Raw genomic sequence first — 72,089 nt, 5'->3', positions numbered from 1 at the left:
TTGAAGGATCGCTGGAACTTGCATACTTGCATACTTGTTAGTATCCTTAGGATCGACAAAACCTTCTGGTTGTATCACATACAACCTTTCCTCAAGGAAACCGTCGAGGAAACAATGTCTTGACATCCTATGTGCAATATTTCGTAAATAATGCATCAACTACTAACATAATTCAAACAGACTTTTAGCATCGCTACGAGTGAGAAAGTCTCATCATAGTCAACTCTTTGATCTTGTCGGAAACATATTCGCGACAAGTCAAGCTTTTCTTAATAGTGACTTTTCACCATCATCGCCTGTCTTTATTTTAAAGATCCATCTTTACTTAACAGTCCTACGACCATCAAGTAGTTCTTCCAAAGTCTACACTTTGTCTTCATACATGGATCCTCTCTCGGATTTCATGGCCGCCAGCCATTTGTCGGAATCCGGGCCCACCATCGCTTCTCCATAGCTCATAGGTTCATTGTTGTTCAACAACATGACCTCCAAGACAAGGTTACCGTACCACTCTGTAGTAGTACGCGACCTTGTCGACCTACGAGGTTTGTAGTAACTTGATCCGAAGCTCAATCACCATCATCAGTTTCCACTTCAATTGGTGTAGGCGCCACGGGAACAACTTCCTGCGCCCTGCTACACACTGGTTGAAGTGACGGTTCACTAACGTCATCAAGTTCCACCACCCTCCCACTCAATTCTTTCGAGAGAAACCTTTCCTCGAGAAAGGACCCGCTTCTAGAAACAAACACTTTGCTTCCAGATCTGAGATAGGAGATGTACCCAACTATTTTGGATATCCTATGAAGATGCATTAATCCGCTTTAGGTTCGAGCTTATCAGACTGAAACTTTTTCACATAAGCATCACAGCCCCAAACTTTTAAGAAACGACAACTTAGGTTTCTCCAAACCATAGTCTATACCGTGTCATCTCAACGGAAATACGTGGTGCCCTATTTAAAGTGAATGCGGTGGTCTCTAATGCATAACCCATAAACGGTAGTGGCAATTTGATAAGAGACATCATAGTATGGACCATATCAAATAGGGTGCGGCTATGACGTTTAGACACACCATCACACTATGGTGTTCTAGGTGGCATGAACTGCGAAACTATTTCCACATTGTCTTAACTGTGTACCAAAACTCGCAACTCAGATATTCATCTCTATGATCATATCGTAGACAGTTTATCCTCTTGTCACGATGATCTTCACTCTGAAATAGCTTTGAACTTTTCAATATTTCAGACTTGTGATTCATCAAGTAAATATTCCTGTATCTACTCAAATCGTCAGTGAAGTAAGAACATAACGATATCCACTGCGTGCCTTAGCACTCATTGGACTGCACACATAAAAAATGTATCACTCCCAACAAGTTACTCTCTAGTTCCATGTGGTATGTTTTGCATGTCTCAAGTGATTCAAAATCAAGCGAGTCCAAACGATCCATCTGCATGGAGTTTTTCATGCGTTAATACCAACAGGTATTGTTTGCATGTCTCAAACATTTCAAAAATGAGTGAGTACAAAGATCCATTAGCATGGAGCTTCTTCATGCATTTCATACCGTCATGACTCAAGCGGCAGTGCCACAAGTAAGTGGTACTATCATTATTACTTTGTATCTTTGGCACTAATACTATGAACATGGGTAACACTACGATCGAGATTCAATAAACCATTGAAGGTAATTATTCAAGCAAATAGAATAACCATTATTCTCTTTAAATGAATAATCGCATTGCAATAAACATGATCCAATCATGTTCATGCTCAACGCAAACACCAAATAACAATTATTTATGTTTAACACCAATCTCGATGGTAGAGGGAGCGTGCGATGTTTGATCACATCAACCTTGGAAACACTTCCAACACTTATCGTCACCTCGCCTTTAGCTAGTCTCCATTTATTCCGTAGCTTTTATTTCGAGTTACTAATCACTTAGCAATCGAACCGGTATCTAATACCCTCATGCTACTAGGAGTACTAGTAAAGTACACATCAATATCATGTATATCAAACATACTTCTGTTGACTTAGCCAACCTTCTCATCTACGAAGTATCTAGGGTAGCTCCGCCTCAGTGACCGTTCCCCTCATAACAGAAGCACTTAGTCTCGGGTTTTGGGTTCAATCTTGGGTTTCTTCACTAGAGCAACAACTGGTTTTCCGTTTCATGAAGTATCCCTTCTAGCCCTTGCCCTTCTTGAAACTAGTGGTTTTACTAACCATCAACAATTGATGCTCCTTCTTGATTTCTACTTTCGTAGTGTCAAACATTGCGAATTTCTCAAGGATCATCATATCTATCCTTGATATGTTATAGTTCATCTCGAAGCTCTAGCAGCTTAGTGGCAGTGACTTTGGAGAACCATCACTATCTCATCTTGAAGATTAACTCCCACTTGATTCAAGTGATTGTTGTACTCAGACAATCTGAGCACATGCTCAATGATTTGAGATGTTCTCCTTTACTTTGTAGACAAAGAATCTTGTCGGAGGTCTCATACCTCTCAACAAGGGCACGGGCATGAAATCTCAAATTTTATCTCTTAGAACATCTCTTATGTTCTGTGACGTTTCAAAACGTCTTCGGCACCTTGCTTCTAAGCCATTAAGTATTACATACTGAACTATCACGTAGTCATCAAAAACGTGTATGTCAGATGTTCGCAACATCCACAGACGACGCTCGAGGTGCAGCACATCGAGTGGTGCATTAAGGACATAAGCCTTTTGTGCGCAAAGTTTCTACTATCATCTTTCAACTAAATTTTCTCTAGGAACATATAAAAAACAGTAGAGCTATAGCGCAAGCTACATCATAATTTGCAAAGACCTATTGACTATGTTCATGATAATTCGAGTTTAACTTATCAGATTACTAATAAACTCCCACTCAAAAAGTTCATCTCTCTAGTAATTTGAGTGGTACATGATCCAAATTCACTAACTCAAGTCCGATCATCACGTGATCTGAGAATAGTTTCAGTGGTAAGCATCTCTATGCTAATCATATCAACTATACGATTCATGCTCGACCTTTCGGTCTCATGTGTTCTGAGGCCATGTCTGCACATGCTAGGGTCATCAAACATAACCCGATTGTTCCGCATGTGCAACTGTTTTGCACCCATTGTATGTGAACAATGAGTCTATCACCCAATCATCACGTGGTGTCTCGAAACAACGAACTGTAGCAACGGTGCACAGTCGGGGAGAACACAATTTCGTCTTGAAATTTTAGTGAGAGATCACCTCATAATGCTACCGTCGTTCTAAGAAAAATAAGGTGCATAAAAGGATTAATATCACATGCAATTCATAAGTGACATGATATGGCCATCATCATGTGCTTCTTGATCTCCATCACCAAAGCACCGACACGATCTTCTTGTCACCAACGCCACACCATGATCTCCATCAACGTGTCGCCATCGGGGTTGTCGTGCTACTTATGCTATTACTACTAAAGCTACATCCTAGCAATATAGTAAACGCATCTGCAAACACAAACGTTAGTTTAAAGACAACCCTATGGCTCCTGCCGATTGCCGTACCATCGACGTGCAAGTCGATATTAACTATTACAACATGATCATCTCATACATCCAATATATCACATCACGTCATTGGCCATATCATATCACAAGCATACCCTACAAAAACAAGTTAGACATCCTCTAATTTGTTGTTGCATGTTTTACGTGGCTGCTATGGGTATCTAGTATGATCGCATCTTACTTACGCAAAAACCACAATGGAGATGTGCAAATTGCTATTTAACCTCTCCAAGGACCGCCTCGGTCAAAACCAATTCAACTAAAGTTGAAGAAATCGACACCCGCCAGTCATCTTTATGCAACGAGGTTGCATGTCAATCGATGAAACCAGTCTTTCGTAAGCTTACGAATAATGTTGGTTCGGGTCGCTTCAATCCAACAATACCGCCTAATCGAGAAAAGACTAAGGAGGGCAGCAAATCGAACATCACCGTCCACAAAACCCTTTGTGTTCTACTCGAGATAACATCTACGCATGAACCTAGCTCATGATGCCACTGTTGGGGAACGTAGCATGGGAAATAAAAAATTTCCTACGCACACGAAGACCTATCATGGTGATGTCCATCTACGAGAGGAGATTCGGATCTACGTACCCTTGTAAATCGCACAGCGGGAAGCATTAAGAAACGCGGTTGATGTAGTGGAACGTCCTCACATCCCTCGATCTGCCCGGTGAACCGTCCCACGAACCGTCCCGCGATCCGTCCCACGAGCCGTTCCGATCTAGTGCCGAACGGACGACACCTCCGCGTTCAGCACACGTACAGCTCGACGATGATCTCAGCCTTCTTGATCCAGAAAGCAAGAGGGAGAAGTAGATGAGTTCTCCGGCAGCGTGACGACGCTCTGGTGGTGGTGATGATCTACTCGTGCAGGGTTCCGCCCGAGCTACACAGAAATACGATCTAGAGGAAGAACTATGGTGTCTAGATCTGAGTTGCACGTGGAAAAAGTTGTCTCAAATCGGCCCTAAATCACCACTATATATAGAAGGTAGGGGGAGGAGGCTTTCCTTGAGGGCCAAGCCCTCAAGGGTGCGCCGGCCAAGGGAGAGGAGGAGTCCTACTCCAATCCTACTCCAATTAGGATTGGAAAGCAAAGTCCTTCTCTTCCTTCCCACCTCCCCCTTTTTTTCTTTTTCTTTGGTTTTCTTTCCTTGGCGCCAAGGCCCTCTTGGTATGTCCCACCAGCCCACTAAGGGCTGGTGCGCCACCCCTAGGGCCATAGGTCTTCCCACGGGTGGGTTGCCCCCTTCCCGGTGAACTTCCGGAACCCATTCGTCACTCCCGGTACATTCCCGGTAATGCCCGAAAACCTTCCGGTAACCAAATGAAACCATCCTATATATCAATCTTCGTTTCTGGACCATTCCGGAAACCCTCGTGATGTCCGTGATCCCATCCGGGACTCCGAACAACATTCGGTAACCACACATATAACTCAACTATACTAAAACATCATCGAACCTCAAGTATGCAGACCCTGCGGGTTCGAGAACTATGTAGACATGCCCCGAGGCACTCGTCGGTCAATATCCAAAAGCGGGACCTGGATAACCATATTGGATCCTACATATTCTGCGAAGATCTTATCGGTTGAACCTCAGTAATCCAATATGTCATTCCCTTTGTCCTTCGGTATGTTACTTGCCCGAGATTTGATCGCCGGTATCCGCATACCTATTTCAATCTCGTTACCGGCAAGTCTCTTTACTCGTTCTGTAATACAAGATCCCGTGACTTACACTTAGTTACATTGCTTGCAAGGCTTGTGTGTGATGTTGTATTACCGAGTGGACCCCGAGATACCTCTCCGTCACACGGAGTGACAAATCCCAGTCTTGATCCATACTAACTCCACGGTCACCTTCGGAGATACGTGTAGAGAACATTTATAGTCACCTAGTTACGTTGTGACGTTTTATGCACACAAGGTATTCCTCCGGTGCCAGTGAGTTATATGATCTCATGGTCATAGGAATAAATACTTGACACGCAGAAAACAATAACAATAAAACGACACAATCAATATGCTACATTCATAGTTTGGGCCTTGTCCATCACATGATTCTTCCAATGATGTGATCCCGTTATGAAGTGACAACACTTGTCTATGGTTAGGAAACCTTGACCATCTTTGATCAACGAGCTAGTCAACTAGAGGCTTACTAGGGACAGTGTTTTGTCTATTTATCCACACATGTATTTGAGTTTCCAATCAATACAATTATAGCATGGATAATAAACGATTATCACGAACGAAGAAATATAATAATAACTAATTTATTATTGCCTCTAGGGCATATTTCCAACACAACTAACACGATCATATGCTACGTTTATAGTTTGGGTCTTGTCCATCACATCATTCTTCTAATGATGTGATCCCGTTATCAAATGACAACTCATGTTTATGGCCAGGAAACCTTGACCATCTTTGATCAACGAGCTAGTCCATTAGAGGCTCGCTTGGGAGAGTGTGTTGTCTATGTATCCACACATGTATTTGAGTTTCCAATCAATACAATTCTAGCATGGATAATAAATGATTATCATGAACAAGGAAATATAATAATAACCACTTTATTATTGCCTCTATGGCATATTTCCAACAAGACCCCTCCTTATTCTTCTTCCACTACAGGAATCTGGGAATTTGCCATCAGCCAGTTCTTTGCCATGTGCTGGCTGAAGGCAAAGAGCCTCTTTGCCGCCAGCTGCCATAAAACAAATGGCAAAGGCTTGGCTGATTGCATAGACCCTGTTTTCCATCAGCCAAGCCTTTTTTCCATGAGCAGAAGGCACAGAAGGAAAATACATACGACAAAGAGCCCAGGCCCCACCTGCACCCCACTTTACCGTCTGCAAGCCGACGACACAGAAGGAGCAGACACACGATAAAGGGAGACACAGAAGGAGCAGACACACAGTTTTTTTCCTGTTTTTTACATCTATACTAATATTTTTTGAACTTTTGATGGGATTTTTACATCTATACTGATACTTTGACACCCATCTAGTAATTAATTAAGCACATACACTTTTGATGGGGGGAGAACACATTGAAACACACAAGAGACATAACACAAAAATATTTCAAGTCTTGAATATTATAGAAATATCAAACATGTAACAATATAAGCTTTATGAAAAGGAAACTACATTTCTACCAGTTTGAATGAAGATCTACCCCCCCCCCCCCCGAATAAGCTTCCGATTCTTTATTGTTCCACATATTTCTGAATATTTTGCTCGGGGTGGCATATCAACTGAATTGAGAATGGGGACATTATGACCGGTGGGTTGTTGTGTGACATCTACCTCCAGGGTTGCATTTGCATTTTCAACTGTAGAGTTAGAGTTTGTAGGTACTGTTTGACCCCCGCTCACCCCCCACTACATCCGCCTCTGGAATGAATAAAGAGAGATTGGTGGAATTGTTGGTATTACTTGAGGCTCATGGACGTATATATAGGATTATTTGATCTTTTTGGAGTATAAAACATGCAAGAGGACATGAGAGTGCAGTTAACACGTATGTCATTGAGCTGCCAAAGAAACTTCAGTCGGGGACACCCGTTCTTGCCCTTCCCACCTAGTTTGATTGGGAAGATCGAGGAGGTGGAGAGGAAAGAGACCACCCATCTCTGACAGTGGCAAGCATGGCTGACGGAAGGTCGGGTTGACGCGAGGGTATTGTTCCAGCATACCACCTGCTCGTAGAGATCATGAGACTCTCGGCCGGCGCCACGACTCAGATCTCTGCCGGTGACGGCCATAGAAGGATTGGTCGATGGCGGCGCAATATAAAAAGTGTCATAAATAAAAGAGGGGAGGAGAAGAATCGGGAAGATATTTGAGAGATTTATTCTAGGAGAGGTTCGGTCGCGGTAGTGGAAGAGATACCGACGACGATGAGATTTACAAACATGAAGATGACCGTGAGGGACCTAGTGCGGCCGTTGACATCCATGGGATATACATCTTGATAGACTCAACGCAGTGAGAGTTAAGACGCACAACCGATTGCATTCAAAGTTGATCCGACGCCTAATAATAATTCAAGTGACGTGGCTGCGTGAGAAGCTAGGAAAATCAGCTAGTGGGGTGCTCCTATTTAGATATAGAAGATTCATTAGGGAAAGTAAATATATTATGTTCCCTTTCGTTGTGATGTCATAGGGGAAGAGGGAAAGCAATGCGTGTGAGGTGTACCCTTATGGCCTTGAATCAATGTTGATGTGCATATGTTCGTTACCTCCTGTCATTGTCGTTGCATAGGCATGTCCACTGTCAATATCCATGTTGATTGCATGAAAGAATTGACGATGGCAAAAAAACACTCATAATAGATGCTAATTTCTTCAAGACATGTTTTTGAAATAGTAATATGATGTTTTTCGTAGTTTGAACTGTCAATGTTGTGATGTGACATCCTAATTTTTTTCACTTGGTAAAATTTATAGGCTTTGTGCTATTTCATCTCCATGGAGTCATCGTCATCGAGGTTTTTGGTCCGTGATCCCGTCGTTGTTCGACTATTTACTCTACAACCGAGGGTGAGCTACGAATCCACCTTCCCCTCCTATGCTCTTTTAATCATGTCAGTAGATTTCGTTTTCATGCTAAGTCGCGTAACCTAGGCGTCTCTCGTCCGAAAGGGTTGCATCGATAAATATGCATTCAGTTGCATATTTATCACCGTAAATCATTCGGATTGTCTAGCGATTTCCACGGACGGCCCGAGGATGTGTAGATTGGGTACGTTCTCAATGCTCTACCCCATTCCAAGACAAAATTTCGGCAGCGCCTCCCCGTTGTTCTCTCGATGCACATTCTCTCAGGTTTTTGCCGAGACTTGTATTTGGAGAAAAGCGGGGAGGTGCTGTCGAAATTTTGTCTCAGAATGGGGTAGATCATGGAGAACGTACTCACTCTACACATACTCGGGTGGGATTAGGACCTATCTTTACCTATTAGCGTGTAGGTTGCATGGACATAATAAAATTGACAAACTAGATTAACTAATGAATATACATGCTGAATTATATATATATATATGTATATATATATATATACACACACACACACACACACACACACACCGATCACACTAGTCAGAAAGAGATGACCAAAGAATAGTTTATAAAAAAACAAGGAGTTTGTGAAAGCCGCATTTGCAAATGGCCAGGAAACAAACTAGTGCTCGTGTCCTGGGAATGACAACTATAAAAAAGGACAGAGGATGTATTGATTAAACACCTGCAAAGAAGGGGGTTTAAGCCTAATTATACGGTGTGGACATTCCATGGTGATTCTAGACAACGCACGAGAGCTGAGGTGGTTCGTCATCGCACCGATGAGCATGGTACCGGGATCGAATACATGGTGCAAGACTTTGATGATGCTCGGGATTCGGACGGTGAGATGGAGGAATCTGCAAAGGCTTATATGAAATATTGGAGTCTTTAAAATGTCCTCTCCACGAGCACACTGAGCTTTGCCATCTGGATACCATTGCACAAGTAATAGCTCCGAAGGCTCAGTTCAACTTGGGAAGAGAATGCTACGACGTGATGATGACACTATTTGGACGCTTTCTACACAAAAGTCCATGTCATGCCTACAAACATGTACCAGTCGGACAAAATACTTCGTGTACTTAAGATGCCCTATGAGAAGATACACGCCTATGAGAAAGGGTGTGCCTTATTTAGGTTTGAGTATGTAGACTTGAACTATTGTCCCATTTGCAAGTCTTCCAGGTATGTTGTGGTAGACAACGGTATGGGTGAGAAGAGCCAGACCCAAATCCCAGTTAAGTTTTTTGGTATATCCCAATCATACCAATGCTTCAACGTCTTTTCGTGGTCGAAGAGACGGCCACACAGATGACATGGCACAAATTGGGCCAAAGAACCGAACTAGATGCAGATGGGAATAAGATGGCGGTACACACATCAGATGGGGAACCGTGGAAGGACTTCGATGCATTACATCCGGGTAAAGCGGCAGATCCAAGGCATCCGCGAGTCTGCATTGCCACGGATGGGTTCAGTCCCTTCGATATGATGGCAACCCAATGAAGTTGTTGGCCTGCATTTGTCATTCCACTCAATCTCCCCCCCGGACAGGTTATGCAAAGAAAGAACATATTCTTGACGTTGATAATTCCAGGGCCCAACTATCCGGGGAAGAATATGAATGTGTACATGCAGACGCTTAAGGATGAATTGCAAGAAGCTTGGGATAATGGGGTCAAGACATAGGATGCCGCTAGAAAAGAAAACTTTAAAATGCATGTCTCGTACATGTACTCGATACATGACTTGCCGGCATATGCACTATTCTCTAGATGGTGTGTGCATGGAAGGTTCATGTGCCCCACATGCAAGGCAACTCTTTAGTTTCAATAGTTGCAGGCATGTAGGAAGTATTCTTGCTTTGACTTGCATAGACAGTTCCTAGATCCTCACCATCAGTTCAGAAAAGACAAGAATAACTTTACCAAAGGTAAAGTTGTCAAAAACTCGACACCACCTGCGTTGACAGGCTAACAGATCATGGATCAGTTAAATGCCCTTGAGCCTGATCCAGAGCGTCCAGGGTATTTCAAGGGGTATAATTCAAAACATGCCTCGACTCACAAGACATGCTTGTGGGATCCGCCTTACTTCAAAGAGCTCCTTCTTCCACACAACATCGACATGATGCACACTGAAAATAATATCGGAGAGGCCATTTTTGGTACACTGTTTGGCATATAGGGGAAGTCAAAGGATAATACTAAGGCTAGAATGGATCAAGAGACACTATGTCATAGACCGTTACAAGACATGCGACAATCGAAAGGAAAGCAGAATTGCTCGAAGCCAAATGCCTGGTTCAATCTTGGAAGGACAGCTATGAGGGAAATTATCTTGTGGGTCAAAATGCACTTGATGTTTCCCGATGGGTATATGCAGCGAATCTAAAGAGGGGAGAGAGTATTGAAAAATTGAAAATATTTGGTCTCAAGAGTCATGATTGGCACATATGTCTTGAGCGGGTAATGCCGGTGATGTTACGTGGCTTTATTCCTGAGGATGAATGGCTAGTACTGGCAGAGCTGAGCTATTTCTTCCGTGTTCTTTGTGTGAAAGAACTGTCTCCTAGCGTGGTAGATGACATGGAGGAGTTGGCGTCGGAGTTGCTCTGCAAGTTAGAGAAGATCTTTCCACCGGGATTCTTTAATCCAATGCAGCATTTGACTTTACATCTCCCGGCCGAGGCAAGATTGGGTGGGCCCATGCAAAATTGTTGGTGCTTTGCAACTTAGAGCATGCAGAAGACGCTTCGAGCTAAATGTAAAAAATAAACGTAGAATTGAAGCATCCATGGCCGAGGTATTCATTACTAAGGAGGTGGCAAACTTTGTGACAACACACTACGAATCCAAAAATCATCATTTGCATAATCCGAAGCCTCGCTACAATGATTCCGACCCTAAAAAAGGTGGATCCAACCTCAACCTATTCAAAGGGAAGCTCGCACCAGCCGGTGCTTCGAAACCATTAACGTTGGATGTCGAAGAATGGTGGAACATTTCATTGTATATCTTCAACAACCTAACAGAAGTGCGGCCGTGCATCGAGTAAGTTCTCGGTACATTTTTTGCAACTTCTAATTCCTATGAACTACTCTTATTCTCGGATATTTGATATAGTCGATACGTCGCCAAATTCTCGGATGGAGCGGTGATCCAAAATGATCCCATCAAAGAGTATGAGCTTCTAGCAAAGCATGGAGGTGACTATCCCGGTTTCATCTCTTGGTTCAAACAAACGGTAATTATGAATAATGGACAATTTCATTTCTTGGTCTAATTTGCGGCTAATGCAACAATCATTTCATATTAAACTTGTAGGCTAATTCAGAGTCTATGGATGCTGAATTAAGACAAGCCGCTAATGGTTTTGACTATAAGGTCCGTTCATTTGATAAATACAACATCAACGGGTATCACTTTCGTACCTTTGGCAAAGAGCTATCTATGCTCTACCGCAAATCTACAAATTGTTGTGTGTAGCATCGAAAGTATGTCTAGAGGGGGGGTGATTAGACTACTTGACAAGATAAAAAAAATTCATTTTCCCAATTTCACTTGAGAGGCAGCTACGATAGTTATAACAAGTCAAGTACATCCTACATATGTAGTTCTAATAGTATAGCAGCGAAAAGTAAACATGCAAGTGTAAATAGAGGAGTAAGGTATGGAGGTCAAACACATGAGATTGACACGGTGATTTTTGGCATGATTCCGATAGGTGCCGCTGCCGTACGCCCATGTTAGTGGAGACTTCAACCCATAGAGGGTAACGGCAGCAAGAGGCCATGGAGGGTCCACAAAGAAGCAACCTTGTCTATCCCACCACGGCTTCCATCCACGGAGGACGAGCCTTACTCACGATAGATCTTCATGAAGTAGGCGATCTCCTTGCCCTTACAAACATCTTGGTTCAACTCCACAACATGAAGTAGGAGGCTCCCAAGTGACACCTAACCAATCTAGGAGGCACCACCCTCCAAAAGGTAATAGATGGGGTAGATCAATGAACTCCTTGCTCTTGTGCTTCTAAAGATAGTATCCTCAACACAAGTCACTCTCTCACATAATATGCATGGGTAGGAGAGGTTGATTTGGTGGAAAGCAGTTTGGGGAGGCTAGAGATCAAGTTTCAAATGATTGGATTGGAATATCTTGGTCTCAACACATGAGTAGGTGGCTCTCTCTCAGAAAATGGATCTGTAAATAAAGTGTGTGTTCTGAGTGCTTCTCCCACGAATGAGAGGTGGGTGAAGGGGCATATATAGGGAGCAGCCAAAATCCAATCGTTACACACAAAAGAGCAAACTCGGTGACACCGAAGTTGGAAACTCGATGGTACCGACTAGCACTAAAGGTGTGAACTTTTGAATCTCGGTGAGATCGATATACACAACTCGGTGGCACCAAAATGGTGACAAACGGTCAGATGGACAAACTCGATGGCACCGATACTCAAACTCAGAAATTCTGATTTTGTGTATCTTGGCAACAGAATGTTGGTCACACTAAACTCGGTAGCACCGATGCAGTTTCGGTTGCACGAATTTGGTGGGAATGGCTAGGGTTCTGTCTGAGGTTCAAACTCGGTGGCTACGGTGCGGAAATGTTGGTGGCACCAAATTTGTGAATGTGGAACTTGAAAGAGTGGATATGTGGGAAAAATGATGGAGTGTTTTGGTGCCTAACTTTGAGCATTTGAGCAATCAGTTCATTTACTACCTCACCCCCTTTTAATAGTATTGGCTTTCCTATGGACTCAAAAGTGATTTCTCACAAATATAAAATGAAGAGTCTTCTAGCTTGAAGCTTGAGCCAATATTGTTCCTTTCTTGTATCAAGAGCATCTCCACATAAACCTTAAGCCATAACATCTTTTGAACTTTTCTGAAATATACTTGGAAAACACATTAGTCCAATGATGCATATCTTGTGATCAATTATCAAAACCACCCTAGGGAGCAATTGTGCTTTCATTGTATCTCTGCTATCGGCTAAGGAGGTATCGAGTATTATGGAAGAGTTGAAGCAATTTATGAACTTCAATTCTATGGTGAAAACCCACCGAACGTCGTAGTCTTCAAATGTTATTGGTTCCAGCCGGACTTCAATTCCTAACTTCGAGCCGCAATCCATCAAACAAGAACCGATCTGGTTGCTGACATGTGCAGGTATGTGAGACACAAGGCTAGCATTACCTACATACATCATGTGAGTCTTTAAACTGCCATTCTCAGTCTGTGATGACCTGACTAGAATGGTTAGGAATTTTTATTGGGGTGCAAGTGCAACACATGGCAAAAGGAAAGTTCATTGGAGAAGTTTTGATAAGTTGATGCAGCCAAAAAATAAAGGTGTTGCACGATTCCGGGACTTCCACTTGTTTAACCAGGCCTTACTAGCTCGGCAAGCTTGGAGTCTAATTTCCAACCCAGATAGTTTGTGTGCTCAACTGTTTAAAGCAAGATATCTATCTATACCTATATTAATTAGAGACTTTCAATAAATTCCCACGTTAATCAAAAATAAGGAGCCGTTAATCTGATGGGACGTAGAGTTACTACGGTGAGGATCGACGTGCAGCCATATGAGTCATGGCTAAAGTTTTGCTCAATTGTGAAAAAAATAGCTTCAAGGCCCACAATTCTCTTATAAAGTTTTACTCCTTCCGATTGATCTATGGCATTGGAGTTAACGTGCTTGCCAATCCCAACAAAAGTATCATTTAAAAATATATCTAATAACCTCCTCCTCCACGATCTGCCATGGAGTTTTAAAGAAAAGGATGACGTCCTATCAAGGAGAATATTCTATCCGGCAGCCGTGCAAGCTCAGAATTCTGTCCCTAATAGATTTGTGCATGTACGTGGCCTCTACACCCCTCGATTTGCTCCTCAACTGCAGCGGCCGGCGGCCAATGTCTTCCCAATCAGGTTTGTGTTTTGCTTAAACAGTATTTATAAATTACTAGCAAAAGAGCCCGTGCGTTGCAAGGAAGAGAAAATAACACACGCTCTGAACGTAATATATTTTCACATGACATCACATTTGTGTTGCCGACGATGACCATAGTGCTCATACAACGAAAATGCGTTTGATTGTACAATCAATCGAAATAAGATGAGAAATATGTTGTTTCTCCCCATGAGGTTTTCCAAAGGTGTGCATGTGTGGTTAACGATGGTTTTCTTTCCTTTCAATTTGGTTTTAATTTAATGGATTTTTATTGCAATTCGTATCATCGCTGGAAATAGAGAAAAAAAAAGGATTGTGCACTACAAATTAAGTTTGCATCAAAAATAATATTTAAGAAGTATTCAACAGCTAAAAATAACATCCAATTTAGATTCTACATATTTTTTTAATCAAATTTCATATATAACATGTTAAAATCGGAGTTACGGTTTAAAAGATATGAATACTTTTGTTTTAGATAAATGTGGATTGATTAACTCAAAAGTTGGGGCTTTTTTTTGTTAAAACAAAAAAACGTTTTGACTGACTTAAATATGGAGGGCGAGTTAATTACCTGAAACATCAGGGGGTTTTCTGAGAAAAGCAAAAAACGATTCGTTTTCTGACTTAAATCCGGACCGCGGGTTGATTACCTGAAATATGAGGGGGTTTTCTGAAACATTCAAAAAAACGATTCGTTTTTCTGACTTGAAACAGGACTGCGGGTTGATTTCAGCAAACATCAGGGGCCTTTCTGCAAAATAGCCACTACGGACGACAGAAGCCTTAGACGCTTTATTATTACTAGCAAAAGGACCCGAGCGTTGCAACGGGAGAAAAACTATTATAATCTCCAATGATGCTGATCATATTATGTCTTTAAAATTTTAGGACATTTCGCACGAACATTTTTAAAATTAGCAAACATTTTTTTCAATTGCACTCAAAAAATAACACACAAACTTTTTTTCAAAATCATGGACTTTTATTGTTTTCACCAACATTGTTCTCAAAATTATGAACATTTTTTTAAATATGCGAATATTTTTACAAAAATCCTGAGCACTTTTTGAATTCACAAACATTTTATATTTTCTTCAAACTTTTATTTCAAAATTCCCAGTTTTATACATTGCAAAAGTTTTTCAATGTTCTAAATTATTTAAACTAAAAAATGGAACAGAAAAATGAAAATAAAAAATGAGACTAAAAACAGAGACACGAACTATTTTTAAGATTTTTACACGGACTTTTGTTTAAAATCATTGACTTTTTTATTCTATGGACATTTTCTCAAAGTTTAAACATTTTTTATATGCAAACATTTTTCAAAACTCCTGAGTAGTTTTTGAATTCTAAAAAAAAAGTTTTTTTAATATTTTATTTCGAAATTCTCAGTTTCTTAAAATTGAGAAAAGTTGTTTGAAGTTCTAAATTATTTAAAATAGAAAAACAAAATGGAACTGAAAATAAAAATAAAAACTAAACTAAAAACAGGCGCCCATGCATGGGTCGGCCCAAACAGGTGTGTTGTATCTTTTTCCAACGCCCAAAGCGTAATATAGGAGGTGCCTACATGGGCCGGCCCAGTCCGAAGATTTTCCTGTTTGAAATGTTTTTTATGACTTATAGGTGGCATTGGTGGGTATTTTAGTCAACTTTAAGGGTAATTTGATGACGTACGGAAGAAGCATTATTTACTTTATTAGTAGGTAAAGATTAGGTAGAGATGTTGCGTAGCTGTCTGCCTCCTCCCACGGTACATAATCCCTGGTCCTCTACAAATTGATTTTTGCAAGCAACTACTAACGAGCTCATTGTTTTATTCGATCACATACATACATATTGAGCAGATTATCTTCTAGCACTAAAAATAAACTAATGATCGATGTAGTTCCAAAGGAACATGACACATATATATCTATACATCCGTTTCTAAATATAAGTCTATTTAGAGATTTCAGTACGGACTACATACAAAGCAAAATAAATGAATCTACACTTTAAAGTATATTTATATATATCCGTAAATAGTTTATTATAAAATCCCTAAAATGTCTTATATTTAGGAACGGATTGGGTAGATTTAATTTCGGAGGTTTGTACCATGTAAGTGCAGATGCAAAAAGTAATGAACTGATTTTGCAAAAATCTAGGTTACTCTTTTTGGAAAAAGATAGTCTAATTTTAGTTGCTGCAACCCCTCTAAGGATTGGTTGGCGGTGCAGGTTGCGAAGAGCTGTAGGAAGGAAAAGGTGTTCTTAGGAAGGGTGGCGGCAAGGGCGTCCATGTCGTACTGGTAAGTGCTGCCTGCGTAGTTTTCACTATTACCACATAGCTGCACCATGTTGTATTCTGGATGCCTTTCTTTGCAATAATAAATTTTGTTGTAAACAATTGACAGAAAGTTTGATCAGTCTAATCCAAATTAGACTATGTGCTATATATATTTAGGTTTGACCTGGAGGCAATTTTGATCATCAGCAGCAGGGACGTATACATTCATATTTTCTTCATTTATAATATATTTTTGTCAAATGTATACTTCACCCATTTTGATCACTGGAGGTAAGTGGATTGATTAATATTTCTTATCAGAAGTGCTAATGTCGTTTATTAATAACACATGCAAGTTTACTTGAGACAATCTTCAGGCCATCAATCTCATACGTAAAGCATGAGTGCCAAGAATTCACAACAAATAACTCATGGTAATATATGATTTAGCTTTTGTCACAAGAAAAAAATATCAACCAACGGGCTGGACTTAGTTGGCGGACCACAATTCACCAGCGGCACTCAATCCATCCATCGACTGCTCTCCTACTTTTCATTGTGGTATAAGTAGTGAGCCGCCAACATGCATCAAGGCCTCTCAGTGCAGATACCAATAACTTGCATGCACATGTTCTTTTCAATCTAATTTTTTTGTTTCCTAAATGATGGCCTTTAGAGTAAAGTATGTATGTCATTTAAAAAAAGTATAGCATGTATGCCCATGAAGATCTATTAATGAAAAAGTTCTTGGTTGATTGCCCGCATTGCTAGCTTCTCCTCATCACTATATACATGATCAACGAGTGTGCAACCACACATGCAAATCTTGAAGTTCGTTGTTTAATTATGTTGGGAAAATGCTACTCAAAACATTAATTTAATATTGTTTTTGTATTGTTAATGGATGCAATATCACCTTTTAATAATTTAATTTAATTACATCATCATGTCACATAGTTTTGCATTACGAGAAGCTATGCATTGAGACTGAATTAGTCATTTTTGTATTTTTCTGTATGTTCATCTAAACATGGTATAATAAAACAAACTCATTTTGGTTTGACATTTGAAATGGAGGATAGCACAATTACTCATTTTGTGTAGTATATTTGATAAGTTTACTAAACTCACTACATAGCAAGTTTGACACGCGAAATGCATGCTATCACAAGTTTGATGTATACATAATTTACATAAATTAAGAAATAACAATTATCTATGATTATATGGTAAATTTGTGTGAGAGTAACCTTCTATTCCAAAATCACTTGCATCTATGATTATGTGGAGTGTCCTAAGAGAAAAACATAAAAAAAATTGCACCCACATATATTAGAAGGACAAGATTTTTGTAATATATTAGTCATATGCAACCATATAATTTAATGCATTTTCTCATCCAATTATCATCAACCTGTTTGTTGCTTTCTCACTATTCTTTTATCGATATAGTTTTGGTAATGTATATTTAGCAATCAAAAGGAATTTATCAAGATTGACACTTCAATATTCTTACAACGTCCATATTATTTAACCCCTTAATTTATTGATAGGAATCCTCTTACAGTTAATTTCATTACATCAATAATACCTACATGCGAACGCAAATAGGACGAAAGTGCTATAGTGGACAAGGTACTGTTAGCTTACAAACTTTGCATTTTAGGCCAGCACTGAAAAGAATGAAACAAACATACTTCCAAATTTTGTAGTAATTATTGATTCTATATAATGTATATATAGGCATGCAATCCCTACATAACTAGGATAAAATTTGGACTAAAATAATATGAAACTGCATTGAAATTAAATTAATATGTTCAATTTAACTATATTAATACCCTTAAAATTTCAATTTATACATCTCTATATACTGCATTGGCATGCAATCCCTACATAAGTAGGACAAAATACGGACTAAAATAGTATAATATGAAATAACATTGAGATGACATGAAATGTATATGTTCGTCTAATCTATATTAATACCAAATTAAAAACTGCAAATTATAATTGGTTCTATGTGTGTTGGACACTAAACAAGATCCAAAAAATACAAGTTTCGAAATTTAAAACATATATTATTCAAACAAACTAGCCCGTGCGAATGCACGGGTTGGCGACTAGTTATCCTAATGGAAAATTAGAGAACACCGTGTTTACTGGTAATGCGTCGTCCTCATGGCAAGCTATAAGTCATGGCATGGAATTACTGAAAAAGGGCCTAGTATGGAGAGTGGGTAATGGCAAAAGCATACGGACGTGGAGGGATAATTGGATTCCGAGACCTCATTCATATAAACCTTTTTCACCACAAGGTAGATGTCGGATCAGATTTGTCTTAGGTTTGTTAGAAGCGAATGGCTCATGGAATTATGCATTACTGATGAAGTATTTTGTCATGGATGATGTATCAGAAATTATGAAAATCAAACCATCACCAGGTTCAGAGGGTGTACTAGCTTGGGCGCCGGGAAAATTCGGTTAATTTTCAGTGAAAAGTGCATATGATTTGGACTTCGATGAGGTCCATAGGGAAAGCGCCGTTTCTTCTAGTAATAGGGCATCTGGGATGCGCCCATGCTGGAGCTATATCTGGTCATGTGATATTCCCCCAACAATTCAAAACTTCGGGTGGCGAGTGGCGACAAACTCATTGCCAACTTGGCAAAGGAAGAGGCGAATTGGACTGGAATCAAGCAGAGTTTGCCCAATATGTGCAAGAGAATTAGAGGATAATTTTCATCCTTTCATGGTATGCCCAATGGGTTGACAATTATACATGAAGATGAGCACTGTGTGGAGGCTGCCCGAACTGCATCCGGTGGTGAATTCAGGGAAAGAATGGTCGTTCCAGGTTCTTGAGCCATTGGATCAGTTAGCAAGATGCATGGTACTAATGGCCCTATGGAGGATTTGGTATATCCATAACAAAGTTATACACAATAAACCAGCTCCTTCAATTGATGCTTCTGTGCGCTTTCTTCAGAGTTATCTGGACTCAATTATTGGCCTTAAGCTAAACTTAGGAGTTGATTCATGCAAATGAAAGACGGTCATAACACATGTCTCAGCAGATGGCAGTAATGGTGATACATCTTCTGGCGCTACGCCCAGGTAGGTGCCTCCAACCCATGGCAGTGTCAACCTGAATACAGATGGTTCATATGTCTCTTGGGGCGAGGCCGGTGCGGGCATGATTCTCAGTAGTGAGACTGGGGCTATTATCTACTCGGCGTGGAGGAGACTGTATTCATGTCGAGATGCGTTAGAGGCGGAACTATGTGCGTGTAAGGAGAGTCTCTCAATTTCTTTGCAGAGGTGTGCATTACCTATTACCATTGAGATGGACTTCATCAACGCAGTGAACTTGATCCAAAGCAAGGTGGTTGATCGATCCTTGTATGCTCACCTTGGGCAAGATATAAAACAGTTTATTAGTAGGCACAATGCTTGCATTACTTACGCGCCCTCGTTCATGTAATAAAGCTAGTGATAAGTTGCCATCCTTTGCTAGAACTACTGATAGAACTACGACCTGGTTGGGGTCAGGGCCGCCGAAGGTCCTCGAGATTGTTAGTGATAATTGTAATAGAACTTTGATTGAGTAATACAAACTAGCAAAAGGCCCGTGCGTTGCAACGGGAGAAAAAAATACCACACGCTTTTAATCTTTTTATAATCATTTTGATTTATTAAAATAATGATGGAGCGCGGGTTGAATAATAAAAATTACAGGGGCTTTTTTATAAAATGCCGCAATGGCTTTTCCAACGAAAACAATAGCCTCTTTATTATATAAATAATAAATAAATATATATAGACTTTGTTCCTGCAAAAAAAAAGACACAAGAGCCGAAGATATTTTTGCGTGATGCCATGTTCGTCGAAGTTAATGGCACGTCAGTTTGGTAGAAGAAGATGGGATAAAATAAAAGGAGGAAGACAAGGGTATTTGTCTCTTAATTTTAACATAATAGCATAAAGACGAGGATGAAAGAATTGCAATAATGACATTTTTCCAATGTGCAAAATTATAATGATATTTTTCTAACCCGTGAAAATTGTAGTGCCATGGGATCCAATTAACCCCTTCCCTAAACCCGAAACCCGACCCGTCTTCCTCCTGTTGCTCCACACCACCCACATCTAAAAAAAACCAGCCACCTCCGAGGCCGGTCCATACATATTCCGGGCCCTAGGGCGAGACGATAAAATGGGGCCCTTGTGGACGAATAAAAATTAAAAATATATTGTTTTTGAAAGAAATTCAGTACATAGCATAGATTACTGTAGGAGATCGATGGAGTGTTGCATATGGTTTTTCGGAACAAATTAAGAATATATTGTTTTTGGAAGAAATTCAGTATATAGCATATATGGTTTTTCTTTTAGGAGCCGAAGAGGCGAGGTGACTGGAGGAGATCGATGGAGTGTTGCAGCAGCCTAGCGAACCAGTCATATGTTCTTTTCGTCTGGAAGTGCTAGCTACGTGGTGGGCACGGGTCATTTTTCCCTCTTATTTTTTTAACCCAAAGGAGAAAATATCCTAATACATAAACTCTACTACTACCTAGGAAGGGGCCCGTACCTCCCAGGGCCCAGGGCGGTAGCCCCGTTGCCCCGGCCTATGGGCCGGCCCTGCCACCTCCGCTAGGGTTCAACCCCCATGACCGTCGCCGAGCCGGAGATGCCGGCGTCGGAGCACAGGCTCGTGGCCCTCGCCAGGTGGGACGCGCTCATCTTCCTGTATTACGGGATCGTGTGGGTTGGCATTGCGGCATCCCTCGCCATGGTCATCGCGCCCCGCGCTCTGGGCGAGGTCGCGGTCGAGGGTTCCGGCGTCCTCGGTCTCCCACCACTCCCTCATCTTCGCTACTTTGTTCAGCCCTGTTGCCTTGATTCCCATCGGCGCGACTGGAGTGCGCTCCGCGTACAACACCAAGAAGGTAATCGCGGAAAATGTTCCTTTGTGCCCTTTTCAATAGATCCGATAGCAAAACATGTCCGTGCGTTGCACCGGGAGAAAAAATTATCCCTCATACACACACTCGATGTCATCAAGGAATCATGGAATATTTCTCGATGTTGCATGCCAAACAACATGATAAGGGACGATTTTTGAAGTGTACTCAAGGTGTTTCTAATTTAATTTAGTTGCAAACATGCACATTAGACGGCGTCCTCGGTCTCCCACCACTCCCTCACACTAGTGGGGACGGGGCCTATAGTCCCGGCCCGTAAGGGGCTTTAGTCCCGGTTCACCAACCGGAACCAAAGGGGCGGGACTAAAGGCCTAACCTTTAGTCCTGACCCTGTTCCAAGCCGGGACCAAAGGTGCTCCACGTGGGCGCCTCGGAGCGCCCTCAGGGGCAGGCCCTTTAGTTTTGGGTCTTAACACGGACCGGGACTAAAGAGTTTCTGCAGATTTTGTTTATTTTAGGATTTCAGGGTTTTAGGGTTTAGTTGTTCGGGAGATTAACGTCATGCCTCGTTTGGTGTTCGGGAATTAGTTTTCATATAATTCTAAATATACATATGTTTATGCATATATATATATAAGATTAACTTATCTTACAAGCGAGCATATATATATACAATTATATGGAGATCTGAATTATCGGGACTAGAGCCCGTCTATTCGATTACATTGACCAACATCAGTAATGGCCCCTAGCTACACTAAATCGTCCTTTGTCATCTATAGCTTCCGTCATCAGAAAGGTCGCAAGCTCCTCTGCAACAGCAATCGCGCGTTGCTCTTGTAGGACCTTCTCCCTCATGGCCGTGTACTATATAAGAAGAGGAGATGAATATGAATATCAATCATGATAACAAAGAATGACGGGTAAAAATAGAGGTGTGAATGTTCATTGCTTACGTCGTATCTGTGATCCTTGTGCTCAGAGGTAAACGTGCGAATGGTCTCGCAAACATAGTATCCGCATAGATGCGTCCCCTGTGGCTGCTGGTCGCACTTTACGAGAATATAATATATATAATCAAAATAATAATCTAGCATCATAAATGTATTGAAAATAGAAGTATATCATACTACTACTTACATGAGCCGCTCTAAAGGTCAGCTTCTCATGCTCGATACCGGGAGTCACGCACTTGAACCGCTTCCAAACCCTGCCCGACAAGGAAAATGATTTGCTAAGTTTTTCATTAATTGATATATCAGAAAATCATCGAAAGAGACCGATAGAGCGCAAGAATGATTGAAATTACCCTTGGAGCATGTCCTGCAGGCTTTGGAACTGTTCCAAGGGTCTCGATAATGGGTCGAAGGCATCAACTCTTCCCTTATCAATTTGAATGTCCAACAAAATCCAATGGTAGCTGCACATGTATATATATATATATGTCAGTAACTTATCAATTACACTTATAAGTGAATGGACACAACAGAGTAAAGACCCTCACCTGAAGTTGTATGGAAACAGTATGTGGTCACCGAAATTTTGATCTGTTAGAAACCTTAGAAGGTTTTCCTCCGTCTCCTTGGGTTTATCAGTTAGCGTCGCTATATGTATTTTATCTGGGTCAATAAACCCAATATTTAGGATGTTCCTACTTTTACATTCCAGAATCTTCATTCTGCATAATAGAGTACAAGTTATATGTAGACAATGAATTGAAATAACTAAACAAGTTATATGTAGACAACGAATTGAAAAACTTACAGACAATAGCAACTCATAAGCGATTTGTCGAGGGCGTCGGCATTGTACATCTGGAAGAGTTCATCAAAGTCGATATGGATTTCTTCGGGGCGGCCGTAGTACTCCCGTGGGACACGCGCCACGATCATCGTTCTCCCATTCTTTGATTCACTTAAGTACCATGTATGCAAGTAACGCATATTTGTTGGGAGATCATCTTTGCTGACCAAAGGCGCTCCCATGACAAACTGTGGCTTAGGGGCTACCACAGCCTTGGGTAACCTGTCGTCTTGGGAAGCCAGAACGTCTTCAACCGGGATACCCCACTCATCCGCCCACTTATTTGCTAATTCCAAATCTTGCCCCTGCACCAGAGGGGGAACATTCTCGGGTAACACCTTGAGGGGTGGGATCGATTGTTTGGCCTGTTGTCCAAGCTGAGGAACGTCTGATCTTTTTTTTTTCTTGTAGTTGAACTTGATTTTCTCCCACTTGCACTTGCACGTGATCTGCTCTTTTTCCCTTCCTTCTGCAATGTGCGTGTATAGTCATCAGGCTTATGGTGTAAGTCATACTGTGATGGAAGGTTCGTGAAGTATTTTGCATATGCTATTTGCTTCTCGGTGTATTCCGGGCGGGGCTCGGGTTCCTTCTTTTTCATCTGCGCATCATAATGTTCCTTTGCTATCCTCGCGTTTTCCTCAGCGGTACGATCATAAGGTCAGATAGGAAGATTAGCATGAGGTACCTTTGGGAGGGGAGACAGTTTGCGCTTTGGGGAGCTCCGTCGCTTAGAAATCATCGACGGCGCGTTCTTGCTGGCACGCTTCCGCTTAGTATTTGGAGCGGGCGGCGGCGGAGACGGACGACCCAAGTCCGGCGGCGGTGATCGAGATCGACTCGTGTTGTGCTGGCCGGCGTCATGTGGAGGGCTTGGAGGTGATGGAGGTGTAGGTGACCTGCGACAACTCGGAGGCGGTGTTGTCCTTGGGGCCGAGCCTGGAAGCTTGATGTAGTTCTTGTCCCATAGGATGACTCCACCCAGTACTTCTCCGAGTGTCCTCTCATCTTCGGGTCCAGCTATGTCGAGCTCCATATCATGAAACCCCGCCATGATTTCATCCACCCCGACTTTAGCAAAGCGAGCTGGAATCTCACGGCCATGCCAGCGTGCATCATGGTCAGAAGGTAAAGCTTGTCTGACGGCCACCTTCATGGATATGTTCTTGAATTTCTGATTGAGTTCACATGATGTTGACTCCTTGATTCCATCCATGGGGTAGCCGGGACCGCCCTCTATCATTCTTCGTGCATCGTCGGGCGGGGCCTCAGATTCAGCCACGCTGCTTTTCCGCTTAGATGGGGCGCCGGTAATATCGAGTGCAGGATCTTCCTCGCGCGCTACTCCTCTAAGCTTATCAATCTGCTTCTGTTGCTCGTTAATCCTGGCAAGCAACTGGTTGAACTTGTCATTCTCCTCATCATGCTGTCGCTTCTTTGCTTTCGCTCGGCTTGTGTAAGTGTCTTGGTCTCTGGCAAACCCAAGCCACCACGGGTAAGAAGGACCGAAGCCTCGCGTTCGTCCTCCATGTTCGTCATTGCCGAGGACCAGTGTGAGCAAATCTTTCTCTCTATCTGCAGTGAACTGTCTTTTTCCCTCCTTAATTTCTTTCACTATCTTTTTCCAATTCTCCCTGGGTATCCTAAGACCGTCACTGCAGATGAGGTCCCTTGTTTCTTTCTTCGTACGAACCACCATGCGCAAGGAACCAATTTCTTGCTCTCAATTCCCACTCATCACGGATGGGTTCAGGTATGATGCCTTTAGCTAGCAGATCTTGCTCTTTCTTATCCCACTTTGGGATGACAGTCTCATAGCCCCCTGGCCCCAGCTTGTGGTGATATTTCTTCTTCTCGGCATTTTTCTTGTTCTTTTCTGATAATGCCTTGGCATCTTCTGACTCCTTGTACTCTTCAAATGCCTTCCAGTGATTCGCCTGCTTGGCTAGATACCCCTCGAATACTGGCACTTTCTTTGTCTTCCGATAGTTTTTCCATAGCTTCTTCTTCCAGCTACGGAATAGTTCGGTCATCTTCTTTAGAGTCCACTACTTGACTTTGGCCCTCAGTTTTTTTGCGGCGTCTTCATTCTCACATTCTGGCAGGTTGCAATGTGACATGAGATCATTTCAAAGATTATCTTTGTACCTTTCGGCGACATAGTCACTATTGGCTGCCCCTTTGCGCTTGTTCCACTCTCGAACGCTGATCGGGACGTGATCCCTAACGAGAACTCCGCATTGCTTCTTGAATGTGTCAGCAGCATTCTTAGGAAGCTTGGGTTCGCCCGTAGGCAATATCACCTCAAAGGTGTAATGCGTCCGTGCATCCAACTTTTTAGTCGGGCCTCATTTCGTAGCTTTGCTCGATGTGGAGGCCTAAGAGGGAGAAACATTCATCAAATGAATGTATATGTATACAATATAGAGCTATCTCCAATATTTTTCACATATTACAAGTGATTGTCGAACTTCATATGTATACCTCGCCGGACTTTATTATTTCTCCACCGGCTTCTCCATCAGTGGAGCTATCACCTTCTCCGTCATTGGACCTATCTCCTGCCCCATCGGCTTCATCTTCGTGTTGGTCGACCTCCATTCCATATTCGGAGGGGTTTAGATATGACGACGGAGATTCAGCTGGTTCAACGTCGGGGCCGTCTTTGATTATATCTTCGAGAAGTTCTTCCTCTTTGAGGTTCCTGATATGTGGATCCATAGTTCTGCAAATAACGGACATTTGATTAACTAATAAACTAACAAACTATATAAGAGGGGTTGGAAACTTCGAAGTGTCGTTTTATATAGGAGGACCTTTAGTCCCGGGTCTTAGCTAGAACCTAAACTCTAAAATATGTCTAACGGATTCTCTTAACCTTTAAGGATTTAAGAAAATGGCGACATTCTAGATGTGTAGAAAATGATCCTATTTTTCCTGATCTCATCTACCCTTCTATATGTCACATTGTCTAGTGTCAAAGGACTTTGTTAAACTTTGTACCAAAAAAGAATTATTCTATCAGGAACTCCGTTCCAAAACAACTTTAGTCCCGGGTCGTGGCTTTTCCAATTTGAGCATTCAATAAGCAAAACCAAATCGTAAAATAAAGTAGTATTCAAATTAGCATGCATTCAATTATAAGCAAAACTACATCATCTCTTGTGTCCGTACATCGTCGAATATTATCACTAATACTCCTCGAATACTATCATACATATAGCATCACTAATACAGCTAGAACCGTAGCGTCCGACGGGTATCGTCGCGGGCGGTGGACACTCAAAGAGAAGGAACCATCACAGGATCATAGCTCCAGTGAGATCCCTGAAGAACCTGCCAGGTATGGTCGAACCTGCCCTCCAACGCTACCATGTAGCGATGGATGTGCTCATCCCCCTGGCTGACACGGTGACGTACCACCTCCGCGGTGTCCGGAAGCCTCGGCACCGTCACTGGCCCACGCGACCGCCACCAAACAAGGATCGGGTCAACAACGGGCTGGCTCCTCACTAACCTACGCCCCCCGGAAGGTAGCAACTCCCAATACCAGCCGGACGGAGCCCAGTCCCGGACATGGCCCCTCTGATCAAGCAGGTGTCCTCCGCCGAGTCGACGACGAGGATGCGGGATAGACATCGTAAAATAAACTAAAAAATGAACTAGTTCTATTAATTTTCTTGCTAAAAATAAACTAATTATATATATAGTAAAATAAAGTAGTTTTATTAAATCAACTAGTTCAACTATATATTGACAAAAGTTTTATTAAATCAACTAGTTCAACTATATATTGACAATAACCTATTAATTAACACTAACTACCTAACCCTAATAACACAAATTTAAATAACAAACACAAATAACCTATTTAACACTAACCTACCTAACCCTAAATTCACCAAATATTCTACAAATAACACCAAAGCATATACAATAGCAAAATTAAGCAATAATCTAAAAAACACTAATTAAGCATCTATATACGTAGAAATGTCTTCTTCTTCGTCTTCTTCTTCTTCTTTCTTATTTTCTTCTCCGCTTCTTCTTCTCCTATTTTTCTTCAACTTCTCTTCTTCTACTTCTCCTCTTCTTCTATTTTTCCTCTTCTTCTCCTCTCCTCCTCTTCTCATTCTACTTTTTCTTCTTTTCTTCTCCTCCTCTTCTTATTTTCCTTTTTCCTAATCTTATTTTCTAATTTTTGTTCATCTTTCTTCTTCTTGTAACGCTAACCTAAATCTAAATATTACTAACCCTAATAATCTAGCACAAACCTAATAACAATAGGAATTAAATGACAAAAAAATCTTCTTCTCCTCCTCTTCCTCTTCCTTTTCTTCTCCTCTTCTTCTACTCCTCCTCCTCTTCTTCTACTTCTCCTCCTCCTCTTCTTCTACTTCTCCTCCTCACCGGCACGACGGCGGCGGTTGCGTCCCCGACGGCGGCTCGTCCTTCGTGTTCGGCATGGGGAGGAGGGGGCGAGGGGCCGGGCTTACCGGAGTGGGAGGGGAGGGGGTCCGGTGCCGGCGAGGAGGATGGCAGGGCGACGGCGACGGCGGGCAGCCTGGCGACATCGAGTGTTCGTCCGGTGCCACGCCGGGCAGGAGAGGCGAGCGAGAGGAAGAAGAGAACGAAATGGGTGTTTGGATTTGGATTTTCGTCGGGGCCGTATATATAGTAGGATCTTTAGTCCCGGTTCGGTGCTCGAACCGGGACTAAAGACACTCTTTAGTCCCGAGTGGTGCTACGACTCGAAACTAAAGCCCCTTTTTCGGCAGACCAAAAGGCGGGAAGCACGGGCCTAAACAGAATCTAAATTCAAAATTGAAACTATATTCGAAATTATGGAGAAAATTCAACCTAAATTCAAAGTGAAGTCACTTTGAATTTAGGTTGAATTTTCTCTATAAATTCTCATATAGTTTCAATTTTTTCCTATTTTCAAAATTAATTATTTTGACTATCCAAACTATTAACTATTTAGTTATTTTCAATTAAAAACTATGTTTATTAAAAATTCTTTTTGCATATTTGAGAATTTGACAAAACTATGAAAATGAAAAATGTTTGAAATTGAATAAATAATTCAAAACTATTTTCTATTTTCAAAATTAATTATTTTGACTATCCAAACTATTAACTATTTTGCTATTTTTAATTGAAAACTATGTTTATTAAAATTCTTTTTGCATATTTGAGAATTTGAAAAACTATGAAAATGAAAAGTGTTTGAAATTGAATAAATAATTCGAAACTATTTTCTATTTTCAAAATTAATTATTTTAACTATCCAAACTATTAACTATTTTGTTATTTTCAATTAAAAACTATGTACAAAACGTGCATTTACTTTTGTTTTTTTGGGCTAGTTTACCCTAAAATTGAAAAGCACTATAAATGAACTCCGAAAATGTTGAAAGTTGGCATGCTATCATCATTTCACCCACATAGCATGTGTTAAAAAGTTGAGAGAGCTACGACAAAAACTGGATGCACTTCGTGTGCAAAACGGACAATCTCTCTCGAAGTATCAGGGTTTCGAACGAGAACTCATCTCTTACAAAGGGATTTCATTTTTTTAACTTATTTAAACTTCATAATTTTTGTGTGTTCAAAATGCACCATTCAATGGCACATCACAAATTTTCAACAATTTCTGACTTCATTTGGTATTTTTTGTGCATTTACCTATTTTTTTGAGCTAGTTCACCCTAAAATTGAAAAGCACTACAAATGAACTCTGGAAATGTTGAAAGTTGGCATGCTATCATCATTTCACCCACATAGCATGTGTTAAAAAATTAAGATGGCTACGACAAAAACTGTATGCACTTCGTGTACAAAACGGACAATCTCTCTCGAAGTATAAGGGTTTCGAACGAGAACTCATCCCTTACAAAGGGATTTCATTTTTTTGAACTTATTTAAACTCCATACTTTTTGTGTGCTCAAAATCCACCATTCAAAGGCACATCACAAAATTTCAACAATTTCTGACTTCATTTGGTATTTTTCGTGCATTTACTTATTTTTTTGAGGTAGTTGACCCTAAAATTGAAAAGCACTACAAATAAACTCTGAGAATGTTGAAAGTTGGCATGCTATCATCATTTCACCCACATAGCATGTGTTAAAAAGTTGAGAGGGCTACGACAAAAACTGGATGCACTTCGTGTATAAAACAGACAATCTCTCAGCGTGTGACTTACTTTTAAATCTTTGACCATATCAAATACTTCAGCACCAGTACGGATGACAGGCTTCCCCCGGGGTTGTGCCTTGCCATTGAAATGCTTGCCTTTTTTCTTTAAGGGATGCTTTGACGGAAGAAAACGACGATTGTACGGGTACACATTCTTCCTACATTTGTCCAGATATATACTTTCTGTCTGATCCAAACAGTGCGTGCATGCATTGTATCCCTTGTTTGACTGTTCTGAAATGTTACTAATTAAGAGCAGACCAATCATTGATGGTTACGAAAAGCAACGCTCGAGGGTCAAATTCCTCTTGTTTGTGCTCGTCCCACACACGTACACCTGGTTCGGCCCACAGCTGTAAAAGTTCATCAACTAATGGCCTTAGGTACACATCAATATCGTTGCCGGGTTGCTTTGGACCTTGGATAAGCACTGGCATCATAATGAACTTCCGCTTCATGCACAACCAAGGAGGAAGGTTGTAGATACATAGAGTAACGGGCTAGGTGTTGTGACTGCAACTCTGCTCCCCAAAAGGATTCATGCCATCTGTACTCAAACCAAACCATAAGTTGCTTGCGTCACCTACAAATCTCGGGAACTCTCTCTCGATTTTTCTCCACTGCCGACCATCAGCGGTGTGCCTCAACTTATCGTCTTTCATACGATCTTCCATGTGCCATCGCAACAACTTCGCATGATCTTTATTTCTGAACAGACGTTTCAACCATGGTATTATAGGAGCATACCTCATCACCTTGGTAGGAACCCCCTTCCTGGGTGGCTCGCCCTCAATATCACCAGGGTCATCTTTTCTGATCTTATACCGCAATGCAGTGCATACCGGGCATTTATCCATATTCTCGTACTTCTCACCGCGGTAGAGGATGCAGTCATTAGGGCATGCATGTAACTTCTGCACGTCTAATCCTAGAGGGCAGACAAGCTTCTTTGCTTCGTACGTGCTGGCGGGCAATTCGTTCTTTCTTGGAAGCATCTTCTTCATCAGTACCAGCAACTTTTCGAATGACGAGTCAGTCACACCGGTCTGTGCCTTCCACTTCAGCAATTCCAGTGTGCTAACCAGCTTCTTCTGGCCATCTTCACAAGTTGGGTACAACAATTTGTTGTGGTCCTGTAACATCTGCTCGAACCGCAACCTCTCCTTTTCTGTGTCGCAACCTCGCCGTACATCAGAAATGACCCGGACAAGATCATCAGCGGGCTCATCTGGTTCCCGTTCTTCATCCTGATCTTCTTCTTCATTGTCTTCCATTGCGGTATCAGCATACTCAGGGAACATAGATCGGTAGTTGTCATCATCGTTCTCTTCTTCTTCATCGTCGTCTTCCATCATAACCCCTCTTTCTCCGTGCTTGGTCCAAACATTATAGCCCGACATAAAACCGGACCGAAGCAGGTGGCTCTGAATGACTCTTGAGGAAGTGTAATCCTTCTCATTCCGACATTCAACACATGGACAAAACATATAGCCACCATCATGCTTGTTCGCATCGGCTGCATCTCGAAAAGAATGCACACCTTCTCTGTAAGCGGTTGTGCGTCGATCACCGTACATCCATGGATGGCTCATCTGCATTATACGACAGTATATCAAATACAATCACGATCCTAAAAATTAGTATCGCACGGTCTAAACGAGGAAATATAGTTTCTAACCTTTTAGAATAAGTAGAAATAAAGATTAAAAGGTTTAAGCGTGGCTCGGGCATCTCATATCGTAGTTGTGTTCGGTGAACTGAAGCGACATCGCTCTAACACACATTTCAACAAGCACCTCTAGTGCATCCAAGAAAAATGGAGAGCTAGCACACACCCACACTCTTCCATCCAAGAAAAATGCAAGGAAGAGGGGAGAGGGGGGCTGTGGCCAATATATATAGGCAGAGGACTTTAGTCCCGGTTTGAGACACAAACCGGGACTAAAGGTGGCGCACATGCGGACTGCACACCGCGTAGCCCTTTAGTCCCGGTTTGAGACACAAACCGGGACTAAAGGCTCCTTACGTGCCGGGACCAAAGCCTCGTGGGCGGCATTGCGATTTGGGGGACGTGGCCGGGCCTTTAGTCCCGGCCCAGAGGGAGGCCGGGACTAAAGGGTTCAGGCCAAAGGCCCGTTTTCCACTAGTGTCATCTTCGCTACTTTGTTCAGCCCTGTTGCCTCGATTCTCATCGGCGCGACCGGAGTGCGCTCCGCGTACTACAAGACCTGGAAGGTAATCGCGGAAAATGTTCCTTTGTGCCCTTTTCAATAGATCCGGTAGAAAAACATGCCCGTGCGTTGCACCGGGAGAAAAAATTATCCCTCATACACACACTCGATGTCATCAAGGAATCATGAAATATTTCTCGATGTTGCATGCCAAACAACATGATAAGGGACGATTTTTGAAGTGTACTCAAGGTGTTTCTAATTTAATTTAGTTGCAAAGATGCATATTAGACTGCTCCAATGAAAGGAATCAATCTATAAGGACATGCACACCCAATGTTCAAGGTTGCATATCAACATCGATTTGGTTACCCTGCAAAAAACATCGATATTGTTAAAAAAACTTTATAGGCAGAATTTAAAACAATATGAAAATCAACATTAATCCACTTGTTAACATATAAGCTCGTATCAATAGTTTAAGTACAATCATCGTAGAGAGGTCGGTTATTGTGCACTGTGCGATCTAGAAAGGATGACCATATGCATGTTGTAACCTTTAACATATGGTAGCTGGTAGATACATCCGTATTTACAAAATCTAAACCAACATTTTTGTGATGAAGGTAATATATATTAATCATTTCCAAAATACCCCATATAAAGAAGGTATTAGTTAAGGCTGCACTCCAAACCTAATTTTAGAAATTATTAACATACAAGATCATGGCATATTTGAAATCTACACATTTTCTGACGAATTTTCATATGTAACTTGTCAAATTTCGAGTTATGATTTAAAAGGTATGAATATTTTAAAAAGTATTTGAATATGTCGTATAAAAGAAAAATTAAACAAAGGAAGAAGAAAATTGTGACACCAAGGGATGGAACTCAGGTGGTTTCGATGAAAACGTGAGGCTCTAGCTACTCGGGTGTTCGCTTGATACTGTCAATACAGCGGACCGCTTGATAATAAACGCTGGGCCCAGCGACTTGATGAGGAAAAAGTGAACCGTTTTTCTGACTTACGGGTGGCATGGTGGGTAATTTATGTCAACTTTAGGGGCAATATAAATGACGGACGACCAGAAACCGTATTTGCTTTATTATTAGGGAGAGATTTGCTTCAAAACGGATGAATTTTACAGCAGTTGAAATAGAATTTTACAATGTATGCGGTTTAAATAAGTCGCCAGTTCCCAATTAGTAGGAATTAAGATCCGTTTTTTTCGTTAATCCAAAATTGGCATTTACTTTATGTAAAGTATAAATGTGTTTGCATTGGTCTAGCTTAAGCGCATATAATATGAACTCGTTCTGACCTTTTTTTTTTATGTCGAATATGTGTAAATTCTTATCAAGGATGTCAAAGAGCCCCCGAAAACTCTTCGCCAGGTTGTGCAAATGATGCTCAAGGATCCTGTCATTGTTGGAGCGCTCGTTGTGCTGGTCTTTCCTCTCGCTCACACGTCATGATGATTTGGTGGTGGGTCTGCTGCGAGTGAAAACATCTAAGAGGGAACATGTTTCACTAGTAGAAAAAGGACCTATTGTCCCGGTTTGTGAGGGCCATTTATCTCGGTTTTTGAACCGGGACTAAAGTGTCGGTACTAATGCCCTAAACCTTTAGTCCTGGTTCTTGCATAAACCGGGATAGATGGACCTTCACGTGGCCGGTGCGGCGAGCCCAGACAGGAGGCCCTTTGGTCCCGGTTGATGGCACCAACCAGGACCAATAGACATCCACGCGTCAGCATCTCAGGTGCTGGGGTTTTTGTTTTTTTTTTGAAAGGGGGGAAGGGTTTGGGGGTTTTGGGGGGTTAATCTAGGTGTTTCATATATTGTGTTAGCATGCTAATAAATAGAGAGAAGTGTCCTTTCTTATCTCCGTGCTTGATCGACGCTATGCACTATACATATAGAGAGGACTAGACACGCTAGTTAGTTAAGCAAATGAAGGAAACAGAAGATCGTCATGAACAGATGCATACAAAGAGAAGTGATATCGACCACCTCTCCTTCTCTGAGAGATTGGTCGAACAACAAGTTCTCGTATATCTATCCGACGCTACTGGCTACATATATACAATATAAGTATCTTTTACAATATAATCTCCTAATTAAAATTAAACCCTGCAGGGTCCACATAGTATTCTCCGTCTTTAGCGATCATGTGGTCAAGAAAAGAATGCCGCCAATTCCTCTTGAATTCCTCGCATACGATCTGGTGCTAGGAGTTCATCTCGCATCCGAAATATCTAATTTGAAGAAGGGGGTCAATACATATATATGAATAAATGAAACTAAACACAAATGATGGTAATAAAATAAAATTATGAATATAATTATTTACGGACTTCATATTGTTTCTCGGAGTAGCCCCGCTCACACGTCATGTGGCGGATGGACTCGCAAATGTAGTATCCACAGTAATTAGTCCCTTCTTCCTGCCACAACCACTTTACAAGAAATAGAGGTCAATTAAACTGATAATTAGCAAGCATGGTAAATGGTATTGATGAAACTAGCGCTTGAATCACTAGGAGATGCGTGGAACATATATGCTACTATAGTACTTACTTTCGGGTGTCTAAACTGCAGCTTCTTTGGCAGTCCCGGAGTTTTTTAGGTGAATTTACTCCAAACCCTGCCAGACAAAAAAAACAATTGTTTGATATCAGGAAATGAACAAATTGAAGTTGCCGATATGCTGCAATAATGATAGATTTAACTTACTTCTCTAGAATTTGAGTCATGTCCGCGTACTTCTTGGGATCTTTTCGTCTCGAGTCTAAGACGGTTAGTAGTCCCTGCTCAAGCGTAATCTCTAGAAGAATATAGTGGAACCTGCGCACGCATGCATAACTCATCAATTACATTACTATAACCTCGACTAATAAGGGAAACCGAATATGCACAAGACAATAACACTCACTCGAAGTTGTAAGAGAAGAGTATTATAGCCTTGTTTTGATTTAATATAAACGATTGTAGCAGCTTGGCCTCGGTATCTTTGGCCTGAAATTTAACCATATATGCATCTATGAGATTTGTGTTAATGAACCCAATATCCCGATTTGTCTTTTCTTCAATTCGGCGATCTTCAATCTGCATAATATAGTGAGAATAATTAAAGATACATGCAATGAAAGAGCTGACCTATATATAGAGACTTAATGACAGAAGTAGTACTACTTACAGGCAGTAGCAAGTGATAATTGACTTATCGAGGGCCTTTAGATTGAAAATCTCGAAGAACTCCTCAAATGAAACATTCAACGGATCAATTCCAACGAGGTCATGCTCCTCTTTAACTCTGAGCGTCAAAATATTCCTCCCACCAGACTCTCTGCAGGTTTTCATATACCAATCATGGAATCTTCGCATCATGGTTGTTAGAGATTTTTCATCTTTGACGAGAGGCTTCCCGTACACGTATCGGTGTTCGTCCACCTCCAAGAAATCAAAATGTGCATCGTCGGGCAGGTAATCTCCAAGATCGTTATAATCGGGCACCATCACGTCCGGATGATTCGAAGTATCAGGGTTTCATACGGAAACTCGTCTGTTACAAAGGGACTTCAATTTTTTGAACTTATTTGAACCCTCTTGTATTTCTTTGTTCAAAATGCACCATTCAAAGCCACATCATCAATTTACAATCCTTTCTGACTTCATTTGTTATTTTTCATGCGTTTACTGATTATTTTGAGCTATAAGACCATGAAATTGTAAAGCATTTGAAATGAACTATGAAAAGATTCCAAGTTGGCATGGTATCATCATTTCACCCACATAGCATGTGCAAGAAAGTAGAGAGGCTTACGACAAAAACTGGATGCACTTCGTGTACAAAACAGACAATCTTCTTCGAAGTATCAGGGTTTCATACGGAAACTCGTCTGTTACAAAGGAATTTCATTTTTTTAACTTATTTGAACCCCCTTGTTTTTCTGTGTTCAAAATGCACCATTCAAAGCCACATCATCAATTTACAACCCTTTTCTGACTTCATTTGTTATTTTTCATGCATTTACTGATTATTTTGAGCTATAAGACCATGAAACTGAAAAGCATTTGAAATGAACTCTGAAAAGGTTCCAAGTTGGCATTGTATCATCATTTCACCCACATAGCATGTGCAAGAAAGTAGAGAGGCTTACGGCAAAAACTGGATGCACTTCGTGTACAAAACGGTCAATCTCTTTCGAAGTATGAGGGTTTCATACGGAAACTCGTCTGTTACAAAGGGATTTCAATTTTTTTGAACTTATTTGAACTTCCTTGTTTTTCTGTGTTCAAAATGCATCATTCAAAGCTGTTAGACCATGAAGTTGAAAAACATTTGAAATGAACTCTAAAACCAAAGTACATACATAGTTCTCAAGAGCATTAAAACCAAAGTACATACATAGTTCTCATTGAACAACATATAGCTCTCCAGAGCATCTAATTAAACCATACATTGAAATTATGTAAAACATTTCAATACAAAAACAAATGCGATCATAACCGCAACCAAGGTAACAACTGATCCAACTGCATAATGATACCAAGCCTCGGTATGAATGGCATATTTTCTAATTTTTTTAATCTTCAACCGCATTGCATCCATCTTGATCTTGTGAACATCGACGACATCCGCAACATGCAACTCCAATATCATCTTCTCCTCCTCAATTTTTCTTATTTTTTCTTTCAAGTAATTGTTTTCTTCTTCAACTAAATTTAACCTCTCGACAATAGGGTCGGTTGGAATTTCCGGTTTAACAACCTCCTAGATAAATAAAATCTATGTCACATTGGTCGGCATAATTGTCATAAACAATAAATGAACCAAATAGTTATGAAAAGATAATATATACCACATCTGAATCATAGACAGGACGAGGGCCGACGGGGGCGGATACCAAAACCATCGCACTATATAATAACAAGGAATAATAAAAGTAAGAAAATTAGACAAGTATCTATCTGAAGTCAGAATTTTTTCTTTCAGAAAGAAGATAAGAACAAGAGGCTCACCACGGTGGTGCCGACGACGAGATCGGCGCGGGCGATCGACGACGGTGAAGACGGGGCGGGGACGGGGCGTGACGGTACCGCTAAATCTAGACAAAACTCGTTGAAAATGGAGCTCGGAGGTCGAGTTTCGAGAGGAGAAAGCTTAACTAGTGTGGCTCAGGCATTTCATCGAACACCTCATGTGCATAGGAGGTGAACTAGAGCACCCAAATGCCCTCCCCTCGCCGGCTTGACAAAAACAGAGCACTGTGTAGTGCTCTGCCGTGGCGATGGGTATATGTAGGCAAGTTATTTGTCCCGGTTCGTGGCATGAACCGGGACTAAAGCCAACCCTTCTGTCCCGGTTCAAGCCACGAACCGGGACCAATGGTTGTGGACCAGTAGCGAGGACCATTGGTCCCGGTTCATGGCTCGAACCGGGACAAATGGTTCCACACGAACCGGGACCAATGCCCACGAGGCCCCGGCCGGCTCCCTGGGCTCACGAACCGGGTCTAATAGACTAATGGGCTGGCCAGGGCCGAACGATAGCCCTGTTTCTACTAGTGTTCGTTCAGTATTGAGGGATGTGGGGTCATTGGATGTCGGCGCAATATTTTGTTTCATCATGTTACCCACTACAGTACTGAGGCAGTGGAGGATGAAGTAGAGGGTTATGTGGATGTGCTGTTGAGGTATATACCTGGATTTCCTGCCCTCTTCTCTGTTCTCCTATTGACGTGACATTATATATTTTTTATAAGCATGGTGTTTCTAGTTTGGTGAAGAATCCTGATAACTTGCGAGTTTTTCATTTTTGTCGCTACCATTTATGAATGTAAATTAGTAAGACTTATTGGTGTTGATAACTTTATACAAAACAATTTTGTCGTACATCCCAGTTAGACTTACGAGAAAGTTTGGTTTCTTGGTTTGTTGATAGATGCTAGCTTTGTTAAAAGTATTTGCAGTTAACACCGTGTTTGGCACAAGTTGCTGGTTGATCAATCAGACCCATATGGAGAGATCGTTAGTGGAAACCTAGTATCTATTGTCCATGTTGAGCCGATTCATATAATCGGGCAGGTTTGAAATTTTCCATCAAAACCAACAGTAAGTGGCAGGCCTAAAATTTCAAAGGGTTAATTGAATTTTCTTGTTATTTATCTGCCCTTTTATCTCTTACATATAAACTTATTGCGTTGCTTTAGTGAAGATACACATAAAATTCAATTGGATTATTCAAGTAAACCATGATTGTAATATATAGAACAGACCCTTCATTTAATCCGGAGCTAATATATACTTACATGTGGTGTTGTTCCCTAGCATTTTTGTCGAGTGCATTCGGAAATACATTGATGTCGTAGTAAGATTTTCTTCTCCTTCATGGGTTAACATTGCCCCTTTATTTCTCCAAAGTAACTTGTGCCCCATTATTTCCGTGATTATCCCGGACTTCATTCCCACCCAGGGTGCGAGTGTCTTTGCTTTCTCGACAGCTACTCAGCCTACCACCAAATCTGGATGAAGGAATCAAATCAGGAGAAAATTTCATCACCCCTTTTGGAGCTTTTTGTTACATCTCAAGAAATCGGACAAATTTGACTGGTCCCCGTGGCTCAGTCGGCACTAGACAACCTCAAGCGACTACTATCAAGTAACCGGTCCTAGTTGCCCCAGAGATGATGAGCATATACTTCTATATATCTGTGCTACTATGCATGTCGTCAGCGTGGTTCTTGTGGTAGAACGTTAGGAGGAAGGCTGAACACAAATGGTCCAGCGCTCGGTGTACTAAGTCAGCGAGGTGCTACCCCAGTCCAAATCATGTATCCCCAGTACCATAAGATCACCCACGAGGTATTCATGACGGCCCGGAAGTTGCTCCACTATTTCTAGGTTCACTCGATTTGCTGTGGACTCTCCACAGCGGCTGCTTGACTGGAGTCAAGAATCTCGAGTGCTGCTGACCCGCCGTCTTCTCCGGCCGCTGGCCCGTGCCGCCATGGACAACAGGGAGACGGCGACGGAGCCTCGCCACCCGCTCCTGCAGGCCGTTCTCGACGGCGACCTGCGCCTCATCAAAGGTACCGTACTAGTAGCAACAACAAGCCCACTGCCCCCCCTATGTATTGCTCCTGCCCCTACCCACCCTTAGGGTTCCGGGTGATGGTAATTAATTTGGGCCGATCACGTGATGTGCCCAGAGATGGCGGGTGTCGTCGCGGCGGACGCCGGCGTCCGGGCGCGCGCGCTGAGCGTGGCGGCCATGGAAGGGCGGCTGGACATCTGCATGTGTCTCGTCGAGGACCACGGCGTCGATGTCAACCAGCGCACCTTCACAGGTAGGTCAATCCGGTTGCCTTTCTCTTGGCGTCCATTCTGCTGCGCCTCCCAGTGATTAATCCCGGGTTAATTTTGGTTTCTTGTTTTAATTGCAGGTGACACTGCTCTGGCCATCTCCGCGTCTTATGGCACGCCCGCTATCACGAGATATCTTCTGGATCGTGGTGCTGTTCCAACTTTGGTTGGTGCCCTGTGGCCGTGTTAGACTGTATAGTTATGCGTACCTATGCGTGTATATTGTAACGTATCCTTGGTACACCATCTATAAATATATGTGATAGGTCATCCCTAAAGGGTTGAGCCAGTTTTCCAAAAACCCTTTGTCTTACATGGCATCAGACTAGGTTAGGGTTTTCCTCGCCGCCGCCCATCTCCTGGCCGCCGCCGCCGTCGCCTCGCCTCGGGCCGCCGCTGCTGCCGCGATCTCCTGGTCGCCGCCGCTGTTGTCCCGCCTCGGGCCGCCACTGCTGCTACGCGCCATCTGCTCCTCCGGCTGCTGCGATGACGACCACCTCCACCGCTTTCGCCTCCGCCGGCTTCCTTCCGGCCTACCTCGCTGCGCTCCTCTCTCGCCCTACTGACGCCGCTCCGATCAGCACCCGCAGCGTCGGCTCCCTCTTCTCGGCGGCGGCGTTTTCGCCACCGCCACCGGCTGCCGCACCTCCGGTGCCTGTGCTGCCTTTGGTTCCCTCCTCGGGGACCCCCTCGGCGCCCGCTACGGTCGCCGCCCTCTCGGCGCCGATGGTCGCCGCCTCCACGACGCCCGCTATGGCGTCCTCCTTCGACGCCAACACTGCCCACCTGCCGCCGCCGATCGGTGCCCGCGTGGCCCCGGCGGCCCTGGCCGCGGCTCCTGCGGCGTATACGCCGCCTGCTGTCTTCACGCCGGGGAGTCTACCTGCGCCGTTCCAGTTCGGCCACCTCATCACCACCAAGCTATCTCCGAATAACTACGTGTTCTGGCGTGCGCAGGTTCTTCCACTCCTTGGAAGTCATTACCTCCTCGGCTACGTCGATGGCTCCTATCTGTGCCCTCCTGCGGTCGTGGACAACGTCAATGGACCCGTCTACAACCCGACGCATCGCGTCTGGACAGGGAAGGACCAGGCGAACCTCTCGGCTATCCAGGGGTCACTTACCCCAGAAGTTGCCGGGATGCTCGTCTTCGCCAAGACCTCTCACGAGGCCTGGACTATACTGGAGCGCTCCTTCGCGTCGCAGTCGCAGGTGCGTTCCAGTGCTCTCCGTCGCTAACTTGGCGAGTGCGAGAAGCTCGATGGCACGGCCACTGCCTTCTATCACAAGGTCAAGTCCATCGCCGACACTCTGGCCTCCATTGGCCAGCCTCTCACCGACACCGAGTTCAACTCCTACATCGTCAACGGTCTTGACGAGGAGTATGATGGACTTGTGGAGATCATCAACAAGCGTGGCACCACGTCTCCGATGCCGGCGCACGAGCTCTACTCGCGCCTTCTTCTCACCGAGCAGCGCGTGGAGGCGCGCCGCACTCGTGGCCGAGGTATTCCCTCGGCGAACGCCGCCTACAAGGCGGGACGTGGCGCTCCTGGCCCTGGTGTCCACTCGGCCCCCTCAGGCAAGGGTCCCACCGCGCCGCCTCTCTCGGCCCCCCCTCCTGCATCGTCCTCTGGGGGGGTCGTCCTACCTGGGAGTGCCAGCTCTGCGGACGTGCGGGTCACTATGCCTCTAAGTGTCACCGCCGCTTCCAGAATAGCCTCCTCGGCCTCTACAACGACGACAAGGACTCGCGCAACAACGAGCGTCAGGCACAGTTGGCTGATAAGCCAGCACCTCGGGAGCAGCAAGGACACACGCAGTCCTATCCCGTCGACCCCCACTGGTACATGGACAGTGGGGCTACGGATCACCTCACGAGCGAGCTCGGCAAGCTCCACTCTCGTGAGGCCTACCACGACACCGACAAGGTTCACACCGCCAATGGAGTAGGTATGCGCATCTCTCATATTGGTCAAGCATCTCTTCTCACTAGCCATACGAATAGGAGTCTTCAGCTTCGTAATGTCCTTAGAGTTCCTGCTGTGACGCGTAATCTCCTTTCAGTTCCTAAGCTTAATGCTGATAACAATGTTTTCTGTGAATTTCACCCTTTTGATCTTTTTATTAAGGATCGGGCCACGAGGGACGTTCTTCTTAGCGGACGGCTATGCCAGGGTCTCTATCGTCCGGAGCATCTTGGCGTCTCTCGGGTTTTTAGTGGAGTTCGTGTTTCGTCGTCATAGTGGCATGCTCGCCTTGGTGATCCTGCCACTCCTATCGTCCGTCATATTTTGCGTCGTCATGAGCTTCCTAGCATGTATAGTAATAAAGATGTAGCAGTGTGTGATGCTTGTCAGCAAGGGAAGAGTCATCAACTTCCTTTTTCAGAGTCTAGTCGTGAGGTCAAACATCCTCTTGAACTTGTCTTTTCAGATGTATGGGGTCCTGCCCAGACTTCTGCCAGTGGTCATAATTATTATGTCAGTTTCATTGATGCTTACAGTCGCTTTACTTGGCTTTATCTTCTTAATCATCAATCTGATGTGTTCCATACAGTTGTTCAATTTCAAAAACATGTTGAACCACTAGTGGAAAACGGGCCTTTGGCCGGGACCCTTTAGTCCCGGCCTGCCTGTGGGCCGGGACTAAAGGCCCGACCACGTCGCCCCAATTCTCAATGCCTCCCTCGAGGCTTTAGTCCCGGCCCGTAAGGAGCCTTTAGTCCCGGTTCGTGTCCCAAACCGGGACTAAAGGGCTACGCGGTGTGCAGCCCGCATGTGCGCCACCTTTAGTCCCGGTTCGTGTCTCAAACCGGGACTAAAGTCCTCTGCCTATATATAGCACAGCCCCCCTCTCCCCTCTTCCTTGCATTTTTCTTGGATGGAGGATTCTGGGTGGGTGCTAGCTCTCCACTTTTTTTATGCACTAGAGGTGTTTGTTGAAATGTGTGTTAGAGCGATGTCGCTTCAGTTCACCGAACACAACTACGATATGAGATGCCTGAGCCACGCTTAAACCTCTTCCTCTTTATTTCTACTTATTCTAAAAGGTTAGCAACTATATTTCCTCGTTTAGACCGTGCGGTACTAATTTTTAGGATCGTGATTGTATTTGATATACTGTCGTATAACACAGATGAGCCATCCATGGATGTACGGTGATCGACGCACAACAGCTTACAGAGAAGGCGTGCCATCAGAGTTACCGGGAATGTACCGGGAATGACGAATGGGTTTCGGGAGTTCACCGGGGAGGGGCAACCCACCCCGGGGAGGCCCATAGGCCTTGGGGGTGGCACACCGGCCCTTAGTGGGCTGGTGGGACAGCCCAAGAAGGCCCTATGCGCCATAGGAAGAAAATCAAAGAGAAAAGAAAAAAAAGAGGAGGTGGGAAAAGGGGGAAGGAATCCTCCTTCCAAACCTAGTTGGATTCGGTTTGGAAGGGGAGGACTCCCCCCTTGGCTCGGGCAAAGTCCTTAGGGGTCCTCGGACCCCAAGGCAAGGCTTCCCCTCTTCCCCCTATATATACGGAGGTTTTAGGGCTGATTTGAGACGACTTTTCCACGGCAGCCCGACCACATACCTCCACGGTTTTTCCTCTAGATCGCGTTTCTGTGGAGCTCGGGCGGAGCCCTGCCGAGACAAGATCATCACCAACCTCCGGAGCGCCGTCACGCTGCCGGAGAACTCATCTACCTCTCCGTCTCTCTTGCTGGATCAAGAAGGTCGAGATCATCGTTGAGCTGTACGTGTGCTGAACGCAGAGATGCCGTCCGTTCGGCACTAGATGGTGGGACTGATCGAGGGACGGTTCACGGGGCGGATCGAGGGACGTGAGGACGTTCCACTACATCAACCGCGTTCACTAACGCTTCTGTTGTACGGTCTACAAGGGTACGTAGATCACACATCCCCTCTCGTAGATGGACATCACCATGATAGGTCTTCGTGCGCGTAGGAATATTTTTGTTTCCCATGCGACGTTCCCCAACAGTGGCATCATGAGCTAGGTTCATGCGTAGATGTCTTCTCGAGTAGAACACAAAAGTTTTTTTGAGCGGTGATGTGCGTTTTGCTGCCCTCCTTAGTCTTTTCTTGATTCCGCGGTATTGTTGGATTGAAGCGGCTTGGACCGACATTACTCGTACGCTTACGAGAGACTGGTTTCATCGCTATGAGTAACCCCGTTGCTCAAAGATGACTGGCAAGTGTCAGTTTCTCCAACTTTAGTTGAATTGGAATTGACCGAGGAGGTCCTTGGATGAGGTTAAATAGCAATTCATATATCTCCGTTGTGGTGTTTGCGTAAGTAAGATGCGATCGTACTAGATACCCATGGTCACCACGTAAAACATGCAACAACAATTAGAGGACGTCTAACTTGTTTTTGGAGGGTATGCTTGTGATGTCATATGGCCAACGATGTGATGTGATATATTGGATGTATGAGATGATCATGTTGTAATAGTTAATATCTTCTTGCACGTCGATGCTACGGCAACCGGCAGGAGCCATAGGGTTGTCTTTAAACTAACGTTTGTGCTTGCAGATGCGTTTACTATATTGCTAGGACGTAGCTTTAGTAGTAATAGCATGAGTAGCACGGCAACCCCGATGGCGACACATTGATGGAGATCATGATGATGGAGATCATGGTGTGACGCCGGTGACAAGAAGATCGTGCCGGTGCTTTGGTGATGGAGATCAAGAAGCATGATGATGGCCATATCATGTCACTTATGAATTGCATGTGATGTTAATCCTTTTTGCACCTTATCTTGCTTAGAACGACGGTAGCATTATGAGGTGATCTCTCACTAAAATTTCAAGACGAAATTGTGTTCTCCCCGACTGTGCACCGTTGCGACAGTTCTTCGTTTCGAGACACCACGTGATGATCGGGTGTGATAGACTCAATGTTCACATACAACGGGTGCAAAACAGTTGCACACGCGGAACACTCGGGTTAAGCTTGACGAGCCTAGCATGTGCAGGCATGGCCTCGGAACACATGAGACCGAAAGGTCGAGCATGAATCGTATAGTTGATATGATTAGCATAGAGATGCTTACCACTGAAACTATTCTCGACTCACGTGATGATCGGACTTGAGATAGTGGATTTGGATCATGTACCACTCAAATGACTAGAGAGATGTATTTTTTGAGTGGGAGTTCTTAAGTAATATGATTAGTTGAACTAATTGTCATGAACATAGTCTAATGGTCTTTGCGAATTACGATGTAGCTTGCGCTATAGCTCTACTGTTTTTTCCTAGAGAAAATTTAGTTGAAAGTTGATAGTAGCAAACTTTGAAGAGGATTGTCCTCGTTGCTGCGCAGAAGGCTTATGTCCTTAATGCACCACTCGGTGTGCTGCACCTCGAGCGTCGTCTCTGGATGCTGTGAACATCCGGCATACACGTTTCTGATGACTACACGATAGTTCAGTGCAAAATACTTAATGGCTTAGAAGCAAGGCACCGAAGACGTTTTGAAACTTCACGGAACGTAAGTGATGTTCTAAAGAGATGAAATTGTGATTTCATGCTCGTGCCCTTGTTGAGAGGTACGAGACCTCCGACAAGATTCTTTTGTCCACAAAGTAAAGGAGAAAAGCTCAATCGTTGAGCGTGTGCTCAGATTGTCTGAGTACGACAATCGCTTGAATCAAGTGGGAGTTAATCTTCCAGATGAGATAGTGATAGTTCTCCAAAGTCACTGCCACCAAGCTGTGAGAGCTTCGTGATGAACTATAACATATCAAGGATAGATACAATGATCTTTGAGTGATTCGCGATGTTTGACACTGCGAAAGTAGAAATCAAAAAGGAGCGTCAATAGTTGATGGTTAGTAAAACCACTAAGTTTCAAGAAAGGCAAGGGCTAGAAGGGATACTTCGTGAAACGGCAAAACAGTTGCTGCACTAATGAAGAGACCCAAGATTAAACCCAAACCCGAGACTAAGTGCTTCTGTAATGAGGGTAATAGTCACTGAGGCGGAGCAACTCTAGATACTTGGTAGATAAGAAGGCTGGCAAAAGTCGAAAGAAGTATATTTGATATACATGATGTTGGTGTGTACTTTACTAGTACTCCTAGTAGCATGAGGGTATTGGATACCGGTTCGGTTGCTAAGTGATTAGTAACACGGAATGATAGCTAAGACGTAAACGGAGACTAGATAAAGGCGAGGTGACGATACGTGTTGGAAGTGTTTCCAAGGTTGATATGATCAAACGTCGCACGCTCCCTCTACCATCGGGATTGGTGTTAAACCTAAATAATTGTTATTTGGTGCTTGCGTTAAGCATGAACATGATTGGATCGTCTTTATTGCAATACGATTATTCATTTAAAGAGAATAATGGTTACTCTATTTTCTTGAATAATCACCTTCAATGGTTTATTGAATCTCGATCGTAGTGTTACACAGGTTCATGATATTGGTGCCAAAAGATACGAGGTAATGATGATAGTACCACTTACTTGTGGCACTGCCGCTTGAGTCATGTTGGTATAAATTGCATGAAGAGGCTCCATGCTGATGGATCTTTATACTCACTTGATTTTGAATCACTACTGACATGCAAATCATACCACATGAGCAAGGCCTTGTTTTCATTGAGATGAAATAAGATAGTAACTTGTTGGAAGTGATACATTTTGATGTATGCAGTCCAATGGGTGCTGATGCACGCAGTGGATATCATTATGTTCTTACTTCAATGACGATTTGAGTAGATACTAGAGTATTTGCTTAATGAATCCCAAGTCTGAAATATTGAAAAGTTCAATTCTGTTTCGGAGTGAAGTTCGTTGTAACAAGAGGATAAACTGTCTACGATATGATCATAGAAATGAATATCTGAGTTACGAGTTTTGGTACGCAGTTAAGACAATGTGGAAATTGTTTCGCAGTTCATGCCACCTAGAACATCATAGTGTGATGATGTGTCTGAACGTCATAGCCACACACTATTTGGTATGGTGCATGCTATGATGTCTCTTATCGAATTACCACTATCGTTTATGGGTTAAGCATTAGAGACAACCGCATTCACTTTAAAAAGGGCACCACGTATTTCCGTTGAGATGACACAGTATAGACTGAGGTTTAGAGAAATCTAAACTGTCGTTTCTTGAAAGTTTGGGGTTTCGACACTTATGTGAAAAAGTTTGAGTCTGATAAGCTCGAACCCAAAGCGGATAAATGCATCTTCATAGGATATCCAAAACAGTTGGGTACATCTCCTATCTCAGATCCGAAAGCAAAGTGTTTGTTTCTGGAAACGGATCCTTTCTCGAGGAAAGGTTTCTCTCAAAAGAATTGAGTGGGAGGGTGGTAGAACTTGATGAGGTTATCGAACCATCACTTCAACCAGTGTGTAGCAGGGCGCAGGAAGTTGTTCCCGTGGCGCCTACACCAATTGAAGTGGAAGCTGATGATGGTGATCATTGAGCATCAGATCAAGTTGCTACAAACATCGTAGGTTGACAAGGTCGCGTACTACTACAGAGTGGTACGGTAACCCTGTCTTGGAGGTCATGTTGTTGAGCAACAATGAACCTACGAGTTATGGAGAATGAAATGGTGGGCCCAGATTCCGACAAATGGCTGGAGGCCATGAAATCCGAGAGAGGATCCATGTATGAAAACAAAGTGTAGACTTTGGAAGAACTACTTGATGGTCATAAGACTATTGAGTAAAGATGGATCTTTAAAAGGAAGACAGACGATGATAGTGATAAGTCACTATTATTAAAAGCTCGACTTTTCGCAAAGATGTTTCTGACAAGATCAAACAAGTTGACTATGATGAGACTTTCTCACTCGTAGCGATGCTAAAAGTCTGTTAGAATTATGTTAGTAGTTGTTGCATTATTTATGAAATATTGCACATAGGATGTTAAAACATTGTTTCCTCGACGGTTTCCTTGAGCAAACATTGTATGTGATACAACCAGGAGGTTTTGTCGATCCTTAAGATACTAGAAAGTATGCAAGCTCCAGTGATCCTTCATTGGACTGGTGCAAGCATCTCGGAGTTGGAATATACACTTTGATGAGATGATCAAAGATTTTGGGTTTGTGCAAGGTTTATGAGAAACTTGTATTTCCAAAGAAGTGAGTGGGAGCACTATAGAATTTCTGATAAGTATATGTGGTTGACATATTGTGGATCAGAAGTAATGTAGAATTTCTGTAAAGCATACAAGGTTGTTTGAAAGGAGTTTTCAAAGGAGTACCTAGATTGCGCTACTTGAACGTTGAGCATCAAAGATCTATGGGGATAGATCGAAAGCGCTTAATGGAAGTTTCAACAAGATGCATGCCCTGACAAGTTTTTGAAGGAGTTCAAAATAGATCAGCAAAGAAGGAGTTCTTGGTTGCGTTGTGAGGTGTGAATTTGAGTAAGACTCAAAACCCGACCCCGGCAGAATAAAGAGAATAGACGAAGGTCGTCTTCTATGCCTTAGCCGTAGACTCTAAAGTATGCCATGCTGAGTACCGCACCTGATGTGTGCCTTGCGGCAAGTCAGTTAAAGAGGTACACAGAGTGATCCAGGATTGAATCACTGATCAGCGGTCAAAATTTATCCTTAGTAACTGATGGACTAAGGAATTTTTCTCGATTATGGAGGTGGTTAAAGAGTTCGTCGTAAAGGGTTACATCGATGTAAGCTTTGACACTAATCCAAATAACTATGAGTAGTGAAACGGATTCGTATAGTAGAGTAGATATTTGGAGTATTTCCGAATAGCACATAGTAGCAGCATCTATAAGATGACATAAAGATTTGTAAAGAACACACGGATCTGAAATTTTCAGAATCGTTGACTAAAACCTCTCTCATGAGCAAGACGTGATCAGACCCCATAACTATATGGGTGTTGGATTCGTTGGAATCACATGGTGATGTGAACTAGATTATTGACTCTAGTGCAAGTGGGAGACTGTTGGAAATATGCCCTAGAGGCAATAATAAATTATTTATTATTATATTTCTTTGTTCATGATAATCGTTTATTGTCCATGCTATAATTGTATTGATTGGAAACACAATACTTGTGTGGATACATAGACAAAACACTGTCCCTAGTAAGCCTCTAGTTGACTAGCTCGTTGATCAAAGATGGCCAAGATTTCCTGGCCATAGGCAAGTGTTGTTACTTGATAACGGGATCACATCATTAGGAGAATCATGTGATGGACTAGACCCAAACTAATAGACGTAGCATGTTGATCGTGTCATTTTGTTGCTACTGTTTTCTGCGTGTCAAGTATTTGTTCCTATGACCATGAGATCATATAACTCACTGACACCGGAGGAATGCTTTGTGTGTATCAAACGTCGCAACGTAACTGGGTGACTATAAAGATGCTCTACAGGTATCTCCGAAGGTGTTAGTTGAGTTAGTATGGATCGAGATTGGGATTTTTCACTCTGTGTGACGGAGAGGTATCTCGGGGCCCACTCGGTAATACAACATCACACACAAGCCTTGCAAGCAATGTGACTTAGTGTAAGTTGCGGGATCTTGTATTACGGAACGAGTAAAGAGACTTGCCGGTAAACGAGATTGAAATAGGTATGCGGATACTGACGATCGAATCTCGGGCAAGTAACATACCGAAGGACAAAGGGAATGACATACGGGATTATATGAATCCTTGGCACTGAGGTTCAAACGATAATATATTCATAGAATATGTAGGATCCAATATGGGCATCCAGGTCCCGCTATTGGATATTGACCAAGGAGTCTCTCGGGTCATGTCTACATAGTTCTCGAACCCGCAGGGTCTGCACACTTAAGGTTCGACGTTGTTTTATGCGTATTTGAGTTATATGGTTGGTTACCGAATGTTGTTCGGAGTCCTGGATGAGATCACGGACGTCACGAGGGTTTCCGGAATGGTCCGGAAACGAAGATTGATATATAGGATGACCTCATTTGATTACCGAAAGGTTTTCGGAGTTACCGGGAATGTACCGGGAATGACAAATGGGTTCCGGGAGTTCACCGGGGAGGGGCAACCCACCCCAGGGAAGCCCATAGGCCTTGGGGGTGGCACACCAGCCCTTAGTGGGCTGGTGGGACAGCCCAAGAAGGCCCTATGCGCCATAGGAAGAAAATCAAAGAGAAAAAAAAAGAGGAGGTGGGAAAAGGGGGAAGGACTCCTCCTTCCAAACCTAGTTGGATTCGGTTTGGAAGGGGAGGACTCCCCCCTTGGCTCGGCCGAAGTCCTTAGGGGTCCTTGGACCCCAAGGCAAGGCTTCCCCTCTTCCCCCTATATATACGGAGGTTTTAGGGCTGATTTGAGACGACTTTTCCACGGCAGCCCGACCACATACCTCCACGGTTTTTCCTCTAGATCGCGTTTCTGTGGAGCTCGGGCGGAGCCCTGCCAAGACAAGATCATCACCAACCTCCGGAGCGCCATCACGCTGCCGGAGAACTCATCTACCTCTCCGTCTCTCTTGCTGGATCAAGAAGGCCGAGATCATCGTCGAGCTGTACGTGTGCTGAAAGCGGATGTGCCGTCCGTTCGGCACTAGATCGTGGGCCTGATCGAGGGACGGTTCGCGGGGCGGATCGAGGGACGTGAGGACGTTCCACTACATCAACCACTTTCACTAACGCTTCTGCTGTACGGTCTACATGGGTATGTAGATCACACATCCCCTCTCGTAGATGGACATCACCATGATAGGTCTTCGTGCGCGTAGGAAATTTTTTGTTTCCCATGCAACGTTCCCCAACATGGACCAAGCACGGAGAAAGAGGGGTTATGATGGAAGATGATGATGAAGAAGAAGAGAACGATGATGACAACTATCGATCTATGTTCCCTGAGTATGCTGATACCGTAATGGAAGACAATGAAGAAGAAGATCAGGATGAACAACGGGAACCAGATGACCCCGCTAATGATCTTGGCCGGGTCATTTCTGATGCACGGCGAGGTTGCGACACAGAAAAGGAGAGGTTGCAGTTCGAGCAGATGTTACAGGACCACAACAAATTGTTGTACCCAACTTGTAAAGATGGCCAGAAGAAGCTGGGTAGCACACTGGAATTGCTGAAGTGGAAGGCAGAGACCGGTGTGACTGACTCGTCATTCGAAAAGTTGCTGGTACTGATGAAGAAGATGCTTCCAAGAAAGAACGAATTGCCCGCCAGCACGTACGAAGCAAAGAAGATTGTCTGCCCTCTAGGATTAGACGTGTAGAAGATACATGCATGCCCTAATGACCGCATCCTCTACCGCGGTGAGAAGTACTAGAATATGGATAAATGCCCGGTATGCACTGCATTGCGGTATAAGATCAGAAAAGATGACCCTGGTGATATTGAGGGCGAGCCACCCAGGAAGAGGGTTCCTGCCAAGGTGATGTGGTATGCTCCTATAATACCACGGTTGAAACGTCTGTTCAGAAATAAAGATCATGCGAAGTTGTTGCGATGGCACATGGAAGATCGTATGAAAGATGATAAGTTGAGGCACACCGCTGATGGTCGGCAGTGAAGAAAAATCGAGAGAGAGTTCCCGAGATTTGCAGCTGACGCAAGGAACTTATGGTGAGGTCTGAGTACAGATGGCATGAATCCTTTTGGGGAGCAGAATTGCAGTCACAGCACCTGGCCCGTTACTCTATGTATCTACAACCTTCCTCCTTGGTTGTGCATGAAGCAGAAGTTCATTATGATGCCAGTGCTTATCCAAGGTCCAAAGCAACCCGGCAACGATATTGATGTGTACCTAAGGCCATTAGTTGATGAACTTTTACAGCTGTGGGCCGAACCAGGTGTACGTGTGTGGGACGAGCACAAACAAGAGGAATTTGACCTTCGAGCATTGCTTTTCGTAACCATCAATGATTGGCCCGCTCTTAGTAACATTTCAGGACAGTCAAACAAGGGATACAATGCATGCACGCACTGTTTGGATCAGACAGAAAGTATATATCTGGACAAATGTAGGAAGAATGTGTACCCGTACAATCGTCGTTTTCTTCCGTCCAAGCATCCCTTAAAGAAAAAAGGCAAGCATTTCAATGGCAAGGCAGAACCCCGGGGGAAGCCTGTCATCCGTACTGGTGCTGAAGTATTTGATATGGTCAAAGATTTAAAAGTAATCTTTGGAAAGGGTCCTGGCAGCCAACCTGTTCCTAACGGCCCTGATAAGCGCGTACCCATGTGGAAGAAGAAATCTATATTTTGGGAGCTACCCTACAGGGAAGTCCATGAGGTCCGCTCGGCAATCGACGTGATGCACCTGACGAAGAATCTCTGCGTGAATATTCTAGGCTTCCTGGGCTTGTATGGGAAGTCAAAAGATACACCGGAAGCACGGGAGGACCAGGAACGTCATAAAGGAAGAGATGGCATGCATCCAGGACAGTTTCAAGGGCGTGCCAGCTACGCTCTTACTAAGGAAGAGAAGGAAATCTTCTTTGAAGTCCTTTTCAGTATCAAGGTCCCGACTGGCTTCGTGTCGAATATAAAGGGAATCGTAAATATGAAAGACAAAAAATTCCAAAACCTAAAGTCTCATGACTGCCACGTGCTTATGACGCAATTGCTTCCGGTTGCATTGAGTGGAATTCTACCGGAAAATGTTCGCCTGGCAATTGTGAAGGTATGTGCATTCCTCAGTGCAATTTCTAAGAAGGTAATCGATCGAGAAAGTCTATCAGGCTTACAGATTGATGTGGTCCCATGTCTGGTCAGCTTTGAGTTGTTGTTCCCACCATCCTTCTTCAATATAATGACACACCTCCTAGTTCACCTAGTCGAAGAGATTAGAATTCTCGGTCCTGTGTTTCTAAAAAATATGTTCCCCTTCGAGAGGTTCATGGGAGTCTTAAAGAAATATGTCCGTAACCGTGCTAGGCCAGAAGGAAGCATCTCCAAGGGCTATGGAACAGAGGAGGTCATTGAGTTTTGTGTGGACTTTCCTAACCTTAAGCCGATTGGTGTTCCTGAATCTCGGTATGAGGGTAGGCTGACAGGAAAAGGCACACTAGGAAGGAAAGCAAAAGTATGTATGGACGGGCATTCTTTCTCTCAAGCACACTACATAGTTCTACACAATTCCACCGTGGTGGCTCCGTATATCGTGAGACACAAGAATATTCTATGCTCTGAAAACCCGGGGAAGGTTGACTCTTGGATTAAAGGGGAACACGAGAAGACTTTCGCCAGTTGGTTGCAGACACATCTCATGAATGACGACACCGTTGGAGATGAGCTGTACTGTTTAGCCAGGCCACCATCTTCGACTATATGTACTTTCCAAGGGTATGAGATAAATGGGAATACATTTTACACGGTTGCCCAAGATAAAAAGAGCACCAACCAAAACAGTGGTGTCCGCTTTGATACAACAGACGAGAATGGGCACTGTTTGGAAACATATTACGGGTACATAGAGGAGATATGGGAACTTCACTATGGACCTACTTTTAAGATCCCTTTGTTTCGGTGCAAATGGGTGAAGCTCACTGTTGGAAATATGCCCTAGAGGCAATAATAAATTAGTTATTATTATATTTCTTAGTTCATGATAATCGTTTATTATCCATGCTATAATTGTATTGATTGGAAACACAATACTTGTGTGGATACATAGACAAAACACTGTCCCTAGTAAGCCTCTAGTTGACTAGCTCGTTGATCAAAGATGGTCAAGGTTTCCTGGCCATAGGCAAGTGTTGTCACTTGATAACGGGATCACATCATTAGGAGAATCATGTGATGGACTAGACCCAAACTAATAGACGTAGCATGTTGATCGTGTCATTTTGTTGCTACTGTTTTCTGCGTGTCAAGTATTTATTCCTATGACCATGAGACTGTTGGAAATATGCCCTAGAGGCAATAATAAATTAGTTATTATTATATTTCTTAGTTCATGATAATCGTTTATTATCCATGCTATAATTGTATTGATTGGAAACACAATACTCGTGTGGATACATAGACAAAACACTGTCCCTAGTAAGCCTCTAGTTGACTAGCTCGTTGATCAAAGATGGTCAAGGTTTCCTGGCCATAGGCAAGTGTTGTCACTTGATAACGGGATCACATCATTAGGAGAATCATGTGATGGACTAGACCCAAACTAATAGACGTAGCATGTTGATCGTGTCATTTTGTTGCTACTGTTTTCTGCGTGTCAAGTATTTATTCCTATGACCATGAGACTGTTGGAAATATGCCCTAGAGGCAATAATAAATTAGTTATTATTATATTTCTTAGTTCATGATAATCGTTTATTATCCATGCTATAATTGTATTGATTGGAAACACAATACTCGTGTGGATACATAGACAAAACACTGTCCCTAGTAAGCCTCTAGTTGACTAGCTCGTTGATCAAAGATGGTCAAGGTTTCCTGGCCATAGGCAAGTGTTGTCACTTGATAACGGGATCACATCATTAGGAGAATCATGTGATGGACTAGACCCAAACTAATAGACGTAGCATGTTGATCGTGTCATTTTGTTGCTACTGTTTTCTGCGTGTCAAGTATTTGTTCCTATGACCATGAGATCATATAACTCACGGACACCGGAGGAATGCTTTGTGTGTATCAAACGTCGCAACGTAACTGGGTGACTATAAAGATGCTCTACAGGTATCTCCGAAGGTGTTCGTTGAGTTAGTATGGATCGAGACTGGGATTTGTCACTCCGTGTGACGGAGAGGTATCTCGGGGCCCACTCGGTAATACAACATCACACACAAGCCTTGCAAGCAATGTGACTTAGTGTAAGTTACGGGATCTTGTATTACGGAACGAGTAAAGAGACTTGCCGATAAACGAGATTGAAATAGGTATGTGGATACTGACGATCGAATCTCGGGCAAGTAACATACCGAAGGACAAAGGGAATGACATACGGGATTATACGAATCCTTGGCACTGAGGTTCAAACGATAAGATCTTCGTAGAATATGTAGGATCCAATATGGGCATCCAGGTCCCGCTATTGGATATTGACCGAGGAGTCTCTCGGGTCATGTCTACATAGTTCTCGAACCCGCAGGGTCTGCACACTTAAGGTTCGACGTTGTTTTATGCGTATTTGAGTTATATGGTTGGTTACCGAATGTTGTTCGGAGTCCCGGATGAGATCACGGACGTCACGAGGGTTTCCGGAATGGTCCGGAAACGAAGATTGATATATAGGATGACCTCATTTGGTTACCGGAAGGTTTTCGTGCATTACCGGAAAAGTTTTGGGCTCATCGGTAGTGTACCGGGAGTGCCGGGAGGGGTGCCCGGGACCATCGGGAGGGGTGTCACGCCCCAAGGGGTCTCATGGGCTATGGAAAGAGATAAACCAGCCCCTAGTGGGCTGGAATAAGTTCCCACTAAGGCCCATAAGGTTTGAGAAGGAAAAAACACAAGGTGGAAAGAGTTTCCAAGTGGGAAGGTGGAATCCTACTCCAAGTAGGATTGGAGTAGGACTCCTCCACCTCCAATTTCGGCCAAACCTTTAGGTTTTGAGGCTGCCTCCTCCCCTTCCTCCCACCTATATATACGGAGGTTTTAGGGCTGATTTGAGACGACTTTTCCACGGCAGCCCGACCACATACCTCCATAGTTTTTCCTCTAGATCGCGTTTCTGCGGAGCTCGGGCGGAGCCCTGCTGAGACAAGATCATCACCAACCTCCGGAGCGCCGTCACGCTGCCGGAGAACTCTTCTACCTCTCCATCTCTCTTGCTGGATCAAGAAGGCCGAGATCATCGTCGAGCTGTACGTGTGCTGAACGCGGAGGTGCCGTCCGTTCGGTACTAGATCGTGGGACTGATCGCGGGATTGTTCGCGGGGCGGATCGAGGGACGTGAGGACGTTCCACTACATCAACCGCGTTCACTAACGCTTCTGCTGTACGATCTACAAGGGTACGTAGATCACTCATCCCCTCTCGTAGATGGACATCACCATGAGGTCTTCGTGCGCGTAGGAAATTTTTTGTTTCCCATGCGACGTTCCCCAACAGTGGTATCAGAGCTAGGTTCATGCGTAGATGTCTTCTCGAGTAGAACACAAAAGGTTTTGTGGGTGGTGATGTGCGTGTTGCTGCCCTCCTTAGTCTTTTCTTGATTCCACGGTATTGTTGGATTGAAGCGGCTTGGACCGACATTACTCGTACGCTTACGAGAGACTGGTTTCATCGTTACGAGTAACCCCCTTTGCTCAAAGATGACTGGCAAGTGACGGTTTCTCCAACTTTAGTTGAATCGGATTTGACCGAGGAGGTCCTTGGATGAGGTTAAATAGCAACTCATATATCTCCGTTGTGGTGTTTGCGTAAGTAAGATGCGATCCTACTAGATACCCTTGGTCACCACGTAAAACATGCAACAACAAAATTAGAGGACGTCTAACTTGTTTTTGCAGGGTATGATTGTGATGTGATATGGCCAACGATGTGATGTGATATATTGGATGTATGAGATGATCATGTTGTAATAGAAATATCGACTTGCATGTCGATGGTACGACAACCGGCAGGAGCCATAGGGTTGTCTTTATACTAACGTTTGTGCTTGCAGATGCGTTTACTATTTTGCTAGGATGTAGCTTTAGTAGTAATAGCATAAGTAGCACGACAACCCCGATGGCAACACGTTGATGGATGATCATGGTGTGGCGCCGGTGACAAGAAGATCGTGCCGGTGCTTTGGTGATGGAGATCAAGAAGCACGTGATGATGGCCATATCATGTCACTTATGAATTGCATGTGATGTTAATCCTTTTATGCACCTTATTTTGCTTAGAACGACGGTAGCATTATGAGGTGATCTCTCACTAAAATTTCAAGACGAAATTGTGTTCTCCCCGACTGTGCACCGTTGCGACAGTTCCTCGTTTCGAGACACCACGTGATGATCGGGTGTGATAGACTCAACGTTCACATACAACGGGTGCAAAACAGTTGCACACGCGGAACACTCGGGTTAAGCTTGACGAGCCTAGCATGTGCAGACATGGCCTCGGAACACATGAGACCGAAAGGTCGAACATGAATCGTATAGTTGATATGATTAGCATAGAGATGCTTACCACTGAAACTATTCTCGACTCACGTGATGATTGGACTTGAGATAGTGGATTTGGATCATGTACCACTCAAATGACTAGAGAGATGTACTTTTTGAGTGGGAGTTCTTAAGTAATATGATTAATTGAACTAATTGTCATGAACATAGTCTAATGGTCTTTGCGAATTACGATGTAGCTTGCGCTATGGCTCTACTGTTTTTTATATGTTCCTAGAGAAAATTTAGTTGAAAATTGATAGTAGCAAACTTTGCAGACTGGGTCTGTAAAACCGAGGATTGTCCTCGTTGCTGCACAGAAGGATTATGTCCTTAATGCACCACTCAGTGTGCTGCACCTCGAGCGTCGTCTGTGGATGCTATGAACATCCGACATACACGTTTCTGATGACTACATGATAGTTCAGTGCAAAAAAACTTAATGGCTTAGAAGCAAGGCGCCGAAAACGTTGTAAAACGTCACGGAACATAAGTGATGTTCTAAAGAGATGAAATTGTGATTTCATGCTTGTGCCCTTGTTAAGAGGTAAGAGACCTCTGACAAGATTCTTTGTCCACAAAGTAAAGGAGAAAGGCTCAATCGTTGAGCGTGTGCTCAGATTGTCTGATTACGACAATCGCTTGAATCAAGTGGGAGTTAATCTTCCAGATGAGATAGTGATAGTTCTCCAAAGTCACTGCCACCAAACTGTGAGAGCTTCGTGATGAACTATAACATATCAAGGATACATACAATGATCCTTGAGCGATTCGCGATGTTTGACACTGCGGAAGTAGAAATCAAGAAGGAGCATCAATAGTTGATGGTTTGTAAAACCACTAAGTTTCAAGAAAGGCAAGGGCTAGAAGGGATACTTCGTGAAACGGCAAAACAGTTGCTACACTAATGAAGAGACCCAAGATTAAACCCAAACCCGAGACTAAGTGCTTCTGTAATGAGGGGAACAATCACTGAGGCGGAGCAACTCAAGATACTTGGTAGATAAGAAGGCTGGCAAAAGTAAAGAGAAGTATATTTGATATACATAATGTTGATGTGTACTTTACTAGTACTCCTAGTAGCACAAGGGTATTGGATACCGGTTCGGTTGCTAAGTGATTAGTAACGCGAAATGAAAGCTACGACATAAACGGAGACTAGCTAAAGGCAAGGTGACGATACGTGTTGGAAGTGTTTCCAAGGTTGATATGATCAAACGTCGCACGCTCCCTCTACCATCGGGATTGGTGTTGAACCTAAATAATTGTTATTTGGTGCTTGCGTTAAGGCATGAACATGATTGGATCGTGTTTATTGCAATACGATTATTCATTCAAAGAGAATAATGGTTACTCTATTTGTTTGAATAAACACCTTCAATGATTTATTGAATCTCGATTGTAGTGTTACACATTGGTGCCAAAAGATACGAGTTAATGATGATAGTACCACTTACTTGTGGCACTGCCGCTTGAGTCATGTTAGTATAAATTGCATGAAGAGGCTCCATGCTAATGGATCTTTGTACTCCCCTGATTTCGAATCACTAGTGACATGCAAATTATACCACATGAGCAAGGCCTTGTTGTCATTGAGATGAAACAAGATAGTAACTTGTTGGAAGTGATACATTTTGATGTATGCAGTCCAATGGGTGCTGAGGCAAGTAGTGGATATCATTATGTTCTTACTTCAATGATGATTTGAGTAGATACTAGAGTATTTACTTAATGAATCACAAGTCTGAGATATTGAAAAGTTCAATTCTGTTTCGGAGTGAAGTTCATCGTAACAAGAGGATAAACTGTCTACGATATGATCATAGAAATGAATATCTGAGTTACGAGTTTTTGGTACACAGTTAAGACAATGTGGAAGTTGTTTCACAGTTCATGCCACCTGGAACATCATAGTGTGATGATGTGTCTGAACGTCATAGCCACGCACTATTTAGTATGGTGCATGCTGTGATCGAATTACCACTATCGGTTATGGGTTATGCATTAGAGACAACCACATTCACTTTAAATAGGGCACCGCGTATTTCCGTTGAGATGACACAGTATAGACTGAGGTTTAGAGAAATCTAAACTGTCGTTTCTTGAAAGTTTGGGGCTTCGACACTTATGTGAAAAAGTTTCAGTCTGATAAGCTCGAACCCAAAGCGGATAAATGCATCTTCATAGGATATCCAAAACAGTTGGGTACATCTCCTATCTCAGATCCGAAAGCAAAGTGTTTGTTTCTAGAAACGGATCCTTTCTCGAGGAAAGGTTTCTCTCGAAAGAATTGAGTGGGAGGGTAGTAGAACTTGATGAGGTTATTGAACCATCACTTCAACCAGTGTGTAGCAGGGTGCAGGAAGTTGTTCCTGTGGCGCCTACACCAATTGAAGTGGAAGCAGATGATGGTGATCATCTAACATCGGATCAAGTTACTACAAGCCTCGTAGGTTGACAAGGTCGCATACTACTACAGAGTGGTACGGTAACCCTGTCTTGGAGGTCATGTTGTTGAGCAACAGTGAACCTACGAGTTATGGAGAAAGCGATGGTGGGCCCAGATTCCGACAAATGGCTGGAAGCCATGAAATCCGAGAGAGGATCCATGTATGAAAACAAAGTGTAGACTTTGAAAGAACTACTTGATGGTCATAAGACTATTGAGTAAAGATGGATCTTTAAAAGAAGACAGACGATGATGGTGATAAGTCACTATTAAGAAAAGCTCGACTTGTCGCAAAGATGTTTTCGATAAGATCAAACAGTTGACTATGATGAGACTTTCTCACTCGTAGCGACGCTAAAAGTCTGTTAGAATTATGTTAGTTGTTGATGCATTATTTATGAAATATTGCACGTAGGATGTCAAAACATTGTTTTCTCGACGGTTTCCTTGAGCAAACATTGTATGTGATACAACCAGAAGGTTTTGTCGATCCTAAAGATACTAGCAAGTATGCAAGCTCCAGTGATCCTTCAATGGACTGGTGCAAGCATCTCGGAGTTGGAATATACACTTTGATGAGATGATCAAAGATTTTGGGTTTGTACAAGGTTTATGAGAAACTTGTATTTCCAAAGAAGTGAGTGGGAGCACTATATAATTTCTGATAGGTATATGTGGTTGACATATTGTGGATCAGAAGTAATGTAGAATTTCTGTAAAGCATACAAGGTTGTTTGAAAGAAGTTTTCAAAGGAGTACCTGGATTACGCTACTTGAACGTTGAGCATCAAAGATCTATGGAGATAGATCGAAAGCGCTTAATAGAAGTTTCAACAAGATGCATGCCTTGACAAGTTTTGAAAGAGTTCAAAATAGACCAGCAAAGAAGGAGTTCTTGGTTGCGTTGTGAGGTGTGAATTTGAGTAAGACTCAAAACCCGACCACGGCAGAATAAAGAGAATAGACGAAGGTCGTCTTCTATGCCTTAGCCGTAGAATCTAAAGTATGCCATGCTGTGTACCGCACCTGAAGTGTGCCTTGACTCAAAGTATGTTGAGAGGTACAGAGAGTGATCCATGATTGAATCACTAGCAGCGGTCGAAATTTATCCTTAGTAACTAATGGACTAAGGAATTTTTCTTGATTATGGAGGTGGTTAAAGAGTTTGTCGTAAAGGGTTACGTCAATGCAAGCTTTGACACTAATCCGGATAACTATGAGTAGTGAAACGGATTCGTATAGTAGAGTAGATATTTGGAGCATTTCCGAATAGCACGTAGTAGCAGCATCTATAAGATGACATAAAGATTTGTAAAGAACGCACGAATCTGAAAGTTTCAGAACCGTTGACTAAAACCTCTCTCACGAGCAAGACACGATCAGACCCCATAACTATATGGGTGTTGGATTCGTTGGAATCACATGGTGATGTGAACTAGATTATTGACTCTAGTGCAAGTGGGAGACTGTTGGAAATATGCCCTAGAGGCAATAATAAATTAGTTATTATTATATTTCTTAGTTCATGATAATCGTTTATTATCCATGCTATAATTGTATTGATTGGAAACACAATACTCGTGTGGATACATAGACAAAACACTGTCCCTAGTAAGCCTCTAGTTGACTAGCTCGTTGATCAAAGATGGTCAAGGTTTCCTGGCCATAGGCAAGTGTTGTCACTTGATAACGGGATCACATCATTAGGAGAATCATGTGATGGACTAGACCCAAACTAATAGACGTAGCATGTTGATCGTGTCATTTTGTTGCTACTGTTTTCTGCGTGTCAAGTATTTGTTCCTATGACCATGAGATCATATAACTCACGGACACCGGAGGAATGCTTTGTGTGTATCAAACGTCGCAACGTAACTGGGTGACTATAAAGATGCTCTACAGGTATCTCCGAAGGTGTTCGTTGAGTTAGTATGGATCGAGACTGGGATTTGTCACTCCGTGTGACGGAGAGGTATCTCGGGGCCCACTCGGTAATACAACATCACACACAAGCCTTGCAAGCAATGTGACTTAGTGTAAGTTACGGGATCTTGTATTACGGAACGAGTAAAGAGACTTGCCGATAAACGAGATTGAAATAGGTATGTGGATACTGACGATCGAATCTCGGGCAAGTAACATACCGAAGGACAAAGGGAATGACATACGGGATTATACGAATCCTTGGCACTGAGGTTCAAACGATAAGATCTTCGTAGAATATGTAGGATCCAATATGGGCATCCAGGTCCCGCTATTGGATATTGACCGAGGAGTCTCTCGGGTCATGTCTACATAGTTCTCGAACCCGCAGGGTCTGCACACTTAAGGTTCGACGTTGTTTTATGCGTATTTGAGTTATATGGTTGGTTACCGAATGTTGTTCGGAGTCCCGGATGAGATCACGGACGTCACGAGGGTTTCCGGAATGGTCCGGAAACGAAGATTGATATATAGGATGACCTCATTTGGTTACCGGAAGGTTTTCGTGCATTACCGGAAAAGTTTTGGGCTCATCGGTAGTGTACCGGGAGTGCCGGGAGGGGTGCCCGGGACCATCGGGAGGGGTGTCACGCCCCAAGGGGTCTCATGGGCTATGGAAAGAGATAAACCAGCCCCTAGTGGGCTGGAATAAGTTCCCACTAAGGCCCATAAGGTTTGAGAAGGAAAAAACACAAGGTGGAAAGAGTTTCCAAGTGGGAAGGTGGAATCCTACTCCAAGTAGGATTGGAGTAGGACTCCTCCACCTCCAATTTCGGCCAAACCTTTAGGTTTTGAGGCTGCCTCCTCCCCTTCCTCCCACCTATATATACGGAGGTTTTAGGGCTGATTTGAGACGACTTTTCCACGGCAGCCCGACCACATACCTCCATAGTTTTTCCTCTAGATCGCGTTTCTGCGGAGCTCGGGCGGAGCCCTGCTGAGACAAGATCATCACCAACCTCCGGAGCGCCGTCACGCTGCCGGAGAACTCTTCTACCTCTCCGTCTCTCTTGCTGGATCAAGAAGGCCGAGATCATCGTCGAGCTGTACGTGTGCTGAACGCGGAGGTGCCGTCCGTTCGGTACTAGATCGTGGGACTGATCGCGGGATTGTTCGCGGGGCGGATCGAGGGACGTGAGGACGTTCCACTACATCAACCGCGTTCACTAACGCTTCTGCTGTACGATCTACAAGGGTACGTAGATCACTCATCCCCTCTCGTAGATGGACATCACCATGAGGTCTTCGTGCGCGTAGGAAATTTTTTGTTTCCCATGCGACGTTCCCCAACAGAGATCATATAACTCACTGACACCGGAGGAATGCTTTATGTGTATCAAACGTCGCAACGTAACTGGGTGACTATAAAGATGCTCTACAGGTATCTCCAAAGGTGTTAGTTGAGTTAGTATGGATCAAGACTGGGATTTGTCACTCCGTGTGACGGAGAGGTATCTCGGGGCCCACTCGGTAATACAACATCACACATAAGCCTTGCAAGCAATGTAACTTAGTGTAAGTTGCGGGATCTTGTATTACGGAACGAGTAAAGAGACTTGCCGGTAAACGAGGTTGAAATAGGTATACGGATACTGACGATCGAATCTCGGGCAAGTAACATACCGAAGGACAAAGGGAATGACATACGGGATTATATGAATCCTTGGCACTGAGGTTCAAACGATAAGATCTTCGTAGAATATGTAGGATCCAATATGGGCATCCAGGTCCCGCTATTGGATATTGACCGAGGAGTCTCTCGGGTCATGTCTACATAGTTCTCGAACCCGCAGGGTCTGCACACTTAAGGTTCGACGTTGTTTTATGCGTATTTGAGTTATATGGTTGGTTACCGAATGTTGTTCGGAGTCCCGGATGGGATCACGGATGTCACGAGGGTTTCCGGAATGGTCCGGAGACGAAGATTGATATATAGGATGACCTCATTTGGTTACCGGAAAGTTTCCGGGCATTACCGGAAAAGTTTCGGGCTCATCGGTAGTGTACCGGGAGTGCCGGGAGGGGTGCCGGGGACCATCGGGAGGGGTGTCACGCCCCAAGGGGTCTCATGGGCTATGGGAAGAGATAAACCAGCCCCTAGTGGGCTGGAATAAGTTCCCACTAAGGCCCATAAGGTTTGAGAAGGAAAAAACACAAGGTGGAAAGAGTTTCCAAGTGGGAAGGTGGAATCCTACTCCAAGTAGGATTGGAGTAGGACTCCTCCACCTCCAATTTCGGCCAAACCTTTGGGTTTTGAGGCTGCCTCCTCCCCTCCCTCCCACCTATATATACGGAGGTTTTAGGGCTGATTTGAGACGACTTTCTCACGGCTGCCCGACCACATACCTCCATAGTTTTTCCTCTAGATCACGTTTCTGCGGAGCTCGGGCGGAGCCCTGCTGAGACAAGATCATCACCAACCTCCGGAGCGCCGTCACGCTGCCGGAGAACTCTTCTACCTCTCCGTCTCTCTTGCTGGATCAAGAAGGCCGAGATCATCGTCGAGCTGTACGTGTGCTGAACGCGGAGGTGCCGTCCGTTCGGTACTAGATCGTGGGACTGATCGCGGGATTGTTCGCGGGGCGGATCGAGGGACGTGAGGACGTTCCACTACATCAACCGCGATCTCTAATCGCTTCTGCTGTACGATCTACAAGGGTACGTAGATCGCTCATCCCCTCTCGTAGATGAACATCACCATGATAGGTCTTCGTGCGCGTAGGAAAATTTTTGTTTCCCATGCGACGTTCCCCAACAGTGGCATCATGAGCTAGGTTCATGCGTAGATGTCTTCTCGAGTAGAACACAAAAGGTTTTGTGGGCGGTGATGTGCGTTTTGCTGCCCTCCTTAGTCTTTTCTTGATTCCGCGGTATTGTTGGATTGAAGCGGCTTGGACCGACATTACTCGTACGCTTACGAGAGACTGGTTTCATCGTTACGAGTAACCCCCTTTGCTCAAAGATGACTGGCAAGTGACGGTTTCTCCAACTTTAGTTGAATCGGATTTGACCAAGGAGGTCCTTGGATGAGGTTAAATAGCAACTCATATATCTCCGTTGTGGTGTTTGCGTAAGTAAGATGCGATCCTACTAGATACCCCCGGTCACCACGTAAAACTTGCAACAACAAAATTAGAGGACGTCTAACTTGTTTTTGCAGGGTATGCTTGTGATGTGATATGGCCAACGATGTGATGTGATATATTGGATGTATGAGATGATCATGTTGTAATAGAAATATCGACTTGCACGTCGATGGTACGGCAACCGGCAGGAGCCATAGGGTTGTCTTTATAACTAACGTTTGTGCTTGCAGATGCGTTTACTATTTTGCTAGGACGTAGCTTTAGTAGTAATAGCATGAGTAGCACGACAACCCCGATGGCGACACGTTGATGGAGATCATGATGATGGAAATCATGGTGTGACGCCGGTGACAAGAAGATCGTGCCGGTGTTTTGGTGATGGAGATCAAGAAGCACGTGATGATGGCCATATCATGTCACTTATGAATTGCATGTGATGTTAATCCTTTTATGCACCTTATTTTGCTTAGAACGACGGTAGCATTATGAGGTGATCTCTCACTAAAATTTCAAGACGAAATTGTGTTCTCCCCGACTGTGCACCGTTGCTACAGTTCTTCGTTTCGAGACACCACGTGATGATCGGGTGTGGTAGACTCAACGTTCACATACAACGGGTGCAAAACAGTTGCGCACGCGGAACACTCGGGTTAAGCTTGACGAGCCTAGCATGTGCAGACATGGCCTCGGAACACATGAGACCGAAAGGTCGAGCATGAATTGTATAGTTGATATGATTAGCATAGAGATGCTTACCACTGAAACTATTCTCGACTCACGTGATGATCGGACTTGAGATAGTGGATTTGGATCATGTACCACTCAAATGACTAGAGAGATGTACTTTTTGAGTGGGAGTTCTTAAGTAATATGATTAATTGAACTAATTGTCATGAACATAGTCTAATGGTATTTGCGAATTACGATGTAGCTTGCGCTATAGCTCTACTGTTTTTATATGTTCCTAGAGAAAATTTAGTTGAAAGTTGATAGTAGCAAACTTTGCAGACTGAGTCTGTAAAACCGAGGATTGTCCTCGTTGCTGCACAGAAGGCTTATGTCCTTAATGCACCACTCGGTGTGCTGCACCTCGAGCGTCGTCTGTGGATGCTGTGAACATCCGACATACACGTTTCTGATTACTACACAATAGTTCAGTGCAAGATACTTAATGGCTTAGAAGCAAGGCGCCGAAAATGTTGTAAAACGTCACGGAACATAAGTGATGTTCTAAAGAGATGAAATTGTGATTTCATGCTTGTGCCCTTGTTAAGAGGTACGAGACCTCCAACAAGATTCTTTGTCCACAAAGTAAAAGAGAAAAGCTCAATCGATGAGCGTGTGCTCAGATTGTTTGAGTACGACAATCACTTGAATCAAGTGGGAGTTAATCTTCCAGATGAGATGGTGATGGTTCTCCAAAAGACACTGCCACCAAGCTGTGAGAGCTTCGTGATGAACTATAACATATTGAGGATAGATACAATGATCCTTGAGCGATTCGTGATGTTTGACACTGCGAAAGTAGAAATCAAGAAGGAGCGTCAATAGTTGATGGTTTGTAAAACCACTAAGTTTCAAGAAAGGCAAGGGCTAGAAGGGATACTTCGTGAAACGGCAAAACAGTTGCTGCACTAATGAAGAGACCCAATATTAAACCCAAACCCGAGACTAAGTGCTTCCGTAATGAGGGGCACAATCACTGAGGCGGAGCAACTCAAGATACTTGGTAGATAAGATGGCTGGCAAAAGTCGAAAGAAGTGTATTTGATATACATGATGTTGATATGTACTTTACTAGTACTCCTAGTAGCACGAGGGTATTGGATACCGGTTCAGTTGCTAAGTGATTAGTGACGCGAAATGAAAGCTACGGCATAAACGGAGACTAGCTAAAGGCGAGGTGACGATACGTGTTGGAAGTGTTTCCAAGATTGATATGATCAAACGTCGCACGCTCCCTCTATCATCGGGATTGGTGTTAAACCTAAATAATTGTTATTTCGTGCTTGCGTTAAACATGAACATGATTGGATCGTGTTTATTGCAATACGATTATTCATTTAAAGAGAATAATGGTTACTCTATTTTCTTGAATAATCACCTTCAATGGTTTATTGAATCTCGATCGTAGTGTTACACATGTTCATGATATTGGTGCCAAAAGATACGAGTTGATGATGATAGTACCACTTACTTGTGGCACTGCCGCTTAAGTCATGTTAGTATAAATTGCATGAAGAGGCTCCATGCTGATGGATCTTTGTACTCACCTGATTTCGAATCACTAGTGACATGCAAATCATACCACATGAGCAAGGCCTTGTTTTCATTGAGATGAAACAAGATAGTAACTTGTTGGAAGTAATACATTTTGATGTATGCAGTCCAATGAGTGCTGAGGCACGTAGTGGATATCATTATGTTCTTACTTCACTGACGATTTGAGTAGATACAGGAGTATTTACTTAATGAATCACAAGTCTGAAATGTTGAAAAGTTCAATTCCGTTTCAGAGTGAAGTTCGTCGTAACAAGAGGATAAACTGTCTACGATATGATCATGGAAATGAATATCTGAGTTATGAGTTTTGGTACGCAGTTAAGACAATGTGGAAATTGTTTCGCAGTTCATGCCACCTGGAACATCATAGTGTGATGATGTGTCTGAACGTCATAGCCACGCACTATTTGGTATGGTGCATACTATGATGTCTCTTATCGAATTACCACTATCGTTTATGGGTTATGCATTAGAGACAACCGCACTCACTTTAAATAGGGCACCGCGTATTTCCGTTGAGATGACACAGTATAGACTGAGGTTTAGAGAAATCTAAACTGTCGTTTCTTGAAAGTTTGGGGCTTCGACACTTATGTGAAAAAGTTTCAGTCTGATAAGCTCGAACCCAAAGCGGATAAATGCATCTTCATAGGATATCCAAAACAGTTGGGTACATCTCCTATCTCAGATCCGAAAGCAAAGTGTTTGTTTCTAGAAACGGATCCTTTCTCGAGGAAAGGTTTCTCTCGAAAGAATTGAGTGGGAGGGTAGTAGAACTTGATGAGGTTATTGAACCATCACTTCAACCAGTGTGTAGCAGGGTGCAGGAAGTTGTTCCTGTGGCGCCTACACCAATTGAAGTGGAAGCAGATGATGGTGATCATCAAGCATCGGATCAAGTTACTACAAGCCTCGTAGGTTGACAAGGTCGCATACTACTACAGAGTGGTACGGTAACCCTGTCTTGGAGGTCATGTTGTTGAGCAACAGTGAACCTACGAGTTATGGAGAAAGCGATGGTGGGCCCAGATTCTGACAAATGGCTGGAAGCCATGAAATCCGAGAGAGGATCCATGTATAAAACAAAGTGTAGACTTTGAAAGAACTACTTGATGGTCATAAGACTATTGAGTAAAGATGGATCTTTAAAAGAAGACAGACGATGATGGTGATAAGTCACTATTAAGAAAAGCTCGACTTGTCGCAAAGATGTTTTCGACAAGATCAAACAGTTGACTATGATGAGACTTTCTCACTCGTAGCGATGCTAAAGGTCTGTTGGAATTATGTTAGTTGTTGATGCATTATTTATGAAATATTGCACGTAGGATGTCAAAACATTGTTTTCTCGACGGTTTCCTTGAGCAAACATTGTATGTGATACAACCAGAAGGTTTTGACGATCCTAAAGATACTAACAAGTATGCAAGCTCCAGTGATCCTTCAATGGACTGGTGCAAGCATCTCGGAGTTGGAATATACACTTTGATGAGATGATCAAAGATTTTGGGTTTGTACAAGGTTTATGAGAAACTTGTATTTCCAAAGAAGTGAGTGGGAGCACTATAGAATTTCTGATAGGTATATGTGGTTGACATATTGTGGATCAGAAGTAATGTAGAATTTCTGTAAAGCATACAAGGTTGTTTGAAAGAAGTTTTCAAAGGAGTACCTGGATTACGCTACTTGAACGTTGAGCGTCAAAGATCTATGGAGATAGATCGAAAGCGCTTAATAGAAGTTTCAACAAGATGCATGCCTTGACAAGTTTTTGAAAGAGTTCAAAATAGACCAGCAAAGAAGGAGTTCTTGGTTGCGTTGTGAGGTTTGAATTTGAGTAAGACTCAAAACCCGACCACGGCAGAATAAAGAGAATAGACGAAGGTCGTCTTCTATGCCTTAGCCGTAGAATCTAAAGTATGCCATACTGTGTACCGCACCTGAAGTGTGCCTTGACTCAAAGTATGTTGAGAGGTACAGAGAGTGATCCATGATTGAATCACTAGCAGCGGTCGAAATTTATCCTTAGTAACTAATGGACTAAGGAATTTTTCTCGATTATGGAGGTGGTTAAAGAGTTCGTCGTAAAGGGTTACGTCGATGCAAGCTTTGACACTAATCCGAATAACTATGAGTAGTGAAACGGATTCGTATAGTAGAGTAGATATTTGGAGTATTTCCGAATAGCACGTAGTAGCAGCATCTATAAGATGACATGAAGATTTGTAAAGAACGCACGGATCTGAAAGTTTCAGAACCGTTGACTAAAACCTCTGTCACGAGCAAGACGTGATCAGACCCCATAACTATATGGGTGTTGGATTCGTTGGAATCACATGGTGATGTGAACTAGATTATTGACTCTAGTGCAAGTGGGAGACTGTTGGAAATATGCCCTAGAGGCAATAATAAATTAGTTATTATTATATTTCTTAGTTCATGATAATCGTTTATTATCCATGCTATAATTGTATTGATTGGAAACACAATACTTGTGTGGATACATAGACAAAACACTGTCCCTAGTAAGCCTCCAGTTGACTAGCTCGTTGATCAAAGATGGTCAAGGTTTCCTGGCCATAGGCAAGTGTTGTCACTTGATAACGGGATCACATCATTAGGAGAATCATGTGATGGACTAGACCCAAACTAATAGACGTAGCATGTTGATCGTGTCATTTTGTTGCTACTGTTTTCTGGGTGTCAAGTATTTGTTCCTATGACCATGAGATCATATAACTCACGGACACCGGAGGAATGCTTTGTGTGTATCAAACGTCGCAACGTAACTGGGTGACTATAAAGATGCTCTACAGGTATCTCCGAAGGTGTTAGTTGAGTTAGTATGGATCAAGACTGGGATTTGTCACTCCGTGTGACGGAGAGGTATCTCGGGGCCCACTCAGTAATACAACATCACACATAAGCCTTGCAAGCAATGTAACTTAGTGTAAGTTGCGGGATCTTGTATTACGGAACGAGTAAAGAGACTTGCCGGTAAACGAGGTTGAAATAGGTATACGGATACTGACGATCGAATCTCGGGCAAGTAACATACCGAAGGACAAAGGGAATGACATACGGGATTATATGAATCCTTGGCACTGAGGTTCAAACGATAAGATCTTCGTAGAATATGTAGGATCCAATATGGGCATCCAGGTCCCGCTATTGGATATTGACCGAGGAGTCTCTTGGGTCATGTCTACATAGTTCTCGAACCCGCAGGGTCTGCACACTTAAGGTTCGACGTTGTTTTATGCGTATTTGAGTTATATGGTTGGTTACCGAATGTTGTTCGGAGTCCCGGATGGGATCACGGACGTCACGAGGGTTTCCGGAATGGTCCGGAGACGAAGATTGATATATAGGATGACCTCATTTGGTTACCGAAAAGTTTCCGGGCATTACCGGAAAAGTTTCGGGCTCATCGGTAGTGTACCGGGAGTGCCGGGAGGGGTGCCGGGGACCATCGGGAGGGGTGTCACGCCCCAAGGGGTCTCATGGGCTATGGGAAGAGATAAACCAGCCCCTAGTGGGCTGGAATAAGTTCCCACTAAGGCCCATAAGGTTTGAGAAGGAAAAAACACAAGGTGGAAAGAGTTTCCAAGTGGGAAGGTGGAATCCTACTCCAAGTAGGATTGGAGTAGGACTCCTCCACCTCCAATTTCGGCCAAACCTTTGGGTTTTGAGGCTGCCTCCTCCCCTCCCTCCCACCTATATATACGGAGGTTTTAGGGCTGATTTGAGACGACTTTCTCACGGCTGCCCGACCACATACCTCCATAGTTTTTCCTCTAGATCACGTTTCTGCGGAGCTCGGGCGGAGCCCTGCTGAGACAAGATCATCACCAACCTCCGGAGCGCCGTCACGCTGCCGGAGAACTCTTCTACCTCTCCGTCTCTCTTGCTGGATCAAGAAGGCCGAGATCATCGTCGAGCTGTACGTGTGCTGAACGCGGAGGTGCCGTCCGTTCGGTACTAGATCGTGGGACTGATCGCGGGATTGTTCGCGGGGCGGATCGAGGGACGTGAGGACGTTCCACTACATCAACCGCGATCTCTAATCGCTTCTGCTGTACGATCTACAAGGGTACGTAGATCGCTCATCCCCTCTCGTAGATGAACATCACCATGATAGGTCTTCGTGCGCGTAGGAAAATTTTTGTTTCCCATGCGACGTTCCCCAACACTGACAGGAGGCGGGGTAGTTGTAGACCAAAAGTACGGCATGACAACAGTGGATCTCAACAATCTTGCGTACATGGACGAACCATTTGTCCTAGCCAATGATGTCGCTCAGGTTTTCTATGTGAAGGACATGTCTACAAAAACGAGAAAAAGAAATCAGCAAAACAAGATATCGTTCGATGAGCCAAAACGCCACATAGTTCTTTCAGGGAAAAGAAACATCGTGGGAGTAGATGACAAGACAGACATGTCAGAAGATTATAATAAGTTTCATGAAATTCCGCCCTTCAAAGTGAAAACTGACCCAAGCATCCTACTGAATGATGAAGATTCTCCATGGCTACGACCCAGAAGAAAACACAAATAATAGATAGGAATATTGGTGCAATAATGTATTAAACCTTTTATGTAATGCATGTATGGAATGTACTAAATTTCAAACACTTTTCATTTTCATAGTTTTGTCAAATTCTCAAATACGCAAAAAGAATTTTAATAAACCTTTGTAAGAGATGAGTTCTCGTTCGAAATTGTTGAAATTTTGTGATGTGCCTTTCAATGGTGCATTTTGAACACACAAAAAGTATGGAGTTCAAATAAGTTCAAAAAACCATATTATGAAATTAAATATTATCATTGGCGATTCATCTCTATTATGAAATTAAATATATCAAAAAACCATTGCAGAACATATGACCAAATTAATACAAGTTCATCATCACATTAAAGCCAAAGAACAGTAGTGATCAAATGTTATTATTGCAAAAAATAAATACATAAAGTTCTCTCATAAAACAACATACAACTATGTAAAACATTTAAATAAAACAAAAAATGCGATCAAAATCGCAACTAAGGTAACAATTGACCCAACATCATAATGATATCAAGCCTCTTTATCAATGGCATATTTCTAATATCCTAATCTTCAAGCGCATTTCATCCATCTTCAAGCGCATTGCATCCATCTTCAACCGCATCGCATCGATCTTCATCTTGCGGTCATCGATGACATCGACGACATGCAACTCCAGTTCCATATTCTTATCCTCAATTGTTTTCAATTTTTTCTTCAAGTATTTGTTTTCTTTTTCAACCAAATTTAACTTCTCGACAAGAATTTCTTTGTGGGTTGGAATTTCCGGTTCACATACCTCCTAGATTAAAAAAAATATGTCACGTTGGTTGTCATAATTGTCATAAACACTAAGTAAAACAAATAGTTATAAAAGATAATATATACCACATCCAAATCATAGACAGGACGAGGGCCGACGGAGGCGGATACCAAAACTATCGCACTATATAATAACAAAAAATAATGAAAGTGAGTAATTTATACAAGTATGTATCTAAATCATACAAGTAAGATTTTTTTTCTTTTAAAAAGAAGATAAGAACAAGAGGCTTACCACGGTGGTGCTCGCGACAAGATCGGCACGGGGCGATCGACAATGGTGAGGACGGGCACGGGACGACACCCTACGCATGTGCAGACTCTAAGAAGTTAATTTAAGCATTTGAAATGAGCTACACTAGCAGTGCCAAATGAAAGGATGAAGTAGCTAACCTTTTAAAACACTTGTGCAGTTGGTGCACGGCCAAACCTAGACAAATATTAAGGAAAATGGAGCTTGGAGGTCGAGCTTGGAGAGGAGAAAGCTTAAGTAGAGTGGCTCAGGCATTTCATCGAACATGTCATGTGCATGAACTAGAGTGGCAATAGCATGGCATGGTCACACTTCAACAACCAAAAAACAGGGGATATGATGGGCAGGGGCGAGGGTTTATATAGGCAACACTTTAGTCCCGGCTTTTGTCTAAAACCGGGATTAATAGCCCCTCGCCTGCCGCCTGCTGAGGAGGGGCTTTAGTCCCGGTGCGTTGTTCTAACCGGGACTAAAGTCCACCTTTAGTCCCGGTTGGAGCTCCGCACCGGGACTAAAGGCCCCTGCTTCCCGCCTTCTGGTCTGCCGAAAAAGGGCCTTTAGTCCCGAGTCGTGGCTCCACCCGGCACTAAAGGGGGTCTTTAGTCCCGGATCGAGCCCTGAACCGGGACTAAAGATCCACCTAAATAAGCGGGAGTTAGAAAATTTCCAACCCAAATCGCATTTCCTTCTCTCCTTCTTCCTCGTTCCCCTGCCCGGCGCGGCACAGCGT

The 72,089-nt window shown here is 43.2% G+C and overlaps 1 protein-coding gene across 1 annotated transcript; it reads left to right on the top strand.

Annotated features, from left to right (window-relative positions):
- The first annotated feature begins 21,062 nt into the window (after nucleotides 1-21,062).
- On the top strand, nucleotides 21,063-39,055 carry LOC123425376. Its single transcript, XM_045109068.1, has 4 exons — nucleotides 21,063-21,326; nucleotides 38,435-38,591; nucleotides 38,712-38,849; nucleotides 38,946-39,055. The coding sequence occupies exons 1-4, from the start codon at nucleotides 21,063-21,065 to the stop codon at nucleotides 39,053-39,055; spliced, it is 669 nt and encodes a 222-aa protein (XP_044965003.1).
- Nucleotides 39,056-72,089: the final 33,034 nt, after the last annotated feature.

The sequence above is a fragment of the Hordeum vulgare genome, chromosome 2H (assembly GCF_904849725.1).
Source record: "Hordeum vulgare subsp. vulgare chromosome 2H, MorexV3_pseudomolecules_assembly, whole genome shotgun sequence".
In the NCBI taxonomy this organism is placed as follows: Eukaryota; Viridiplantae; Streptophyta; class Magnoliopsida; order Poales; family Poaceae; genus Hordeum; species Hordeum vulgare.
Note: the sequence above shows the minus strand (reverse complement) of the source record. Positions and strands in the feature narration are given on the sequence as shown.

Excerpts from the sequence above, each read along its gene's own strand:
- LOC123425376 (XM_045109068.1), top strand. The coding sequence starts at position 21,063 with ATGACCGTCGCCGAGCCGGAGATGCCGGCGTCGGAGCACAGGCTCGTG. Across the intron at positions 21,327-38,434 it reads GCGACTGGAGTGCGCTCCGC|CGGCTGCTTGACTGGAGTCA; the intron begins GTACAACACCAA and ends GACTCTCCACAG. Across the intron at positions 38,592-38,711 it reads CGACCTGCGCCTCATCAAAG|AGATGGCGGGTGTCGTCGCG; the intron begins GTACCGTACTAG and ends TGATGTGCCCAG.